This window comes from Rhopalosiphum padi, chromosome 1, assembly GCF_020882245.1.
Source record: "Rhopalosiphum padi isolate XX-2018 chromosome 1, ASM2088224v1, whole genome shotgun sequence".
Taxonomy (NCBI): Eukaryota; Metazoa; Arthropoda; class Insecta; order Hemiptera; family Aphididae; genus Rhopalosiphum; species Rhopalosiphum padi.
The window spans coordinates 12,675,067-12,747,155 of NC_083597.1; the positions used below are offsets into that span (position 1 = coordinate 12,675,067).

General features: G+C 25.4%; 3 protein-coding genes across 8 annotated transcripts in view; all 3 read left to right on the forward strand.

The window, feature by feature from the left end:
• The first annotated feature begins 1,360 nt into the window (after positions 1 to 1,360).
• On the forward strand, positions 1,361 to 46,645 carry LOC132930356 (uncharacterized). Of its 3 annotated transcripts, XR_009662217.1 has the most exons (11): positions 1,361 to 1,456; positions 4,706 to 4,770; positions 5,786 to 5,906; positions 8,259 to 8,342; positions 9,447 to 9,538; positions 9,604 to 9,789; positions 10,517 to 10,710; positions 10,801 to 10,937; positions 11,730 to 11,854; positions 14,503 to 14,749; positions 46,501 to 46,645. XR_009662217.1 is itself a non-coding variant. In XM_060996189.1 (10 exons), the coding sequence occupies exons 2-10, from the start codon at positions 4,741 to 4,743 to the stop codon at positions 14,677 to 14,679; spliced, it is 1,146 nt and encodes a 381-aa protein (XP_060852172.1). In that variant the 5' UTR covers positions 1,361 to 1,456; positions 4,706 to 4,740; the 3' UTR covers positions 14,680 to 15,041. The 3 variants fall into 3 exon arrangements, 2 of the variants coding, with proteins under 2 accessions (XP_060852172.1, XP_060852183.1); XM_060996189.1 differs by lacking the exon at positions 46,501 to 46,645 and having other exon boundaries at positions 14,503 to 15,041; XM_060996200.1 differs by lacking the exons at positions 1,361 to 1,456; positions 46,501 to 46,645 and adding an exon at positions 1,770 to 1,790 and having other exon boundaries at positions 14,503 to 15,041.
• Positions 46,646 to 58,194: 11,549 nt separating this feature from the next.
• LOC132920880 (actin-5C) lies at positions 58,195 to 61,746 on the forward strand. 2 transcript variants are annotated; one of them, XM_060983641.1, is made up of 5 exons: positions 58,195 to 58,347; positions 60,125 to 60,279; positions 60,344 to 60,583; positions 60,668 to 61,065; positions 61,140 to 61,746. In XM_060983641.1, the coding sequence occupies exons 2-5, from the start codon at positions 60,154 to 60,156 to the stop codon at positions 61,504 to 61,506; spliced, it is 1,131 nt and encodes a 376-aa protein (XP_060839624.1). In that variant the 5' UTR covers positions 58,195 to 58,347; positions 60,125 to 60,153; the 3' UTR covers positions 61,507 to 61,746. The 2 variants fall into 2 exon arrangements, with proteins under 2 accessions (XP_060839624.1, XP_060839703.1); XM_060983720.1 differs by lacking the exon at positions 58,195 to 58,347 and adding an exon at positions 59,121 to 59,294.
• Positions 61,747 to 64,156: 2,410 nt separating this feature from the next.
• The window catches only part of LOC132932444 (uncharacterized), an 11,969-nt gene continuing 4,036 nt past the window's right edge, over positions 64,157 to 72,089 (forward strand). The window contains exons 1-12 of one of the 3 annotated variants that reach the window (XM_060998824.1): positions 64,157 to 64,488; positions 65,873 to 66,514; positions 67,561 to 67,754; positions 67,827 to 67,929; positions 68,017 to 68,121; positions 68,186 to 68,349; positions 68,414 to 68,603; positions 69,202 to 69,277; positions 70,341 to 70,515; positions 70,666 to 70,789; positions 71,375 to 71,545; positions 71,963 to 72,068. In XM_060998824.1, the coding sequence (XP_060854807.1) occupies positions 65,875 to 66,514; positions 67,561 to 67,754; positions 67,827 to 67,929; positions 68,017 to 68,121; positions 68,186 to 68,349; positions 68,414 to 68,603; positions 69,202 to 69,277; positions 70,341 to 70,515; positions 70,666 to 70,789; positions 71,375 to 71,545; positions 71,963 to 72,068 (2,048 nt within the window). In that variant the 5' untranslated portion in view covers positions 64,157 to 64,488; positions 65,873 to 65,874. Of the gene's footprint in view, positions 64,489 to 64,543; positions 64,670 to 65,872; positions 66,515 to 67,560; positions 67,755 to 67,826; positions 67,930 to 68,016; positions 68,122 to 68,185; positions 68,350 to 68,413; positions 68,604 to 69,201; positions 69,278 to 70,340; positions 70,516 to 70,665; positions 70,790 to 71,371; positions 71,546 to 71,962; positions 72,069 to 72,089 lie in introns of those variants that run through there. The other 2 variants (XM_060998821.1, XM_060998823.1) reach the window with 2 other exon arrangements.

Sequence of the window (72,089 nt, forward strand, 5' to 3'; positions counted from 1 at the left end):
TTTATATCATATTATTTTTCGTAGTACTCAATGTTTCCCAACGTGAATGCTGTCACCTATTGTGGGAAGTGGGAATATTTTCTTTCGAGGAGAACGTTTTACTTAAACGGGCACTAAGGTGAGTGATTTTTTTGTTTCATAGTTTCATACATTTTTATTGTTCATGATTTATCACAATGCAGTGTATAATTGCTTAAAATCAAAAATAATTTCATGTAATGTAATGTATACATAAATACATAAATATGATATACTCGTATTTAAAATTAAAATTAAACATTATTTTTAGTATTGAATTGAATTTAAAAAGCTGTAGTTAAATAGTTAATTATAAAAATAAAACTATTATTTAAAAAAATTAATTTGGAAAGAGGGGAGGAGTCGATGTGAAATTTTTGAAAATCTAAGAAGGGCGTTAAGTAAAAAAAAAGGCCGGTAAACACTGCAGCTCTATAAGAACTGGGCAGGGTTAGTATCGCTAACTCACCAACTGTTTAAATCGAAAGTATTCATCGACTTACTATGAAAGTCCACTTCAGATATGTATCAAAATAATTTTTCAGATATTCATATTATGTATAATTCGATGTACCTACAAATATGACTACATGAAGATGAAATAATGTTCCTTCCAAAATGACTAATCCAAGAAAAAAATAATATAAGTATGAATTGGAGAGAAAGTATTTGACAAGGTCCTTACTCCTTATACCAAATATATTAATCAACTTCAAAACTAAAAAATAAAAATAAGTGGGTACCTACAACTATCATTAATTTAATTTAATTTTAAAAATGTATTTTGGATTATATCGTTAATTTGAATGTGTGATAAATGATAATGTGATATTTATATACAATATTTAATATATACATCAAAGTTTTCTCAAGTATATCATTAATTCGAATAATATGAATTTTTCTGAATATTCTAACCATAGATGCTCAAATTGTAGTTATGTGAATGAGATATGTGGTACAAAAATAAATTGAAATACAAAAACATTTAAATTTACAATAAAAATTTTTTAGCGATTTTTCATTTTTAATCATTAATATTAAGTGATGCCTACTAAAGTAAAACAAAAGGAAAAATAAAGTTAAGAGAATTACTGTGTTAGATAAATTTAGACACCCTCGATACACAAAATGCGTGTAGTTCCGAATTTATAGTACATATGTAGTACAAATGTACAATTATAATACAATTATATAATACATGAATATTTTATTTTTAATTGAATAATATATTAAAAAATGTTACACTGCGTTTGTTCAAAATATTGTATTTTCCAATTTAACGATTAAATTCCAGTTTACTTTATGAACTCTGGTAACACTGAATTAAACAATCTATAAAAACCTCATAGTTGCTCTGCGGTCGCCCTCCAAATTGTTAATATTTTTTTAACCGCTCAACAACCTAGCTGCAGTTTCGTCAAATTTAATTCTAGAGGTAAGCAGACATTATTTTTTAAAAAAATTTTCTTATCAATTAATTATTTTTATCGTATTTTATTTAAAATTGTAATAAGATAATTAGGTTATTTTTTATATTATCAGAAATTATTTGAATTTATCAGATTAAAGATTAAATTTAAATATTAAAAAAAGGTAATTTTAAATAATTAAATATGTGACTAACCAAAATTTTGTTGTAAAAATTTTAGATTAAATAATAATACAAAAAATATATTATTAACCGACAGTTATAAATGTATTAGTTTTCTAATAACACTCGCTCACTAGTATACGACTCTTCACTCAGCTCAAATTTCAATCTATAGTTGGTAGGTATACTTAATACTATTAGTTAATAGACTTTTATGGTTTTATAGGATAATAAAGCGTACTTATTCCTATACTTTTTTTCAATTTATTTTTTAGTGTTTTGTAGTACGTTAAATAAGTTTTCACTATTGGCGATAGGTGGTAATGATGACGACAAATAAATATATGGTAAAGAAAGGGAGAGATCGAGTCTGAAAGAAGTGCAGCATCCACCGGAAGTTTTCTTCTTAAGAAGTTCTATTACACAAGCTCTTGTTCTTATAACCAGTTAGTCTGGCTAATCGCTACCTGTTGCAAGTGGCTTTTAACATTTTTACACGTTATATAATATGCCTAGGTACTCGTTTGATTATTATAAAAGAAAAAATAATAATTTTACAAATTATTTCAGTAATTATTTTACGTTTACTTCAACAGGTACGTATTAAATAATATCCATTATTTAATACATTTTGTCATTATTATTGGTAAATGTATTGAATATGATTTAATTGTTGTATTATACGCCCCATACACGTTTTCAATAACTAGGCATTATATTAATCCATTATTATTCTATTTGCTTGTGTAAAAATCTATAACACGTTGTCGACTATTATACGTAGGCGCGTGCATACGCACACATACACACACTCTCAACAATAATCATGTGCAAACCGTAGGTATAATAATATATTATTTAGTTTCTCGTAGTACTCGGGCTGTCTAGCTGGTACCACCTATTAACAATAGGTAAATATTTTATTTAAGGTTGGACCACAGATATATAAAACATTGGACGGATAATATTTTTTTTTCATAATGTTTTTGAATTTCTGACGTTATAATTTATAACATATAACCGAGACAATAGACATTGCTCTGCCGCAGGGAACAAATTAATTTTAGTTGATGCGTTATTTTGAGTATTAAAATTTATATGTAATATATTAGGTATGTATAGAGTATAATATCTAATATATAGATACATATTTTTTTTATAAATTACTTTTATAAACGCTTTATGTTTGCTCGCTAATATATATATTATAACATATGGGATTAATTTGGTACTCAAATATTCTTGTTTAATATTTAATGTAAATAGTATTTTAGTTTTGTCTGAATGGGGAAAAGAATGTTAGGTACTTTTTCTACTAGCTTTATAGCAAATTTATTTATTACAAATAATAAAAAAAAAATTATAGGAACATTTCTAATAAGGGAAGTGGTATTAATTAGAAAAAGAAAGAATTTTATAATAATTAACAGACGTGTACAACATATAATTCGATTGAATACATATTGTAGACTGTAGTAAAATATACAATAAATTATTAAAATCTCTTTTATTCTATGAAAAATAGAAAAAAAATACGAAAACAACTCAACTGAGAATCATGTTTTTATCCATAATGTATTGCGTTTCAAATTTATAATTCGATATAAAAAAAAAACATCACGGACATACCTACTCTAGACAGTCAGTCCCCTCCGAATAATTTAATTTGCTTATAATATGAGAATAATTTCCGTATTTTTATTAACATCCGTTGTTTTCTACGATGTACTTAAATGTGAGTGAAATTACAGTATGTTGGTCAGATTTAATTTTGACGTTATGATTCAATAGTGTGTTATGTTATTAAGCCTTTAAGCCTTAAAATTGTATTTAACATGTTGACTATTGACTTTTCTTAATTAATTCTGATTTATATTGGTTCGAAAATATCTCATGTATGTGCACCAATATAAAGTATTATAAGAATTATAAGATTGACATATCATGTATGAATCTAGATCAAGTGTTAGAAAGTCATGTGTCATAACTTATAAGGTCCGATATCATAATATTAAGTGTCATAAAAATCATATATTATAAAAGTTATTTCATATAAAAATCATTTATTTTTTGAAAAGAAAAATTGAATTAACTATATATATATATATATATATTATGTATGGACTAAAATGTTTGTGTTAATAATAAAAATAATCAAAATATAATACAACTGCTGTTCATTTTCGCAATTGCTAAATTACATTTTTAAATTACTCTAAGTATATAACGTATCATATTTTCCGAAATCCGAAAGAAATGTCAAGGTTGGTATTTGACAAGCAGATTAAAATTAACGTCATTTAGGGACTTATTGCTAAGAACAACGTTTTTGATTTTTCGGTAAATTGATTGCGCAAAATGAAAAAAAACATGCTGAATGTGATTCAAAATTGAACACTTCATTAATTGATTATTGATTAAACGACAAGGTGTTCCTTATATTGGTATTTATATGGTATAGGTATGTACTTACTCAAATACGTTGCTAAAAAATAATTATTTTAATATAGAATTCTAATATAGGTATGTAGGTATGGAAAATAAATATTAGGTATACAACATATGGTTTTTATAAGAAATGCATTTTGTAACACATGGCTTTTATGAGATTTAAATTTATGATACTTGACTTTCTAACATTTGACATAATACTATAATATATAATTGTTAATTCAAATATTAATCACGTATATATTATATATATATATATATATATATAAATAATACATTTAATATGTATTCTTATTCTTTCAATTATTTGAGAATTGTTAATACATATTATATTTCTGAAAATTAATGTAATTCTCATAAGTATTTATATATTAATATTAAATTTGTATTCCATTAATTTTAATTCCATTAGAATTATATACATTTTAATAATAAAATTAAAATTAAAATGTATATTTTGAAAAAAATAACTTGTTTTTAAGTCATTTTTTTATTATTTTAATCGATTTAAATAATATTTTACTTCAACCAGGTCCTAAAATAATATTAAATATATATTATTGCAATTGGCATTACTTAAACAATTGTTATTGTATACTATTGATAACTATTATATAATATTATAAATAAATTGTGTTTTAGTGGTTATAAACAACATTATTTAAAAAAAAACTACCATGAGTCAACATCAAGAATCATCCACAACGGTAAGTATATATCATTATTTGTAAATGAATATAATATAATAATATATTATAGTAGAATCTCGGTAATCCAGCCGTTCGATAAACCTATATACGTCCAGTAATCCGGCTATATTAACCTATACTACGTACCAATATGTATTTGACATTTGTATGTAAAGTTACTATCGTAAACGATAAAACTTTAGGTAAAACTAAGTATAATAATAGATTAAATCCGAATAAACTTATAAGATATTTTATCTTTATTCAGTTAACGTTGAAATATAATCAGGTTATTCATTTTTTAATAATTAATACATATATTTTTTAATTTTTCAATCAGTAAAAATGCGTTTTTATATGAACCCTCATTAATCCGCCGTTTTCGTTAATCCGGCAGTAGCGTGGTTTGATATCTGTCGGATTACCGAGATTCTACTGTATATACATTATACTGACTTATACCTATATACTACATATATTAAATATATTTAAATTAACAAATAGATTCTCAATCATTAAAATACATCAGAACATTTTTTTTAAACAAAAATTTATTTACTTGGTTTTAAGTTTTCTCTAATATTCTTAGTCAGGTATTAGCCATATATTATGTAATATTCAGTATACACCTATTATGAATAAATCAGCAAATGTTTCATATTAAATTATTTAATTCAGTATCATAAGCAATTTTTTTTACATATTACATGGTTAATAGATAACCTACTAATATTAATCTTAATAAAACCAATTAAACATAGTAAATAATAAGTATTATTTTTATGAGGGACATTTGGAAATGTAAGATAGATTTTTCCTCGTGATTTTTATGCATTTATTTTGTATGAAATAAATATATCGGTAACTAGTTTTTAATACAATTAAAATAGTAAATATTTATTTCCATAAAATTTCCCTTGATACCATTATTATAATATTATTTTATCTTAAAGGCAGTGTTTTTTTTAAAGTACAATTACAACAGTCAACAATTAGTAATTAATTAAAAATTTTTTGTTTAAATGATTTATAGAATGTTAAAGTTATTGATTTAATAAGTGACACGGTTACGAAACCAGACATTCATATGCGGCAAGCTATGTTTGAAGCAGAAGTTGGAGATGATGGTTATCAAGAAGACCCAACCGTACGTTGTACGTATTAATTTAATGTCATTACTCATTACAATTTACAACTGAGTACATGTTGACAGATAAAAATGTATTATAGTTAAATAGCATGAAGATAAAAAATATCAAGTAATTTTTGGCACGTAGTGTTAGAAAATTTTTCCACCCTAATCGATATTATGTTATAATGCGTGTAATGTGCGTTTATCGATTCTGCCAAACTTTGATGTATATTAATTTCTCTGGCTCATACATTATTATATTATTAAATATTTTAAGTATATTCATAATAAAATACGTTATTGGATCTTCTAAAGTTCCAACCGTAATATACATGTATTTATTCCAGCGAAGATCACGTATCGCATCGGTTTCATTTAATATTTGATCATTAGGATAACCTATACTTGAGATAAATAATTATCTAGTAGACTTCTTTATCCAAATCAAATTGGTGACGCCACGAACAGTAGAGAATATTTTCCTCAAACGTTCATGTATTATTACTTTTATACAGTTCCTAGATTATGAAGTTTTATATCTCCAAAAACGTGAATTTATGATCTTTTTTTTTAACAATCACATTAATTATTAACAGCAATGTTAAAAATTTCAAAAATGTATACATTACTCTAAACATATTATTATAATATAGCATATAAAATAGTCAAAAAAATAAAAATAATTAATTATAATAATGAGTATGGTCACTTTTGTAAACTAACTAATGCATAATAAATATTTGGCTCTTTTTAAACTATTTATATACAATGTACTTACATTTTATTTGATATTTGGACTTTTTTAGTGATTTTTATGTATGATTACATTTTATTTTGCAAGTAAAAAAGCATTAAATATTTAATGCAAAGTTTCTCATAAATTTGCAAGGGGCAGAGTTTATAAATTATTATATTAATTATAACATTTATAACTGTACCGTCTGTACCTATACTGCTATAGTATTATAAATTATAAATATAAAGAATTTGTTTTACCCCTATATATTGGTATAGGGTTGCTCACACAAAAATTTAATTTTTAATAACGGAAATGGAAATTGTTCGTTTTAGAGTTTCCATTTGTCATAGATATACAATTAAAAAAAAATTGTATAGTTTAGCCTTAAACTGGCGGTCGCCAAATATTTTTAATTATCATCATGATAATAATTGTTGAGATTTACAATTAATAAATAAAATATGGGGTTTCTGATAAAAACGTACGATTTATTATATAAAATTCAGAAAATATTTCTAAATATAGATGTTATGATAACCAATAACACGCGTTTTTATCGGTGTTCCGTTAGAGCTGTAAGCGCCAGTTGCAAGTTGTACACCAGACCATTATGAATTGTATGTTTATAACTTTTTACGTAGTGTTTAACAGTCAAATATACACGTACCAATATGAGTAAAAACCATCTTTGGAACATTTTATAACACAATTCAACATAATAATAATACATAATAAAAGGGTCGCTCAAAATCTTGATAAGGGGTCGCGCACTCAAAAAGATTGGAAGTCGCTTATCTAGCCGATCCACTATTGTACGTTACGTGACATTTTTTTTTTAATTAAAAGAAAATAATATCTAATTTATTCTTATTCAAATGTGCAAAAAAATGCAATGTTTTTTTATATCTGTAGTTTATTATTTATCAATTACCAAATGCCACAGGTAGATTGCCCGTCTTAGTCGAATTAGTTCACAAAGTGAGGTACACTGATGCCGATTTGCCCGTGAACTGAGGTACACTAAAACTGAGAAACTGATTTTCGAATGAAGTTAGGATGCATAGCTAATTATTATAACATTATAAGTTTTAGCCGTCTTAGGTTTTTCTATTATTTTTATTTTGTATAGAGTTATGATCACTATTAACTCGTATTTAAGTTCAAAAAACCTTGGAAAATTTTTTTAAGAGGACTGAGATAATTCTATTACATTTAAATTTTAAAACACGATAATTTACTCTGATATTAAAACTAATGAAATAAATGTGAAATGTTAAACATAAAATTCATGTATTAAACTTAGCAAGTATGAATAAATGCGGCGTGTCCTCTTAACAATAAAAACGTAAACCGTGGATCAATTTAAAAGCATTTTGTTATTTCTTTTTTTAAAAGATCGATTTTTAAAGAAATAACGCATTCAATTTCTAAGCATCTGCAGATATTTTAAAACGAGATCTTGTTTAAATAACAGTCATTGTCCATGCTAACTAAGAACTAAGTTAAATGTCACTCTATATAACTCCCTCGAAATAGGATATAAATTCATGTCTCTGTAGTAATATATATACTCGAATACTAGTATTATATATAACTTGATAAGTATACAATTGACTTTGTTCTTTAAAAATATAGTATTGGAAAAGAAATCATCAACACTTTTTGAAAAAGAAGCGGCATTATTTGTACCAAGCGGTCTCATGGGAAATTTAGTAGCAAGTAATTATTTTTTTTATTATAAATAATATTTAAAAAAATATTTGTGATTTGTCTTTTTAGTTTTTATAACTCTAAAATGTCTAACACAATTTTATGTTTTAATCATGTAAATATTTTATGTTAATGATATAATAATTGTGTGAATAAAATATCCAAGTTCTTTTAATAAAATATTAATAATTAATAATTCTTAAAAAAAAAAATCTAGCTTATTGATACAGATAAATTTAGACAAATTGACATGTTAAATCTTGTAACGTTATGAACATACATTTTTCACATAATTTCCAGTCGAAATAAAACAACATTTAAAATATATTTATTATATATATTTCTTCATATTTTTAATTGTTATATTTTTTCTAAATTTTTACTTTTTTAAATGACATCACACATTCTCAATTTCATATTTTTCAAAATATTTCGATACGATAGTTTATGAGTTATAAGTATTTTAAGCTTAGGTGTGCGGAGCAGTAGACCATCATTTTGCAAGATTTCTCTGTACCATTTCACTCTCAGAGCTTCCCTAAGTTTTTAAATACTTATACCTCAAAGGCCACTAGTCCTAATTTCGATTTTTATGTATCGAAATACTCCGAAAAATATTCTGCTTCAAAATATGAAATTAAAAATGTTGTTGTCATGCAAAAAAGTAAGAAACTTAAAAGATTAAAACGATAAAAATTATTAAAAAATTTAAGAAAAATATTGTTTTTTTTCGACTGAAAATTATATGAAAAAAATATTTTTGAAAACGGTATAGATTTTTAAATAATGAGTGTTATTTGATAAAAGATCCACACCATATATTTTATTATTTTAGCGGTCGTGGCAACGTACCTTTGAGGTAATAAATCGAAGTTGATTGACACAATATTTCTTTTTTCATATTTATTTTTGCACCAAATTAAGTAAATTGTTAAACTGGTATTTAAGTACTATTTGTTTATTTAATATCTTATATATTTATAAAGTGGTATTTAGCAATTTATGAAACAGAATTATAAGAAAGAGTGTGAAACAAAATACATAAAACGTTTGACTATTAGCTCAAGTTTTTTACAAATAAAGATATTTTTAAAAATAACACTAACGTTTCAGTGATGGCTCACATAAAAGATCAACGAGGATGTGAAGTAATAGTTGGCGACAAAAGTCACATTTTGCTGTGGGAACAAAGTGGAGCTGCACAAGTTAAATTTTTGTTTAGTTTGATTGTTTGTTGATTAATACTAATTTAAATATTTTAATTCACCAGTTTGCAGGTTTACAAATGAGAGAAGTTAGAAATTTGCCAGATGGTTCACTCGATATGTCAGAATTACGTGAAAAATGTCGACCGACAAATCCATATGATTACGAATCTTATACATCATTGATTTGTATAGAAAACACTCATAACTATCTTGGCGGAGTAGTAGTTCCCATTGAGTGGCTTGATCAGGTAAAACAAATTATGATTAATTTTTAATTTTTTCTTATTTAAACTGCATAAGTATATGACTTCTTCATTTTTATAATTTAATTAGTATTTGAAATTAAAATTATATTCGTTTTATATTATTACTTTAGTCTATAGAGCTGGAAAAAAATATCTCAATTATTTAACCAATTTTGTTGTTTAAGAACAATAGTCGTTTACTCGTTTACATAAATATTCTAACCAAGACAGAAACAAATCCAAGTATAAATTATTTCCATTTTTAAAATAAAATGATGTATAAAAAATATGTTGTTTTAACGTTTAAGTCTTCCATAGATTAAAAATTATATAATATTATTATTTGTATTGTTATGTAGTGTTATATTAAATTTTTTGTACTTTGAAAATTATTTTACTAAAAATAAGCCGTCAACTTTATAAATAAATTTTTTTATACAACATTACATAGAGAGCAAAGTAGATTTACTAACCAAATTTAAATCTTAAATTTTTTTGGATTTTTGCTTTTAGTATTTAGAATATGTTACTTGATACTTCACATATACCTTATCAATTAGAACATTGTTAAGAGTAACACATTTATTAATTAAAACCTTTAATATCTGCATAAAAATGTACTAAAATAGCTATTACAAGGTAAGGTACATATTTATAAAAATAATAAAAAACATAATATAGTCAAGCAAAGCTATAATAAATAGTGGTTTAATCATGTACTTTTGTTTAGCTAGGAAAATTTGTTAAGGAAAAAAACATCCCTCTGCACATGGACGGAGCTCGAATATTTAACGCAGCCGTTCACCTAGGCGTTCCTGTCAGTCGCATAGCTGAACACTGCGATTCCGTGACGTTCTGTTTAAGTAAAGGACTTGGAGCACCAATTGGTGCAGTTTTGCTGGGCAATAAAATGTTTATCGAAAAGTAATGAATCCGTGTCCCGTTAATTTCTAAATCTATGCTGGAATGCTGGCAACAATATTATTATTTTAAATATCCATTGTCCGAATTTAGATGCCGAAGAATTAGAAAATCCTTGGGTGGATCTATGCGCCAAGCCGGGATCGTGGCCGCAGCTGGAGTGTATGCCTTAGATAACTGCGTAGAAAGACTGGCCGTAGATCACTGGCACGCCAAGAAAATCGGAAATGGTATATAATCGAGTATTTGTGTTTTATAATATATATGACGATGAAATCAAACTCTTTTTAATACTTGACACAAACATGAGCCACGGGGCAATAAAAAAATGCAGCTATATATAAACTTAGAATACTAAAATTCAGATCTAACACCAAGAATATCGTATTATAGAATACTAGTGAGTAGACAGACAGTCCGACAGTACGTATAGTAGTAATCCATCTATTATCATAATATTATCGTCAATAATCCTATGTGCGTATAAATATTAAACAAACTTATTAGCTTAAGATAGCAAATATTTTATACCTCTATAAAATTAAATACAGGAAGACATATTTTGTAGTTTGTCAACACTCATTATTTCAAATATTTTAATTTATTCTGGATAATGAAAGTTATGTAAAATTCTAATAGATATTATTATTTGTAAATACATGAGACCCTACCATATTTTTGTCATGCTTTATTTGTTGTCAAATCTATTATTTATCCACTCCATCGAAATATTGCGACCTATATTTTATTGGTTCAATAATATATTGCAAGCAAACTATTTATTTATTTTTCTAATATTGATGTAACATATATAAAATAGTTAAAATATTTCAAGTATTCAACTAAAGTCAACAGTTTATTTTATTAGTAGGTAAGGATTTAAAGGTTAGATGATGAAGTTAGATGGTGCTGTATTTTTAGATATTGGTATTTAAAGTCCTGTGTTTTTAATTAATAACTATTGTCCATTTAAAACCGGTATTTTGTGGTGATAGTAAAACGAAACTGTTATATTTTTGCAGCAATCCATCAAATGGCCAGTCCTGATGTTACCGTTAACCTTGAGAAAGTCGATACCAATATACTAATAGTAAAGTTAAACGATATGAAGATCAATTCACCTGACTTTTACGACATGCTGTTAAAGGTAAATTAGTAAATAGTTAAGTAATTTGGACAATTTGTTGCAAGGGGCAGTGAAAGAAAAGTGAATACTTACCCATATCCGATTTTAAAATCAGTCCAGTGGGTTGGTTGTTTGTAATAAAAATATAAACCTATTTTTAAGATGTTAAAGAAATATAATATTGTTCACTGAGAAATTATTATCACAGTAAAAATTAATATTAATTAATAGTTGAAACTTGGAAAACACAGACGTGTGAGTATAAGATACATAAGATATTATAATGCGTATATAAGTGGTGTGAGTGTATTGGTTATGTGAAGGGAATATTATTTTATACTTAAGTAGTAAGTTTGTGCTATACTTAATTATTTATTCTTCTTCTCCCAAACATAAAGATTCGATCGTATAATATATCTATGTATAATTATTAATTAATGATAAATAATATTAAGTAAGTAGTGTTGTTTAAATTATCATTTTCAATACTCAATGAAATTTTTAAAATATTAAAGTTATTAAAAATTATTTGAGTTTTTGAAGTGTTTATATTAGGCTTCGTCATAAGTTTTTGTTACTGAAACCTAAAACTCCAAAAATATTAAGGTTACGTTTTTAATGAATATTTGATTTATAAATATTGACAATATTGGATATTTAAACAAAAATTAACGATTTTAGTTATTTTGTTGTAATTAAAAATATATATTATTTATAAGAGTTTTATACAATGACATTTTTTAAATATTTAGATTCATTTTAAACTACTATATATTTATATCGTATAACTCCTATTGTATTAACTATGAATTCCTATAGAAAAACAAAATATATTATAAATAAAAGTTAAATATACATAATATAGTATTATAATAATGTTGACCGACAGACAGGTTTTCACTCAGAACAACTCCACTCGTGTTTTGTATATTGTATGCGATAATAAATGTAATAACGATAATTTATCGTTGAATTCCTATTTGACATATCCATTTCACTATTTCAGTAATCTACTCACAACGAGGTACACTCAACACTCGAAAACTACTGTACAGCAGAGCGTTACTTAATGGGACATAATTCAGTTTTTTTATTGTTGGTACAAACATTTTTGCATGCTATTTAAAATCATTATCAAGGCACATTAATGGGCACTTTATTTTGGGCGAGGGGGGTCAAAAGATGGCATACTTATATGTATTTTTCTTCTTTTTTGCCTGCTCTACCAAAGTGCTAACTATATGAGGTTGACCCTCGTTGTCCTATATCTCTTATAGTGCTCTATGCTCCATCTCTCCTTTATCCACACCAGCTATTTTCATGTCATTCTCTAATCTATCTAACCACATTTTGTTCCGTATTTTTTTCCCTCTATTTCCTTCCTTCGACATTAATTTCCATAACCTTACTGCTTCTAAATTGCCACTTCTCTAACTAGATATATCCACTCTGTAGAATATTTGTGTAAATTATTTAAGACAATATCGCTTACATCGTTATATTGGTATGAAAAAATCACCAGTGTCCATTGGCCATTGTTACTATTTTTTTCTAATTATGTGTACTTTTAATGTATTTATATTTGCATTTATTTTATGGTTGCCAGTGGTATTTACACCTAGCAAATACATTTATGAGTATAAGCCGGGTACGTACTTTATAAAAGTGTATACATATTTTGTGTTGTGCACTTGAAATATAGAATATAGCTAGCAATTAGGTAAATAAAACCTAAAATGTATTATATGGGCACCTTTGCTCATAGTTCCATCACATACAATCCACTTAATTAACATTTCTATATTTTTCCACTTGCTATTTTAATTTACCAACTTTTTAAAAAAAAACTCAATTTAATAACAAACCACGTGGAGTTGTAAAACTAAAAATATTTAACATCATTAAACAGTATTATAATAAATTTATAACTCAATATCTAATTTAATATACTTAGAAATATCAGTGCTTATATTTTATTTTTGGCATGCCAAAGAAGGCGTTTTAAAAAAAGTTATTGCGAGTGCATCACCCATATATCCTCCCGCTCAAAAAAAAAAAAAAACGCCTCTTTTAGTTATTTTTTCAATTTTTAATTCTAGCACTATAAGTATAAACCTAAGTTCTAAAGCGTCAAGTAAAAACTAAACAATTATTCTTAAATGTATCCGTGATTTCTAAAAAACCTCTGATATTATTTTATACTATATTTACTTTTTTTGGTTATAACAATCGTTATAGATTATAGATGTACGTTTAGTATTGTAATTTAATTTATATGGCTACTCTAGACAGATCTAAGAGGACTTCACAGAGATGGTACTAGTGATATTTATTTAGTTTCTAAGTATATTCGACAAAAATATTATTTTTGAGTTTTGAGTATGATAAATGATACATGCAAAAGTAGCCATGCGGCTATGCAAGATAGCATTTGAATAGAGGAAAAAGAAAAATTAGATTGCGAGTGTTTTTTTTTCGATTATGTGTGCTGATTAAAACTTTTGTCACCTCTCCCACCACTATTAAAAACTGAAACAACTTCACTGAATCAAATTATACATATTCGGTAATATTAAAACATTTTTTTTTCACACCACTTTAGTAGTTTAGTCTATAGTTATATTAATATTTATTATATATGCATGTTACGTGTTATTTATATTCTACAGGTAAACAACGAAGACGATGATATTCCGAATGAAATCAATTTAACATCCGTTAGAATATCATATTTATACAAAGGATGTGTAAGATTGGTTTTGCACAAGGATATTTCCGAAGAGGATGTGGACATGGCTATTGAAAAGATAAAATACGTTATTGGAAAAATCAAATCCTCCAGCTAAATTATTACACTACATCGAAAATATATAGCATTATATCTAGCTTTACGAAACAGAAATATATTACATATAGGTAGGTACCTATGAATAAGCATAAAATGTAAAAATTAAATCAAAAGAAATCTTTAGGTTATAAAATAGCTATAAATACTAAGCGTATATTTATATTGTATACATCTTCTATTATTTTAGTATATCTTATTTGACCTATGTACCTATGTTTCAATTATGATAAAAAAAAATACATAGCATATTTAAATCAGGTATAATACAAATAAAAAACTTATTAAGGCTTATTATTAGTTTAAGGCTTAAAAAAATTGTTCAACGTTGTTATAAAAATTAAAACGTTTTAAAAATTTAAATATTGTTATCACATATTCATTTAAGTCATAAAAAAAATTTATTTTTACTATTTTTAATGACAACATGCATAATTCCTTATTCCGAAGCAGAATATTATTTTTGTAAAGTGCTTTGTTTTATAAAAATTAAATTTTATAAGAGGAGCTATTATGGATTATAATTATAAGTATTTAAAGCTTTTATGAGCAGATTTGAATGATACTCCACAAAATATTGGTCTAATACTTACTCCAATCGTCTAAATTTTGAAAACTTATAACTAATAAATAATTTGTCTGAAATTGTATTTTGATAGATCGAAATACTCTAAATAATATTTCGTTTCGGAAAATAAAATTAAAAATACATGTTGTCATTCAAAAGAGTAAAAACTCTAAATTTTAACAATGAAAAGTAGAAATTAAGTATAACTTTTCTTAAACATTTTGTTTTATAATGACTTAACAACTTTATTGTTTACTGAAATAAAAAGTGTTTTACGTTAAATAGATGAATATACATATTGTAAACGGGTACAATATATATACATATACACAATACACATAATATGGTCCACGAAAAAGAGATTGAATTGGTTTGGTCAATAATAGTAGCGCCATCTATTGTCGTTATTTTTATCTTTTTAGCATGTGTAATAAACAGGCATGCGGTCGTCGCTCAATCGCGCCACTACATAGCGTTGTCACATTAATTTTTGTTTTTATTCATTACACTGATAAATTATAATAGCGTGGCACATAATATTTTATGTATTAAATAAAAATAATGTAAAATTAGTTTAGGACTTTACAAGAAAAAATATTATCTAGTTTATCTATTAGAATATATTGTATTACTATGAATAATTTGTTTAAAGTATCTATATTCATTATTTTAAAAACTTTAAATATTTTTATATTATGAAATGAAACTGTAAAACAACATTTAAAAAAAATAATTTTATTTTTTGTAATTTATGCATAATCATTATTATTTTTAAATGTATTACTATTAAGTATTAAACAAGACATACTGTTATATTTTTTATTCCAAAGCAGAATATTTTTCTAAACTTTAATACGTTTGAATCGAACTTCGAAATATTAGTTATATATAACTTTATAAAAATTTAAAGTTCAAATGAGCTACGTAGTTATTCAAAATTTTGCAAGGTACCTCCTAACCGTTATAACTTAAAACAGTTATAACCAATAACTATAAATGTTTTTTTTTAATTATTGTTTAACAAAGTATTAGAAGTATTTATTTATATAGCTATGGTTCATCAAAATACACCAAAACAATTATTAGAGTATTATATATACTTTTTAATGGGTATTATAAATAATTATGTACCTATAAGGCTATAAATTTACGAAATTTGTATAAAAGTCATCGCCACTTTATTTCATGAGATAGACAACTTTTGATGAATAGATTAATTTCAAGATGAGGTTATTTTGTCTATTATTTTGGCTATTAATTCTATTATATTATCATTATTTAGCTATCAATGAATTTATAACGATAAATTATATTATTATTTATGTTAACCGTTAAGTATTAAAATTGAATCATTTTACTATTAAATTATCAGTGACCTCTTATTCCTGGATACCTGGAATCTGGTTTCTTGTCTAAAAATCGATAATTATAGGAAATAAACATTTATCACTTTTAACTTATAAGTACTATAATATTATTTAATAATTATTGGAAGAGTAAAATTCAAAGCCTTTGGATATGCAAGAACCTATACATGATTAAAAACGATTTAATATTTTATTACGTATAATATGATCAACATCATCCAACATAATCTTTTTAAAAATCAAATATTAAAAATATTCAGTGAAGTATGAAATATTCTCATTTAGTTCATACTTCAAAACTCAGTACCTTAAAATATAATTATATTGGTCTTAGACCTTAATATTTACTTGTATAGTCGTCACTCGTGAATAGAATTCATAAAATACCTATGTACTATGTTTATAAGAAAATTACATTGCGTGTGTAGCATGAATAATAATTCTGTAAAATTTGCTAAAAATAATAAACTACCTATTAAAGAATTTCGAGCAATATTATTATGTAGGTAGTATAATATTGATTAAACCATTTAAATCCTTGATAGTAGCAGGATAATGTAAAAAAAAATTTTTGTATAAATAGGAATATTATATATTTTTAAATAACATATTTAAATTTAATTTGGTATAGTAAAATAAATATTTTTAGATTTATAAAATTAATATATAATCATTTATTTATTTATAAATTAATAATATTACTCTCGTGAGAGACTGAGTGAGTTAACATTTTAAATGAAAATCTGATTTTGTTCTATGGATTACCTAAGTATAGAATATAATTTAGGATGTAATATATTTTTAATAAAAAAACTCGTACATGATTCAATCAATTTTCAAAACATTTTCATCACTTTGTAGGTACCTAGGCAATATTTCATAATAAACCAAATGTCCATGTACAGGGTCCGGCAAAAAATCTCCTATATTTCAAGAGGCAGTTGCAAATAAACAAACAAAAAAATAGAAAAAATTCTTTTATTTTTTACTAATAAATATTATACCGGTTAAGTGGTGTCCTCCATTGTTAACATATTCACAAAGCCGTTTCCGATAATTTTCCATAACTCTTCGTGTCATTGCTGGTGTAATGGAGTCCAATGCCTGGTGTTTGGCCTCCTTAAGTGATTATAGGTATGCGGGTTGATGATCGTACACTGTGCCTTTAAATATCCCCAAAGAACGTAATCACAGGGTGATCATGTTAAAAAATTTAAATTTAGAAATTTTTTTTAAAATCACGTTTTATTTTCGTTATTTTTTGTTGGTTTTTATTTCGTTTTTTTTTTGTTCCTTGCCATTACATCTACTAAAAAATGGCACGTATATCACTATCCATCAATAATACCCTCTCCACTGTTATACCACCACCACAACTCACGCAACGCTATTTTTAAATAAGGTAGGTTTTTTGCCGGACCCTATACTAATATCTACCTACAGTTAAAATTAATTTTGTTCCTCTTTATAAAACTATAAAAGATAACTACATTTATTGAATTGTTTGTATATAAATTATAAATTATAGATTGATTATTATCACTTTTTAAGCATAAACTATAGAATATATGTTATGAGTTCCTACTACATATCTGCATATTCACTACATTTATTTTATCATTTATCTTTATTTTTACCCTTTCAATTTATCTTCGTGATAGTATGGTTCATTGTAATGTTTATATCCGACGACTGACATACATTATGCATAAATATTGCATAACCGTAATGCACAAAAGTGTTATTCAATTATGATTATATTTGAATTTGAAATATCTGCATTGAATATACAATATTATAGCCCATTCTATATTTTGACATCGATGCAACTAAAGCCAATTAATTAATATACCAGCTTCGCCTATTTCATGACATCCAGTTCAGCCGCGCCCGCTAAGTTAGTTTCAGCACCATAAAACTTGCATATCTAAAGTAATAGGTAATTATTTACAGTGAATAAATAACTAATGTTTATATTCTCCATTCCCTTGACCCTTTTTTTTGTGTTTGCAAAATTGCAATATACCATGTTTATGTTTAACTGAGTAAAAACCAATCTAAAAAAAAAAGAGTATATTTTAACTTAAAAGTAAATATTCACATATTTTTTAAGAATGGATACAGCTTGATAAAAATTACCATAAACTACACAAATTAAATATGTGTTATTTGCTTTGTAGTATAATTATTATTTTTTTTTTATTGAAGTTTTTGATTTTAATAGTACATAATAATATAAAAATCATAATTTCATAGTAAAATTAAATAAATATATACAATACATAAGGTAATATATTATCATACAACTAAATTTGGTAAATTTTTTATATAAGTCAGTTTTTCTTATGAAGGTTATCATATTTATAATGTTTTCGGTGTCTATAATAGTCCTAATGCTTCGTTCATTTTGGTTGGGATGTTATAGTTTTTGAGGTCGTTGGTATATTGATAGCATATTCTGTTATTATAGTTTAACAGTTGATATAAATCTACAGGTTATGATTGAGGAAGTCCCTCTTTGGCCGTTAGAAACTTGTGAGTTAACCATGTATGGCCTATCCAGCGATGATAAATTACAAATTTTTCTCTTCTGCTAGATTCGAATTTTCCAAATCATTAATTGAATAATGGATTTCTGTGAGTTTATTCCGTTATCTCAACCATGGGGATTGTAATTTTATTTGGATTATGCGGTTTAATAATTTGGGCTTTGATGTCAGAATATACTGATGAGATGTCAAGAAGCTGATGCGATTGTTTGGGTGTGCAGCTGCTTTTGCTGCATTATTTGCCATTTTATTACCTTCATTTGTGTGGCTCTGTACCCAAATGAAGGTGATATTTGTTCTCCTGAATGCATTAACTCAAAGGTTTCTTCTTGCATGAGTTTGGCAAGTGTTTGATGATTGATTTATTGTGTTATCTGAGCAACTAAGTGTGCTCAATGAATCAATGAGTATTATGTTGTTTGTAACAGTTTTCTAGTGTTTTTTTTAATGAATTCTATTATTTTGAATAAAACTATTGCTATTTCTACTGAATATAATATATGAAGCATTCCACTACGTGGTCGAGGGAACCTTGTTACGATATTAGTTATCAAATAAGTTTTTCTATTCCTTATGGATTATGGATAAGTTTTCCGTTCTTATCAATAATAAGACTCGTTTGGTTTATGTATCTAAATTAATTAACCTATATTTAAAATAATACTTTACTGTTTGGTAGATGGCTGTTAATAATTATAATGCTGAGTTCGCTCATGTTAATGGTTAGTTTCGAACTGGTATCGATGTGTTATTTTAATATACAAAGTAATAATTCGGACATGTAAAAAGTGTTGAGTGTGTATATTTTGTATTAGTCAATCATAATATAGTGTGTTTATTATATTATAGGTATTTATATATAGTGTGTAACGAATGTTACAATTCATTTGGTAGTCTATATTTAATTTTAGTATAATATGGGTGTACAGTTGCAATGCCTACCCCCCAGTATTAGAAGCGTCTGTGTAAAACATATTGCAATTCTGGTATGTGTCTAGGATGTCTTTTAAATATTCTTTGTATGCTGTTGCGTTTGTATTATTTTTAATCCATATGTTTTTACCTATATATGTACCAGACAAATGTGGTAACGGTCTAACAAACGAAATTTTCATCACGTGTGGGCACATATATACATAACTAAATAAAACAAATATATATATATAGGTCATATTTTTTAAATTGTTTGATATTGGTATGAACTACTTTTAAGAGTCTTAATATTGAAATTCCAAACTTTAGCTATACAAATTGAACATTTATTACATTTGCTAACTATAAAATAACTTGCACATTTTCGAAGTGTCGACAACATTTTAACATTAAATACTTATGAAAAAAATCATATTAATATATCTTTAATACTTTTAAATACCTTAAATAATAACTTATGAGGAACATTGTATTACATTTTCATACTTTTTGACCCAGCGGTCAGCGGAAAAATGTTAGTGACATCTTTAGAGAAAAAATAAACATCATAAATGTCTATAAATAGCTCAAAAAGATTCAAAATGTTTTGAAAATTATAATGTAAATATTTGGTGAAAAAGTCAAGTATTTATAATTCTTTGTTTTTTGAGTTACATCAAAGAAACAAATCTTGACAAAAACCTGTTTTGTTTACTACATTTATCGTTCTACTCAAAACTACAAAATAATATAGATAGTATTGACGAGAAAACCAATCACCATCAATCGAACAATTTATCTCACTAATTATTTCGATCCAGAATTGTATTTTATATAAAATTATTTAATAATTATTATCAATTTGTGTTCATTTTGAAAGCGGTAAGTTGAGTCCTGGGTATAAAAAAGTAATAGGTAAGTTGGGTCCCAGCTATAAACCATTGGCGTAACTAAGTCTATAATATTAAAAACTTTAATATTTTGTGTTTATTCAATTTTCTTTTGAATAATTCTTTTTTTGTGGACGAACTATTACAAGTACAGTCTGAGACGCGTATTAAATTACGAAATACAATACAAAAAAAGAAAATTACGCTCGGTAAAGAAAAACACTAACTACTTAAGGGAACAAATTACGAAATATTAGTATACTAATAATATTGTTAGATTAGAATTTTTTAAACTTTTATCATTTAAGTTTTTAACTAAACACGATACTTATACGTACTAACATTTTTTTTCAGGACTAAATTTTTAATTATTTATATCATATATTATTTATTTAGAACATGATATTATAAAAACCACATATATTTTAATTTATATATTTTTTTTCTAGGGACAACTTACTTACTACCTATTTTTTTCCGGGACCCAATTTACCAATCCCGAGATATAGGTATATTGTATAATTTTCTGAGCTGAAAGCACTAAAATGGAAAGTCGTAAACATGTATTTAACTATTTAAGTGAAACATTACCAACTGTCAATATAATGAATAAAACACTAATGAATTTCAGTATAACTATATCAAAAGAATTGACAATCTCTAAACATTAAAATCTTCACATTATTTTGCTTTCTATAAGCATACCATTGCTTCTTTACAATAACACCTATAAGTTGATAAATAAACCCGTTTTCCGGTTATTTCTTGAAACCAGTATCTATAATTCTTACACCTAATTTTCTCGTTTAACTCTCTATACATGTCATATACTCATTTATCTATTTATTTAAACTTACTGGCTGTCAGCTGCAGTATTTTAGTATTGTACGGATATATTTGACTATTTGAATGTGTTATACTGTAAATATAGAGATATGTGTACATAATGTACTTGTTCTGTTGTTTCTGTCGAATAATTAGAACAATGCAAATAGAATTATAAATTTCAATAATTTTGTTTGTTAGAATAACATAATAATATAACGGGTTTTAACTTTTAATATTAAATACTTAATGCATAACATAGTAGTACATACATAGTAGGTACTTAATAGTATAAACACCTATAAATATATATAATAGATGATATCAGGTGTATTAGGTAGGTAGTAGATATGAATTTGAATTGTATTAAATCGTCAGAATCGTCCATTGGTACATTTGGTATCTGAATATTGATGTACGTAGGTAGTATAATATGTAGCAACACTTAATTCTCTTTCTATCGAGCATGTCTGTTCATTATACTTAATCGAATTTAGTATAGGTAATTTTGTCTTTTTTATTCCAATACAAATTCATTTACTATCTATTAATAATCGATGAAAAATAATTTGATTAATGATATCAAATAACTACCATTAGAAAAAAAACATTTGAAATATCAATATTTAGAATATTTGTTCATAAAAAAAGAGAGTAGGTAGGTATTTACATTTAAATATAATATTTAATAGTTATAAATGTTATACGTAATGTAGGAATAATATTACACGTTTTTAATTCAGAATGCCTAACCCAACCAAGCTATAGATGATACATTTAGGTGAACAATTTGCATACAGCTGTTGTCATATTATTTCGTTAAAAAAATACAAATACGTTTTTAATCAATTTTTTTATATAAGTTATAACATAGTACAAATAATAAAAGCACTATAAAATATATGACACTGTTAAATGGTAATGTTACAATACTTGAACAGCAATAATATAAAATAGGTACTTGAAGCAATACAATTATTGTCTTCAGCATAAAATATTAGTAAGTTGTACTTAATGCTATTATATGCTTAACCTCAATACTTATGATTAGAATAAACTAGACAAATAAAAACAAATGATATAAATGTCTTTATAGGTACATTGAAAATAACATGCTTTTCACTTAACAAAAATTGAAGGACGAAGAGTCAAAATCTCCTAATTTGGTGGAACTTAATATTTTTTTTTTAATATAGCTTTTCTGGGTCATTCATTTAAACACGTTTACATAACTTACATTATATTTTTTATGCAAAATTACACTTGATATTCAAAAATACTATTTTCTACCTTCTGGTAACCTCGAACTTTTTGCGTGGCTTTTAAATGAAAAATTTGCAAATTTTTTTTTTGTAACCCATTATCTTGAAGGTCTGTTTTCAACACAATTACAATTCAATACGATATATTATAAAATGGTCAAAATTTCAAATTATCATCAATCATGTAACTGTTAATGAATAGAATAAAGACTTTACATTATACTTATTAAAAACATATATTTTAACCAATTATTTATGTACATGTACTATTAAAAATATATATTCTAACATTTCTAGCCAATTATTTGTGTACCTATAATATAGTATTATAGTAAACGTGGATAAATAAGCTCTTCATTATATTTTTCACCGTACAATAATAAAACGGTAAATTTATCAATTTCACACTCGATGTACTTCTAACACTTTAAAAATGCAATGAGTTTGTGTTTCTTAATTACACTAAACAAACATATTTTTAATTCCTAATTTGATATTCGTTGTATAATTAAATGGTGCATATTGTAATAATGCAGTGTTAAATTGTCTTACTCGTAGAAGATCAGATGTAAATTAATTTATATAATAAGTAACAACATACTGCCCCATGATGCACGCGTAGAGTATAAGTTAAAGACATGATGGGCTATGATATTCTGATATTATACGAAACAGTATAGTATATATAAGTACTACACCTAACCTAAGGTACTATAACTACAGTTAGTATATAACTAGTATAAGTATTTGGTTTTTATACCAGCTACATACACTCGTATAAATTATAAACTCCGTTGGATGATGTCATATTATATTTCTATACTGCGTATATACGATTAAATATCAGTCTTGAGTCGGTGACCGGCGATCGCCGGTATAGATGCTGCATATATAGTAACGACGTGACAATTATTAATATGTATTAACATTTTTAAAATATTTAAATTTTAAATACATTTTATGCTTTCTTATTGCGAACCTTTTTGCGTCAAATTAAAAATAACATAATCATCATAAAAGATTAAAATAAGACTGAAGAATTTTAATGTAAACAGTAGTAAAGTACACATTTTATATTTTATTATTTTGTTTAATCTCTTCTAAACACGAATATAGTACATTAATCATTAAAATTTCGTAATAATATTGTACCAACGAGATTCTACCTTGATACAAATAATTGAACTCCCCATTTAGTCTCTTTATGCGTTAATGTATATTGTATATTGCAAATATATATGTATAGGATATATATCATAGTGTAAGTTTTCTTAATGTAGTTGACCCGGTGAGGTAATTTGAAAAGTTATTATGAGCAAATAAAAAATGTCTGACGCTATGTATATATCTAAGTCTTAAAAAAAAATAAAACAAATGCTATTTATTTTTTATTTTATTTTTTTATCAAAATTAATAATACGCGTGTAATCACATTTGTTGAACACTTGTCTTTTCGTATAATCGTCATCTGACATCACTTGATTTCATTATTTAATAAACATTAAACACGTTCTACTTAAAAGTAAATTTAATTTAAAGTTCGTTGAGTCAATTATAAAAATAATCATTTAAAATACACTAATAATTACGAAATCCACATTAGTCATGTTGATTAATTAGAGATACCTAAATGGCTGCCAAATTTGCACCAAAATTGACCCAAAATATAAACAACATGTGTAATTTGCACAGTTTTTTTAAAATGCGTTTGTAATTTGTAACATCCTCAGATGACAGGTAATAATAGAAATAGGAATAGTAATTTACACCAAAATTAAAATCAATTTTTCGATAGTATCTCGATAGTACCAATTTACAAGTGTCTATATCCTATTATAAATTTAGCTTAGTTTTTATTTATAAAATAGCTGAGCTTATACACATATAGTTGTAAGTTTATATAAAATCGTATAGTTATGAATATAAAAAAAAGTTGATTGTTGATTGTTTTGATAACATTTTATGTTTCGCGGTTAATTGAAGGTGGAATAATCTGGAAATAATAATTTATAATTGAAAAAAGGTAAACTTAGATAGGTAAATCGTACATATTAATTGCTGTTATAGGTACTTCACTGTTTTAATACTTACACGTTTTTTGTATTTGTATGAAACTAATTTAATGAATGAAGTTCTTGAAATCAATTTATTATTATACTGGTCCAAAGCAGTTTGAATTTATAATTCAAATTAATATTACCAGATAAGGCGAAAAATCCCGAAAAATTATTGTTGTCATTCGTGTCCATCTAGTCTTGACGTCAACGAGGATATCGAGAAATAAAGGAATATTTAAAATCGAATAAATAAATAATCATTTTGGTGCAAATTACTAACTCCCACCTAAATACCTAATATTAGGTTAAACGGCTAAAGTGTGTGTATAAATGTATATTAATAATATAAATAAATATATATATATATTTTTTTATATATACAAGGAAACTTGGTATAAAGTCACGAGTTTTAACAGTTAAAATTTTAAACATAAATAAATTAACATGCGCAAATAAATAAATATAATAATAATTTTTGAAAAAATATTCGATAATTAAGTATTTAACAACCAACTATTATTTTTACTTCATTACATTTCAAATTAATCTGTAAAATAAAACATAAATCTGATATTTAAAATTAAATATTATAATTAATTTTGTTAATACGTATTATGATACTTACTATAATTTAATAGTAAGTTTATCAATATCACTAAAAATTTTAACATTAAATCCTGACGAGTGACGACGTTATAAAGATAAAAATATTAATTATTATTACGATGACTATTAGATTAATTATGAACCTTTAAATCTTGGATAAACGTAGTTTAAAACAAAACAAAATATCAGAGCCCCCTCTCCCCATCGCACTAATCGAAATTAACCTCTATAAGTGTAATTTAATTATGTTGTATTTGGTACGAATTACAAAATGTTCATATACATATAAATACCTAAGTAGTTATATAGTATATAGAATACTACGGTTGGATAAGTTAATCTCTAAAGCGTCTTGCGTGATACGACAACAATAATATGAGAATTATGACAAACATTATAAACGATAAACCTAAGCGTAAGACGGTATACCATGTATAAATGTGTCCGGAAACACATGTGGATACATCTCATATTATTATGTATGCTGATGATTTCCATTGCCGTCAATACGTACGCGATTAAACTGTAAATTTAATATTGACCGACGAGTTCGAGAAAAATACTGTCCCCTTCGTTAGATGCTGACACTTCAAGGTACGGGCCGTTTCCGGTATAATAAACCATTAAGAGGACGTGATGCCCGCATGTGATAACCCCGTCGTCTTACAAGCGTACAACTAGGAAAATTTGCGTCCAGCAGTATCCATGTTTGGTTTCCATGTTACAGTAAATAATTAACCTATTATCAAATCTTGTTGAAAGTAAAAAAAATCATCTGCGTGTTTTCACTCGGGCTTCATTCATATTTTAATTTTAGAAAAAAAAATTGAAAATTCTCATGATTAGCTGTAAAATATTAAAAAAATCTGACGAGAAAACACAGATAATATTTTTGCCTTTCTAAATTTGACAATAGTTTAATATTTATTGTAATATTAAACCAGACTGTTTTATTTTTGCATTAAGTTATAGTACAAAATCCCCACATTGTACGTTTCTAAGATGGAGACATCACATAATATTTTGTGGGCGTCGCGTCCTCTTGACGTGTTATTGTTATATTATTCAGGTTCATACACACGACATACTATATTAAACCAAAATATGATATTATGGTCTAAAATATAATATTACACAAGCGATACGATATGATATATTATCGTTATTATGGTACATATAATAATTTGATTATATAGTTTTTTTAATTTTTTAATTTTTGAAGCTTGAATACACGAGTATCTAAGCCAGAAATGGAACTTTTGGAAGTGCGTAAATTTGGTTTATCGTCAATAAATTGAATTAGATATACTATCTACCAAAATATCCGCATTGACTTTATTCAAAAATTAATAATTATATAACTTCTTAACAACATAATACATTTTTAACATTACCATAAAGTAGTTATTAATTTATTATAAATACATTACATTGCCTATATATTAATGCGAGATCCAAAAAAAAAAATTATTAATTAATACATTTTGATTCGACTATATTAATAAGTATTTAATTAAAACGTTTTTTAATTTTTTACTTTTCTATAAAATTGTTTCCAAAATACATCCAATTGAAATTTTAAACTAAATAATAGTCAATAAGATATATATATATATGTATATAAAAAAGTGGTTTCCAATCGCAATTTATTTATTTTATAAATATTAAATATATAATAAATTTTTACATTATAGTCATTTTACTTTAATTTTATAAAATTACACTTGATCATACAATATTCAATAGTGACTTAAATGTTTTGACTTATTCCAAACATAAATTAATTATTTTAACTGATTTATGCCATAATAACTAGATTAAGATTAAACTCACGTTTAAAATCAATTTAATACAAATAAATAATCAATATTATACATCAGCTTATTTAGAAATATAAATAATCAAATAACACATAAATATTTTATACTACGATACCATTATAAAAAATAGGTAAATACAATTTATATATACGTGTGTATATTGTATATATATATATATATATAATTCATGATATTTCTAACATTTCTAACTATAAATTATATAATAATACTCGTACTCTACTCCCTCTAGAAAACACAACAGTACCTACCTATATTGAATTTTATTTTACAGTTTGAATTTAAAGTAATGATATAAATACATTATATACAATATGTATATTTCAAAAAACTATAGACAATTACTCATAAATTCTCCCATGTAATTTTCTGGCATTATTGTTTTAATATACCTAAACATAAATTTTTTGAACAAAATGTTTAAATTAATCAGTAGAGCAAAATAATATACTTACACATGAGTTATACTATATTTTCTATATAATGACTAATATAATATTTGTATTATTAATAAATGTATTGTAGTATTTAGTGTTTACTTGCGATATATCATATAATATGCATGTTGTGAATATTATATTATACGAAACTACACCTTCGTCCGTGGGTAAAACTATTACGCTTTTAAGTTGTTACTATACAGCCATATAGGTGTGGTAGGGTGTGCCGATTATTTGTCCAATTCCTACAGAACATCGTCTCTACATTTTATCGTTTTTAATATTTTATAGTAGTTGTTACATGAAAATTATTCGCCAAATACCTTATCTTCAACAAATAAAAATAATATTATATTTATTTAAGAGCATATGAAGTTCTTAGATCTGTTTATATAATTATATTATATAAGTTGGTACTTAGTCTATAAATATAATAAAAATTATAAAAATAGGTACGAAAAAATTTCAAATATTGTTCCAAGTATTAAACTCATAATTATAATAAAGGCTTAGTAAAGTTAAATAAAGTTGTATAATATGTTTTCAAATAATTGTATAGATAATAGATAATTTGAATGATAAACATTACAACTTTTTTTAACGCAACTTATCCAGGATGCATGTTCAATTATATAAATAATTATTGAATAATATATTTTATTATAATATTTTGTTGTGTACTAAAAAACTTTATAAATTTATTTCACGTTTTATCATGAAATCTTCCAACAATTAAATTTTTGAACGTATCTACGAGTATACAATCAAACGATTATAAAAATAATGATTTTCTTTAAATCTTGCCGTTCGGCTTTCACTTAACATTTACCTCGAAACAAACTACAAATAATAATATATATATATATATTATATCAATGTATAAATGTTTACTTTCGATAACAATATTATTTTTAAAAAACTATAATATAAGCGCTATATCAATATTAACAGCAATGTAATATATAATACATGCAGGGTTTATTGGATTTAAGTATAAATTAAAACACGTTATCACTTGCCATGATATTTGTAAACGTTTATGTCCGCACATATCTATCGACTATAATACCTATTATTTGCAATATGCATAATGTGCATGATGCATATTATGATAAATTCTTTAATAATTACCACATTCGATTTTTGTTGTGAGAAAATTTATTCAATCTATCGTTTATCGAATAGATAAATTAATTACCAATAGCTGTAATTTAAATATATAATAAAATATCCTTAGAAATATAGACAGTTTATTCAAATTAAATCAAATGCTATAAAGTATAAATAATTAACTCATTTACAGTGATTTTCTCAATGCCAAGATACCTTGGTACCTATACTGGCTATATTCGACATAATATATTATACAACAAAGTAACTATTTTTTTTTTTTAATATTAAGAGTAGTATCTTATAAAATATAAATGAATAAAAGATTTTTAAATAACACGAAATCAAAAATTTAACATTTCAATTTTGTACTTATATCAATGAAACGCTACATGAGATAATAATACATTTGGATATACAGTAATTAATAGGTTATAATTGTTTAAAATTGCATTTGATTATTAGTTATTCTACAAAGCAATTATTGACGGAAATAAACACGACGAGGTAACATATAATATTATGTAACATTAAACATAGTTTTCCAAGTACTATAAAATATGATTTTCCTTATTATTTATTAACGCACCTATAGTAGATATATAAAAACGTGTAAATTAATTAGTGCTTTACCAACCGGCAACCTTTGCAAATTAATTGAAGAAAGATAGTTCCAGTTTCTACTTGTACATATAATCATCACTTAGATATTAAATGACTGATAAAATTGTATACGCGTCAGCAAATTTGATACCTATACATGAATTTAATTTGAGTTTAATTATTTAAGATCAGTGAACATTTTTTTATCTTTTAATACTTATTATTCACAAATAAAGGGTGTTCCCATGTCATGAAAAATATTGTAAAAATGAAATTCTCCACTTTTTAATTTTCAGTATTATTTATTACTAGTATTTAAAATCTACTTATTTATTTTTAAAATCTAAAATCTCGATAATATTATTAATTATTAATTTTTACTTATTTAAAAATACCTATGATAATATTTTTCATACTTACATATTTTAATTATGTTACAAATATTAATATGTAAAAATTGAGTACATTTTTTTTACATCAGTTATTTAATTGGTCTAGTAAATTTATGTGTATTATCAATCAATTCGTTCAATTATCATTATTTTTTATAGGATTCAAAACAACCTTTTTAAATTACAATTTATACTTGTACTTAATTTGCAAAATAAGGTGGCAGATAAAATAATTATTAATAGTGAAAAATGTTTTTTGACTTAATGTTAAGGTATTTACCAATGTCACTTTTTATACGTGAAAAAAGCGTTGATAGTATATATCGGACACCCGTGAATTTTTTTAACAATACATCAGTGACTATATTTATACACTATTTATAGAATAATATAGTTTTATAACATTGCATTAATACTATAAATATATGTAATATGTATATTATACATATCTGAGATTCTGGGATTAATACCGACCGCGTTTAGTAGATAATATAATATATAGGTAGGTACTCGTATTACTCGTACACGAGTAGGTATTATACTTTTATATATTATGCTTTTAATAATTTTACTTTATTATTATTAAAGTATTAGATCGTATTTCATAGAAACTTTTCATTTATCAAAATATTAAGATTTTATATTTGTTGTGAGATTTATAATCAAATACGGAAATAAGCTATTGTGTTGGTTCGGCTAGGGTCCCTTATGTCAGTTAATATAGGAGTCCCCAGTAATCGACACTCCTAAGTCCTAACCCTCCCAGTAGTGAACCACTAAGTTAAATCTACCATATTATTACTAATAGAAAAATAAATTACTATTAATAGTGATATAAATATATTATATATCAATAACGTTTTCTTAGAAACATTGGCTGCAACAAACCCTGTTTAGAATCATTTTTCGTGTAGAATGACTTGTCGTTGAATGAAAATGTAATACATCCATTACAGTTACTTACTAAATGATGAAATATATACTCGAAATCGACAACAGAGTGGGTTCCGGGTTTTTCATAATTATTTTGTTCAATTACCAACTGAAGACATCTTGAGCTTTTTTAGGTAAAAACCTTAAAAAATGTCTGGTTTTAAGATTTTTACTGATTTCTTTATAATTATTAGTTATATTAATAATTTATTATTATCGACTGCGTGTATAGAATTAAGATTTTAAAAGTTTTTATGTGAACTTTTAAATTTAATTATTTAATACAGACGATAGAAAGGGGGTCATGGTTCCCTATTGCCACTGTGGCAGAGTTTATATTACTATTATGTATAACTATTTTTTAACTTTACATACTTAGTAACTAAAATAAAAGTTTCAATGGATACTAATTTTATCTAATGAATAACATTAATAACAGTTAACGTTTAAAAAACAATTGGAAAAATAAATGTGTATTTACAAATATAATTAATATACAGACGTACTAATAACTAATATGTTTACTAACAAATCTAATTGTGAAATATGTATAGAAACATTAGAAATTCTTTATAAAATATTAAATAGGCACTTATAAATTATATAGGTGCTTGTGTTTTTGCATATTAGTATTTGTACTACAATAAGTGCTCATAACATATAATGGTTTTATTTGTATAAAGTAAATAATAAATTGTTTTATTTATTTTTTATTATAACTTCATTCAAAGAGTTTTTTGTTAATTTTTTCTAATACACGCCTTTATTATTTACTTACCTATCTAATGTTAAACTGGGCAGAAAAAAATATAGTAAAAACATTTTTAATAAATAAAGTTTGACAAATTGCATCGATTTTTATTATATTTTAATATAATAATACATATATGTATACATATTTATCAATGCAATTACAAATGAAGGGTTAAACTTGACGGGGGACTGCAAGCAATAAGTATACAGTCTTATATGAAAAATTATATTTATTAAATTCCATGCACATTTTAAGCTTTTACATTAATATAATAATTACATTCTTTTATAGTTGTGCCGTTTTATACTTACAAATTAATATTACAACAACGTTATACATCCCACTTTATAATGCACACACAAATAGGCACTACAATATCTGTATAATGATCCTATGCAGTCTGTGACCTGTGTGTGCCTTCAAGGACAATTGATTGGAAAACCATGACTCGTATCATATCGTCAATTATTTTGAGTACATTAAAAGTACTTTTCGAGTGAATTTTACTCGTAAGTTCGTCAACGGAACGATATACTTCAACGAGAATCGTTCAACTGGAATACGATTCCAGCTGGTCAATTTTTACAAAAATAGTTCATTGTTTTTATGTTTTCATATAATATATTTACAGATCTTGTTCAAAATTCTAAATTATTTTAAATATACAAATTAATTTCTGAGCACAGTACACACTATGCGTGTTTTAGGTGAACGGCGTTATAATTAACTGCAGACATCACACAACGCAAAAGGGAAATTGGCCTACCGTGACCGTGTATTCAAAATATGTAACAACACGTATTATAACGAGGGTTTTTGATCTATAACGGAAACAACGATTGTTCTACACGAAGATAGTCTACTTAGTACTTTGGGTTTAATTGAAAGATCGTTCTCCTCTGTGCAATAATTAGAATTTTAAATTACATACTTATTTATTCCCAGTTAGAATCTAAAAATACCATCATTCATCAAGCGGCTATCAATAGTGTATAAATATTATTAATGTTTTCCTTTTAATTTTGTTTTATTTCTTTTCTTAGTTCTTTACACTTAAATATTTGATATAAAAATCATTAAAAACCCGTCGCACCTGTATGCGTTGTCTTTGTATTTTGCGTCCAGAAGAATCCATTTTACTCATTTAATTTTACTATTAAAATGAATTGATCAACTATCAAATTTAAATGTAATACTATTATTTATAGGAGCCCCGTGTATTTTTAATAATTTTATATTTTTCGAAATACTATTACATTTTTTTTAAACTAGTTGTTATATTAATATTAGTCTTGTATACAATTTATAGTAAATTTTTATTATTTCATAATTTGTTTTTCATTATTATTATATAGTTGGGCATTAGAAATCATTACATTATGCTTTTTTTTTATAATATACTATATACATTATACAATATAATAGTATTGTGAAGATAATAATTGATTTGCGGGCCCCTTCTTATACCTATTCAATTGTGAACTACTTGAACGTTCATTCACTTCAAGTAGTTACCTATGGATATTAATTATAATATAATATTGTGTATTTCGATGAATCTCAACTAATTAAATTATATTTAAGGAGTTGTAAGTTGACACGAAAAATGTTTCATATAGATAATTTTTTTTTGTATGCAAGTATTGTAAGTATATAATAACTTATTTGCAAATTGACAAAAATTACCAATTTAAAAAAAACATGAAGCAATAAAATAATTTACTATTGATTATAAATAGTTATATTGTATCTACGTCAAAATAGGGATGGATAAGATACTTGAAAACAATTACCCGTGTATAAGGTACTAAATATTTTCAGAAAGATACTAGATTCTTCAATTTTTACCTTTAAATGTATGATACAATAAAATTGTTTTTTAAATAATTATTTTAGTAAAAACAATATTTCATTATTATTTACTTAATCTGGTAAAGTTTTTAGTTATACATATTATTAATTTATTATATAACGACCAAGATAATCTAGAAAGAATAATAATATTGGATATATTTTTTCAGAAATAGGTATATAGATAATGAAAATAATTACCAACACAAAAACGATCTGCTATATAATACTTCTATGGGTACACCATTATCTGCAGCACACAATTTTAAACTTGTTTTATGATTCATTATAAAATCCGTAAATCCATTGTGGAAATAAAATGAGTAAAATTTAAAAATATATATTTAAATCAATAATAATAATAATTATTATTATTATTTTTTGTTAAATTTTGTAATGAAATATATTTGTAATTTTAATTTTAATTTAAAAAAAAAAACAAAAATACAAAATACTCCAAAGAATAAAAAATAGGAAAGTAACTAAATGTTATACTTCATTACTGACTAACCCTGATTAAAGAGGTTAAAAAACTACACTTATTTGTTAACATAATAATGTGAGTCTAATTTGTAAATAATTTTTATAACATTAACGTTAAACATTTTTACCAAAAGGTTTACGTCTAGGTTTTGTTATCGTAATTTTAATAAACTAATGTATTTTACGTAGTTGACAATCTTACCTACTCGTACACAAAGAACTGAAAACGACAACAACATAATGACCAAATATTTTTACTCTTAATGATAACAAATTCTTAATTTTCCAATTTTTAAAGGTCAATAAACTTCAAAAACATATTTGTGTACCCTATACTATTACGTAATTTACAAAACTAGTTGCCACAAAGGTAATATTAATATTTTATGTATATTTTAGGTATCTACTCCTTTTATTTTATTTTATTAAAACTATTTTTATTTTTCCAAATATAAACGCATTTTTAATAATTAAGATCAAATTAATTTTAACTCGCGAGCAAATATTCAATAACAATATAGCATGGCTGTAAAACAATATGTAAAAGTAAAACCTGCAATATTCGCTTTTTTCATTACAATTCTCAGTTATGAAATGTCAATGAACAAAACTTAATTAAACTGTTAACAATTGTTTTTATTAAAATTAATTTTATAACAATAAAATTGTAATTGAAATTGATTTTTAAATCTTATTTTATTGCATTTGAATTTAAATTAGATGATTACGCACACATCTTCCAATTACCATAAACATATTTAAACATTTCTCTTACATTTATTTCTAATTAATATTGTTAGATGAATTTTACCATTAAATTATGATCAAGTTTTATGTAATCATGTTGGTACAATGTATTAAATGTATTATTTTTTCTCCAGTTAAAACATGTCGTTATAGATAATTCTATGTTTCATATTGGATTATAGTTCGTAGACACTAACTACTTGATTTATTGTTTCTACCAACAGAATATAATATAATTTAATTATTATTTATTTAATTATAAACCATTAAAATATCGTCATCCTAATTCATAATATTATTTATATTTCTAAATTATTTAAGTGTGTGCATGCACTTTTTATTTATATAAATTTAATATTATAAATCAATGGTAAATAGTAATCTAATATAATACTTAAAAGTTATAACTTTATAAGTTATACTGTTTGAACATGCACAAACATAAATATCTTTTAAATCCCAATTAACCTAGTAATGTTTTACAGAAAATGAATAGTTTATTAAAACTTTTATCATATGCATGACTTATATAATTTAAAACTAATAGCAAATCAAATTTATTAAATTATAGTTTATTGATATTCTAAAGGTCAATTTGACGTGAAACAACTTGTTAACGTGTACAATATTATCCAAAAATAATTAATAATATATTTTTTTTATCTCAAAAAGTTATTTTATCTTATTGAGATTAATTATATTAATTATAAAACAAAATCTTATATATATTAAATTTACTATTAAATTATGTTTTCAATGCTGGATTTCTAAGATGTCCGCATGTATAATAATAGTATGTTTATATTTATAATTTGATTTATTAGTAAATACCTTCTTTAGTATACATATAATAATTTATATAATATACATATTTAAAATTAAATCATACTCAATGAATTATATACTAATTAGTAATTATACTAACTATATTTTATACGGTACTATTTTTTTTATATAAAAACAAAGGCATTTTACATAAGTACACATTTTTATTCACAATTTTAATATTTATAGTTTCTTAGTTTCTATAAATTGTATAAATAACAATAATGCCATTACTATTACCAATGGCGTAGCTATATGGGGGGCAGTGAGCCATGCTCCCTCGTTGGCTGTATCAACTTAATATAAAAATTAACTGTTATTGTTAATTGTTTTTTTAGTATTTTGGGTCCCCCCCCATTTTAAAATCCTTGCTACGATTACAGTGTTATATATGTGCTTCAATTTAATAAAATTTTCAATCAGTATTTTAGATTTTTAAATATAGATTTTTCCTTATGCTTTAATAATCATCACCACTGAATAGTGAATTGTTGGGTGTTTTCAAATATTATATCTTTATCTGATATATTATTACATTAAATTATCATATTTTATGCTTAACTTGTAATAAACAAAACCTATTACAGTTATAAATTATATAAACACATTTTTATAATCATAAAAAATATTTTACGAAATCTCGGCAATAAGCAGTTTTAATAATTAACTGAGTTTCACTTACAATTTATTTTTGTTTTATCATTATGAAATGTTACATTTTAATTTACGTTTATACCTAGCTGTTGATTAATATCAAATTTTATTTTAATTTTTTTTTTTTTTAAATTACCGGCTAGATCTTTTTTTTGTAAAAATGAATTATTTAATAGTACATATATCATACGATATAATATAAACACTGTCCTATTAGGTTAAATATGACATTAAACCAAACCAAACAAAATGTATTTACAATGATTTACAATAATAATGCCTATACTAATTCAAATATTTAAATTCGATATAGGTAATTATAAGAAAAAACTGACAGTTAATAATATAAATAAATATATTATAAATTATAACACATATTTGATTACTAAATAAGGAAATAATAAATAAACTATGTAATGGCAATGAGCTAATCGTATTTGTTGGTATGTGCGGTGATGTCATTACTAAACGATACAAAATTCCTATTCATATTGATTATAAAGGTTATAGTCAGAAGCTAGTAATTTACAAATTTAAATTATCATTTTTTTATCCATATTATACATAAAGCACTTTTTTTACAAGCATATTTATTGAAGTGTCACAATTCGTAGGCCTCCTCAAATGTCTAAGACATTGTGAATGCACTTCAACACATTCAATTTATTCTTTAATGGTATCTATAGCCAAAAATATTATTAACTATTGACAAAAGAATACATCAATACAATTATATGGGATCTTTCAATACCTTATTGATATTAATTTCGCACTTATTTTGTATATATTATTATTATTTCTAATAAAACGCTATAATTTCAATTCAAACCATAGTGTGAATAATTATGAGTTGTGTCAATTACAAAAGACATACTAATTAAATCTACAGAATTGTCTCACTGACTTTAAAAATAATGATTTTCAAGTACGCATCTATAGGAATGCCACGTAAGTTACGTAACAATCAATTATCATTTTGCATTTTATTACATATTACTATAAGCAATTAGTTTCTGAAATAGGGTTATACTTTTCAATTATTCCATCAAAATTATTTATGACAATTAAATATACACTCGATAAAGATTTAAAGTTTCGAAAGTTTTTAAATTATTATTTAATATAATATAGTTAAATGATTACAACTTGCAAATAATGATTTTTTTTTTCAATTTTCTCAAAAATAAATTATTGGTTACTGTAAAATTATATATTTATTAAATTATATTTAGGAAAACTATATATCTTTATTAAAGTTTAGCAGAACTCGTTCTATAGATTTTTACTTCAACAAACATAATAAATATTTAAAAAAAATATATTTCATTCTGAAACCTTTAATATATATTTTAAAACGTATGCTCAGCATCTATAAACTATAACGTCTCATAATTAATACAATATTAAAGTTTAACATGTGTTGATCACTTGAGCCATTTCTTATAGTTATATTATATTATCTGCAGTTTTTATATACTATATTAACATATAGTTGCCTATTTATATATTATATGTATATAAATCTAAGGTTTCAAAAAAAGCCAGATGTATTTTTTAGAAGAAGTTTTACTCCATATATGGTATTGTATTACACTATATAGTCTTTCTAACAGTTCAAATTATGTTGTTGTTGTATAAATATCTTTAAATAAACCAAACTAACTTGTTTAACAGTAGGCCATGAACAATATTCGTGGTCATGACCATAGTTTTTATCTTCACTGTATTTGTACACTAAGCATCTATATTTGTAACAATTGAAAATATTTTAAATTGACAGCCATGTAACCTCAGAAGTTACCTACTGATAAAACTATGATTTATGAACCTTTTGTTGTTGAACATAAAAATTGTTTTATAATAATTATTACCTACCTACCTACCAAGTGAAATATGCAAACAATCACTATATCAGTATTTCTAAATTATTTATTTAATTTTTTAATCGTTGTTTTTGAGCATAAAAGATCACTAATATAATATGAATGTTGTTTTTTAGACTGTAGTGATTTAACAATTACATTTTCCTCAAAAATCCTTAAGTCGATATAAGTACGAAAATGTATATATAATTTAACTATAACACCTATTAGTAATATTTATTTAGCATTCAATTTTATTTTAATAGATTACAAGTATCAAACGTATGCAATTTCTTTAATAATCTTACATTTCTAACATTATTACTCAATGAAGAATACAATTAATTAAATTTGAAATATATCCATTTTCTGTTGATTTTAGAAACTATAAAATAAAGATCCAGTTTATTCTAACAATGATATGAGATTTCCCTTTTGAAGAGAATTGGTTCTCATACGCTGTAACAAAATAATAGTGAAAACTATGCAAGTACTTAATTAAAATAACCATTAGGTAAGTGTTTTTTAATTTTGTTTTTATAAATCTTCAAGAATTTGTAATTTTTCTCAACATTTTAAAATTAATCACACGAATATAATTTAAATTGTTCATAATATTTTACTAACTCCGTAATCTACATTATATTATTATCAATTATCATATTAAAAAAATCAATTACATTTTATTTTGTACTTATAATTAAATATAACTATAATAGATAATTCTCAAAAAAAATGTTAAAGTATAAAAATTCAATAATTGTTTTTCGGTAAATTTAGCTCAAGTAAACACGATAGTTTTTTGGTATTGTGAAAAAATTGCATAAGTAACTAAATATTTAAGATGTGTATAAGCAATGTTCTAAAAAAATATATAATTTAGATATAAATAAATAATTTTGAAAATAAGATAATTTAACTTTTAATTCTAAGTGAAGTTTTATATTTTCTAAGTGCCAATAGTACCATATATGGTAATATTACCATACCTATTAGCTCTTCATGAGATTGTGGGAGTATTTTAAAGACTAGAACATTATAATTATAATATATACATTCACACTAAATGTAAAATGATTAAAATTTAAAATGAAAGTTATTTTTTCCCTACGTATCTTATCACATTCGCTTAACATAAACAAATAGTCCGATGAATTATACATTTTTGTGGCAATATAAGTACCTAATATTAATATAATATTTATTTTCCATCAATTCAACCTAATTAAAATAATTTTCAACTTAAGAAGTAATCGTAGAAAAAAGGTCCAAAGACCGTCCAGACCCCGTGGAACTTATAGCCTATATGTTATGTGAGGTGATACACTTTGGTGAGTTTGACTCCAGAAACTCCAGAATTCTATTGAGTGATATACATCCTAGTATATAAGTGGTATGAATGATTTATTAATGTGAATTTTTAAATGAACATTATCTGATCATATTTTAATATATTATGTAGCAAACTGTCAAACCCGTATTCCAATTTCCAAAATCTTGATTTTATAGAGTTCTAAACCCGTATAAAGTGTAAGCTATAATCACATTTAATAGGAAATTAGGACCAATATCGTACACAAAATGAAAAATTTCAACGAGTCTACATGTTTATACAACTAACGTGTTTACATGACGTGGCGCACATGTAATGTCCATATTGTCCGATATCTAACTGCATTAGTGCGGGTTATCGTGTTCTATATATGATGCCAGACAAAATAGTGGTCTAGTCCTTAGGGGTTGTTTTGGTGATGGGTGAGTCATTGTAAAGCTGTTTGGTCGTATGTTTTCTTCGTGTGACTCACATCGTAATATACGAATGAAAGTGTAAATATATATTTATTATACGACTAGACTAGAACACAACACGTACAAAGGTATATACTTGAGTTTCTTCAATATAATTTATTTCTTTGAAAGAGTGTATTACTCTTTTTGTAGTTTTTTTCCATTTTTATATACCTAATAATCTTCCCTAACAAAATCATAAAATGATTTTATAACAAATATTACACTCACGCAATACAGTTTTGATAAAATATGCAAAATCGTATTTATTTTGACTATAGATGTAAAATATTAAACGTGTACTTTATATTTTTATTATCTTGTACTCGTAGTAGTCATAATCATAACGTATTGGCGAATACTTACATTTTACTTCGAGCTTATATATAAAGTAAGACTCCGTCATAATTTTTAAGTTTATACTTATAATATTTGATTAGGTATATAGTGTATACTATACAATCTTCAAAGTAAAGATTCGGCATCATATTTTAGAAACATTGAAAAAGTACTAGGTATAATGAATGTACCTAATTCATAATATTATCAAATATACTTTTTATACTTAGTATACATTTTTTTTTTTTAAATAAAATTATCACGTATACAAATTTACAAATGAAAATACGACTTCTTTATTAATTGTATGTATACTTATAAAAACTAACAAGCAATACTTAAAACTCGATTTCAATGCCGTCATTACTTGTAATGTCATATTAAAAAGTAAACTTTAAATTTTTTTAAAAGCTCATTATATAACTGTTTATAATACTGTTATATAATATTACACAGAGTAGTCAGTAGATATACATAATTCCTAACAATGAACAATAAATACTCATGAATATTTATTATAACGATTTGCCTTGCTCAATTATTGAATTATGTAACTATATAACGTATATTCTATGTGATATCAGATTTTTTAAATTAAGTATATAAAATATAAAAATATTCTTTAGTTCTTTACGATCTCGTATTATTAATATTTACTTTGTGTTCTTTGAGTTATTGTCACTAAACAGAAGAAGAAGAAGAAAAATCTTAACATTATATCTTTTACATTCATATTTGTAATATTATAAAATTTAAGCAGTAATCATATTTACCTACTACAATATACGAGTTTAAATGAGTAATAATTTATAAAAAAAAAAAAATACAGATTATCTATCATAGTACGTATTACCTACCTTTTTGTATACATACAATCCGTTTGATAAATAACAGCAAAATGTCAGTAAACGAATACTAATCATATATTTTTGTAGGCATATATACATATAGTACAAACTAACAACATACACGAATAACACATTATTCAAGCCGTCCCTACCCAGTAGAATGTTTTACCATATTTCACTAAACTTAAATTGCAGTTTACTGCAAATATTTTTTATTAATCAAACGCATATCAACATCAATGATAATTAATATCGTATGGGATTTATAGGTTGTGTATGGAAAAATGAGGCTATACATATATATATATACAATAGACTATAGACATCATGACGGATCGCTTTCTTAACTCGTTAAACGGCCTAACAGGAAAGGTTTTGAACCATCGACTTAAGCGATATGACTAGTTTTGGGCATTTGAACGCAGCGGTTCTTTTTATGGGTTTGTCGCGGCTAGGTAGTGGCAAACTATATATAAGAGGTGGAGAATAACCGGCCACGCCAAACATGGACCGATATGCACTATACGTATATTATTATATGCGATACACATTTCACATAGCGTCGGGAAGGTGAAAACATGGGCGGGTAATCTCGCGTGTATATAGTACTACGCTCTACTGTATATACCAATATAACACCATAAACAAAAATATATACCTGATGATTTAATGAAAATAATATACCCAGATGCCCTATACATAATATATAAATATAGGCCACAGTAAAATATTTAATTTATTTAATACGTTTTTAATTAATACATATTATATACATACATACATACATAGTTTTATAGTAAACATTTGAAAATTGGCGATGATGTTAAAATAACATACACCTATACTATTATTTGTATAAATTACGTTACATTCGAAAAAGGAGTAGTTTTTATATGTATTTTATTTAGCACATTATAAAACCAAATTTTATTACTATTTTCAACTTGATATACTGTATGTTAGAAAAAAGTCTTACGCGGTTTCTAAATCAAATTAATTTAAATCTATACATTAATTATATAATAATATATTATAATATTGTATTAAACGTTTATAAAAGCAGCTACATTTGTTATGATTCAATAAATTTTCATTAATGATGATTTTTATACATCCCAAACAATAGGGGATTTAGAAAAACTAATAAAAAATCCCCCAAAGTCGAATAAAATGGAATTAACAACCCTCAATTCGTTTCTATATTAAACCTATAGCCTACAAGGAACAATTTTATAAAGAATAGAATTTGGGGGATTCAATTAATCATTATAGGTGATAGATCATATGATACGAATCATAGTATAAACATAACTTAAGAGTTATTGTGACATCGGGATAAAAATCAAACAACATTATATAAGTAATAATAAAAAAATCGTTATTTTATTTTGTTTTAATAAATATTAATCAAGTTGATAAATTCGTGATTGGCATTAATTACTTATAGATATAATAAATTAATCACTTATATTATATTATATTATGTTATTATATTTTTATTTTATATATAAAATTCATGTCTAATATTTATGCATGAATTTGATTGAATTACTTTTAAAATGTATTTAAGAAATCAAAATAATTTAAAAATAAAACTCTAACAAATACATACACAAAGACGAAAGACTTAACAAATATAATTTAATTTTAATAAAAAATATACATATATTAGATGTTTTAAAAATAGTGCCTAAAAGTATAAATCTATGAAGCAAAAAAAGAGATAATAAGAAAACAAAATTGCCTAGTAACATTCTTTCAAAAAATAAAAATAGTGCCCAACGTCACAGCTACTTTTTATATCAAAATACCAAGTATAAATTAGTAATTAGTAATTGATTAAGTATCAAAGTTTTTAAATATTTTTATTTTAATATAGAATATGCCCTTGAAATAAATTAGTTCTTTGTTTGCGCTTTTATCTCGTACTTGACATCGTTTCCGTGAAATAAATAATTTGAAAAGCTATAAACGATAACACAAATGGCTAGTGTAAAGAACTGATAAAGTTATATTTCCATCATTAGCCAATCCTCTTTTGATGCACAATACACCTATCTACCTACATTTTATATCGTATTATGGTACTGTTATTCCTTTTGCTTTCAATATAAAAACATAACAATAAAAAAGCACTCCGGCGTTAGACACTATAGTAAAAACTCAAGTAATTTCAATAAACTGGTTTTAAAAAAAAAAAAAGAGTTATACAGAGTGTTACGTACTATTGTGTTGTACCAGGTACCTACCATAGACTGGTAAAAACAATTTTCTTCATTATCAAATTGCGTGTAATTATCGTATAATTGTGAAACATAAAAATACGTATTAGTATGAGAGTTGTTACGTGAAAATGAAGTTAAATTGTTTATTAATGTTCATTAAATTAATATAGCCCAACGCTTGCATATTATATACATACTGTGTATACAGCTAGTATACCATACAGTGCTATACGCATCTCTGAGCAGTCGGATAATAAATATAATAATCTACGAATGGGACTATCAAGTATCAATCTGTGTTTCGAGTGGCTTATATAGGTATATATATATATATATATATTACGTTCTGTATGGACTTTCTCTTAAAAATTGTTAGATATGGGAGCGAAAATAAAAATAAAATTTTACGCTATGCTAGCTAACTAGGCATGCGTACTTGTAGATAAACAGCTATTCTAGGATTTCTACACAGTCGCTAGTTCGCTATACATATAGATGGATCACGGAGGAAATTTTATCATACACATATAATATATATTACAGTGTGCACTGTACAGAGAAGGCAATCGTGTTGATACAAACTACACGGCGTTGAAACACCAATCAACAATTAACCGACTAAAATTATACGCATAGGGATACTTAAATGCGCGTTAATATCAACGGTGTATATCTGTAATTATATTTTAAGCCTTATGAGAGGTTCGTAACGGTTTACACATAGCACAGTGCTAAAAAAAAATAAACACAAATTTAATGTGCGATATATACTTATACGCGTGTTTAGTACTTATTTACTATTATAAAAGTTATCAGTGTTACATTTAATATTGATAGTTTTGATTTATAATTTATGAAGCATATTATACGCGATATATTAATACATTATATGTATTGCGTGGCGCCAAATACCTTAACTATACATTATGCACCTAAAGCTATTAAACATATAGTTATAAATTATAGATCAAAATATTAATTACGCCGACTTATTTTGCCACGTGATTACTGTAAAGAGCCGATTCTCCGTTATGATTTATTTGATTATTATTTGTTCTCCAAAACAAAAACATTAATTAAAACATCAGGAAAATCGGATAATAGGTGTATAGACATGTCCTTTCGTCAGCAAGGTTTCGTGACGGAGCTATTATAAACGAACACTATATGAAATGGCAATACGGATGATAAGGAAGGTTATGTGATTTTTTTTTTATTTACTTGAACATTGGCCATTTCGAGCTGTGAAGGTTTAATATATTATAAATATTCAGTTAAATGATTGCGATAATATGTAGTAAACATATCCGTTGCAAATAATAGTATCCGTTGTTCAAAATTCCATTTATTTTGAATTTAAAAACAACAAACACTACATTAATGTATTATATATGTATTGTGTACCTTACAAATATTAATTATTGCATTAAACTCGATTTAATCAATAAACCAATGAAACCGAAATGATTTCTATCTTTTGGTAGGTATTTACGAAATGTTTGCATTGCGAATATTTTATTGATGCATATTATTTTTTATCGTGTTAAAATAACACAATATGCAATTAAATCGATATGTTAAGTAGTATGTCTGTATATACGTTCACCGCGATGTAGATAAAATTACATATATCAAATTATCAACATCGTGCTGTATACATAACATTTGATTTATATTATAAAATAATTATGTAGGTATATATGAATCACTGTGACAACTATTCTGGTATATTACAATGTAAACAAAAAACATAAAACAATAAGCATAAACTGTTATATTTTATTGGCGTTTTTAGAAAATAATAATAATAATAAAAATACCTACGATTTTCATCGAAAAAATATTACAATCAATAATAATAATAAAAAAAAAAACAAGGATAACTATCGTTTCCATTCAACTTCATATGACACACATATTAATAGTATGACGTCGCATAGTAATTACGTCAGTACATCGTGTTACTCATAAACAAGTAGTATTCGAGTAACGCAGAGTCGTACCTAATCAAGTGATTTGTAGTTATGGCTGGCGCGCGTCGCAATGGGTTATTTGTAAATGTGTGAGGTGACTCATTAAATCATGAACGATATTCCCGTATATCCTTCAAAGTTATTAAAAATGCTACCAAGTTACTTGTTTAATATGGACACAGTAAATAACACACAAATATTAATTATACAAGTATCGGGATTGGTAGCATAGTAGCAGTATGAGTATATATATGATTCGAAGGATTAAATCCTGGACCCTCCTCCTATAGTAACTTACTCACAATCTAAAATGTTATGATAATATGATCTTATTTAGCAGTATGTAACAAGAGTTTCGTGTATTATTATCATGTCATAAGTGTAATTACCCACCTATTATAAACAGTGTAATTATATTTACCAATATTATATGTATTATGTATACATTATATAGTATAGGTGTATTGACGTATTGTGATTGATGTTACCTTGGTGGAACCAGATAAACTACTCAGCTATTATTATATATTTATATTGAGAGTTCCTTAGAGGTTAAGTCTCTTATTCGAGTGATAACAATAATACAATAATATAATCTTGAATGTTATTATTTCAACACTAAAATCAAAAAGTGGAAAGAAAATCACCTACATATATTTCGTGTTTTTTAAATTTCTTATTTTTTTTAACATTACTAAGAAAAACTTACGATGGTGAGTCTTGTTTTAAATTTTCAAACCTTAAATTTTAAAATATAAAACAAAAACTATATGAACTTCTAATTACAAAATAATTAGTAAATATTAAATTATTGTTAGTCTTTTAAGCCAACACTATACCTTATCGCATATAGAGCGGTACAAATAGGTTCAACCTATAGCGATAACTTAAAATTAATCTAAACATTTTAAAAATGTCATTAAATGTTTAAAATATAATAATATTCGTACTAGTTTAGACATTTTTGCAATTTCCAACAAATAATATTTTTAATTACAACAAAATAACAAAATCGTTATTCTACGTGTCTAATTTTATTCAAAATTGAATTTAAATGACTATTAAAAAAAATTGTGTGTATATATATTTAAACATAATTTTTTTTTTTTTTTTTGTTACAGAATGAAGCGGAAAGTATGGATTACTTAAGAGAAACTATTTACACTAAAATTCTCAATCCTTTGCCATAAAAAATGAAAATTTTATAAATGTTTAACTACACAGTACTTAGGTACTTCTAAAAAGACACATCATTGTTAAATCAATACATTCATCACTCCGCTGAGGATTTTAAATTCTTATTCTTATTTAAAAATGTTCATGAATTTAAAAGAGAACTTCATTTAGAACTTCTTTCTGCTGTAGTGCTGTTTATACATCTACCTCTTGTAGTTAAATACTGTTAATAATATAATATTGTGTGACATATTTATTACATGAATTATAGTTTTATTGTACTAAATAAATAACTAACAAGTGCTAATTATTTTAACAATATATAAGGATAATTCAATATACAATATAATAATATATATTGTCACAGCAATATAGGTCTTTATACTACGCATAATATATTTTGTATGTTACAATCTATATATATATAATATAGTGCAAACTGCCGCACAATCTATATGCACACATTATCGTGCTGACTGCTGATTATTATAGGAGTGTATATCCGTTTTCCTATTAGAAGGGAAACTATGTGGATTAGATTTAAAAAATAATGACAGGAAATAATGTTACTCGATTGGTTCAAATACGAAAGGTTAACCGTCAACTTCGTTATTAGGAAACAGAACACAACTAATTGTATACATTCGTTTTGGAATGAATGATCCATAGAATTTCAATATTATAATAAGCCTATATGGAATATATATATATATTATATCATCACTAATCCGATGTCCAGTCGGCGGCAGTCACAGTGCCTATATTCAGTTGTAAATAATTGTTTTAGGCTTGTGTCATGTATGTACACTGTTACTTTAAACTCACATGAATGATTTCGCACATTCATATAAAATGTAAAAATAAATTATTTTTTATACAGTAATATGCTGCGTTGTAAAATAGTTAAATAGTGGTGACGGTACAAACAAATAATTAATAATAATAATATAATCACCTTTGGAAAAGTTGTACTTACCAATAATTTGAATAATTCTATAGAAACTGTTTGGAAAAATAAATATATTACATCATTTGTATGCCATACAGAATAAAAAATTATTTTGATCACTGTTATAGCCAAATCGTCCAGTCAATAAACGTTTGAGTAATTATATAGTCTCATTAGTCATTACTCATTAATGTACCAACTACTAATTATAGTACCCAGACCGCTTTCAAATTGCAAGTTGATATATAATAAATATCACATCGCACGTCCATACTATCATAGTACCATCAGTAGTCAGATATAATGATACTGAATAATAAGTAATTTAAAAATAAAACCAATTAAATTGTGTAGTTGCTTTAATATTATTAAATAAATGACATAAGTATTAATTGTTTATTATTTCATAATTATTGATATTTATCAAAATTAAAAAGAAAATCGAACAAAAACCAGCTATAATGTTATAAAATAAATGCAGTATTTATAAAACAATATTTATATGAATCCAAAACGATAAAACATAATACAAATATCACGATGAAAATTGTTCACGAATACATGAAACATTTGTTATATTTAAGTATATTTACTATTTAAATATATTTTATTATTATTAAACGAGCGATCTCGTGTGTTTTTATGTCAGTAGGTACTTTAAATCAAAAATTATACATTTTATCAAGAACAAAAACAATTCATTAATAACAACATCTTAATGTGTAAAATACTAAAAACAAATACAATTCGTGATTATTCAACCATAAACATTAATAAACAATGAATAATGATCATAACTACTTTTTACTTATAAATTATTATAACATGAAATATGTATATAATAAATATATGACTAAGCTTAGATACTTAATTTCAAAATTCTTTTGAAATTAATATTACAAATTGTCTAAAAAGATATTTTTTTATATTCAGCCCAAGTATGGTAACATATTTCTTTAACGTTATCACGGCTATAACATAATATATTTTTGGATACTTCATGTATCATTTTACTAGGAATGCCAATTAAAAAACGTTTATTTTACCAAATTTGCAAGGTCTCTCAAAAGTTAATATTATTATAAAAATTAGAATTATTCAGTTTACCATATATTATATTAAGCTTAAGGACAATATATTTATATACATATATATGTTCACAAATATACAACTATATTTAATTAGATTACCTAACAAGATAATTTAGCTTTCATGGTGTATACTTTATAGTCATATTTTTTTTTTATTGGAAATATATTTTATATTTTGAACATTTAATTCTATTTACCTAAGTGCTAATATAAGTTTTTCAATAGTGCTATCTTAAATTAAAAATGAACAATTTATACCAAATTTAGGCATATTATACAAGTAACACACACACCAAAAATTAGTTGAAGTGAAATCACGTATTATTAATTATTATGAAATAATTTCCACAATAATAATTATCAATACTCAAATTTTTTTTTTATTGCCTACTTCAATATTATATTAGATCATTTTAAATACAGGACACTAAGTATTTATTATTAAATCTATGAAAGAAGATTTAACTAACGACCATTTATTATTTTTATTTTTAATGTTTAATTGTTTATTCTAATTATCTAATTGACTTTCTATAGCTATAATAATAATAAGTAGAATGTAGAATATTATGGTACTTAAAATTCATCATTAACTGTGAATCTTGTGCTATTATAAATAATACCATCTTACATTATTATTTATTATAGTTAAAATAAGTACCCAGTTTAGAAACGTATGTAATATTATCATGTAATTAACAATCATTTCATATGCTGAGTCTAAATATTAGTCATATTATAATAATCTAAAATATTAAATTAATTTTAAAATATAATGATCAATTATATATTATATATTTTCATTAGTTCGTCGTCTTTTCATGGTTCACAAACATTTAAGTATAACGGATTACCAAAATTTAGGCAGGAAATTATCATTTCAATTAAACTATTAGTTACCCAAATAATATTAAATTTAAAAAACATCATCGTCACACAATATTAATTATTCTTGTATTACCTATACATATTTGATTACATTATTATAACTTTTTTTTCGTTAAAGATAGAATATTATTTATTTTAGTATATTGTACGTTAATTACTTTTAATATTTTCAATTAAATTTGAAAAAAATAAAAATTATACTATTTTATAGTACCTAAATAAATTTATGACCGAACTTGTCTACGTCTAAACTTATAAAATTTTAAAACCCATAAAAAGTCGGTAAAACATTATTACAAATTATTAATGGTAAAGAATTTATAACATTTTTAATTTTAATATTTAATAAGACTTGGAAATCAATACAAGTTTTCTCATCAGTGATTAGTACAGCAACATAAAAATATCGAAAATATGTATGCATAACTTTTGTCATACAAACATTTAAAGTTCGTATTTTTTGTCAAAATTGATCTTTTTAACTAAAAATAACAAGTTAAGTTAAATTGTAATTCAGGAAGTATTAATTGTAACTCTTAAGGACCTAAACATTTCACTGTAACGTATGTATTGTTATTTTGTATACACAATTACATCTTCTAAATACTTAGATTTATTCTAAGATATATATGGGTACCGTGAACCTATTCACATCATTCTACGTACGTATCATCAGTATTAAGTTAATATTAAAATAGAGTTTAAATTGTATAACAATAATGTTTAAATGTATCTAATATGATATAATAATATTAGGTATAACATTTATTATAAAATATAATATTATAAGTATGAAGCTTTTCTTAAGGGGTAAAAATTTGTACAACCTATCGTATTACTTATAGAAACATAAATTACTGATAAAAATATAAATATATATCTAATAAAATATCTTAAGAAATATAGGCTCCACTGTGATTCGTTCTCCATATGCAATGATTTATGAGCATATTCATTTATTTGTATATATTATATATATATATATATATATATAATATAGTAAAACATCAATTAGGTAGTCATTACTCATTAGTCATTATAACAGCCTATTCAATGACAAGGCACACTCAAAACTTACTGTATAACAGAACGACTTCCCCGGTTTTAAGTTTATTTAGTTTATTTTTAAAACTGACTTTTTTTAGCTTGTTGCGTGTAATAATATAGTGTTTAGGATAGGTCATAGGCGCGCGCAGACCTACACGGTTTTTTGTAACACAGTCCGTGGTAAATTATGATTATATTTTTAAATACAATTTATGAATATCAGTCATAATTGAATATTTAAATATATAAGATTGCCTAATATTTGTAATTTATGTACTATATTTGGAAGAGAAACAGATTTAGTCCGCAGATTAGGTATGCAATTATAATTAGTTGCCTACTCAGCCCTCCCCCTACACTCATGCTTAAGGATGGGATAGGAAAAAAAATACAAACCTATTGAGTATAATATAATATATATTCCATTATTTCAAATTTTCAACGAGTGATGGAATAATTCATTTGGATATTTTAGGAGAAACATCTCATACATTTCAACTATCATAAATTCATAAGTTATTTGTTAAGTATAATTTATTATAGACGTTTTATAAATATTTTATGTATATTTGACTGGGTTGATGTAAATATAAATAGTAAAGTAATTTGTTTTTATTATTTCTCGATGAATTCGATCACGCGATGAATTAACCTAGATCTAAACATTAATTTTAATATTTATATACCAATATTATAAGCTATTGCATAATTTATTATAGTTGAATTATCTAGTAATAAACAATAAATCTATGTTCTCGTTCAGTCGTTTGGTAAAAACTGTAGATATCATACATCTTAGGACTACTACAGTTGCTGTATTATAATATTTTAATATTCATATAATTGATTATTGATCAGTATTATTTAAATTTCAAAATAAGAATGAATTGGCTCATCGTTATTTAAATGTATCATTCTTGTATTATATTTTAAAAATCATAATTTAAATTTTAAAAATGATAAAGTCAAGTGCTTAACACGACCGAACGGTTTAAATTAAACGCGCTAATGTCGCAACATCAAAATGTAAAACTGTAGGTATTACATTCGCGAATAAAGACGAGCATTGTGAACAGCACACAAAGGTGGCTACCAATTGGTACTTATCAATATTGTATATATAATATGTGCACAATACATCAGTGTATACTTATATGGCGTTTCAGTATATTTTCAGTACACCGAGTTCGTTTATCCCGTATATCCATGTTGGAAAGAGGAGGACAAAAGTATATATATATATATATATATATATACCTATACCTCTCTGTAAATGCACACAGTGCGCACACACACTCGCGCGCGCGAATTTACACTAACACATACCTAAACTGAGCGGTCTGCATTGTTATTTGTTGTGTACGAAAACCGACTTGAGCACCCCCGAGTCCAAACATATTATATATAGGTAACAAAAATCCAATCAAACAAAATCGTCTCATTGCACACATAATATATTATATTATAATATAATATAGTTATATATACGGAGTTCATTGTGCTGCACCGTCGGTCTGCAGTTGTAGTATAGGTATATATAGGCGATCGGGTTTATATATAGAAACGCAATCATACCATGAAGGTTTTCTTCGTTCCAAAAGTAACTCCATGTAGAACAAACGCTTGTCCTCGGCCATGTTAATTCCCCGCCAATTGTACGATATACAAACTTCTGCACACACACACGCACACACACACTCATATATATAACTGTGTGTGTATGTGTGTGTGTATGCAGAATACAGAATTATTACCTGTGGTATAGGCCAGTATATTATAATATAATATGTCCATGTGACACGAGTATACGAGACTACTGTTTGTATATAATGCTGAACGCGTGCGTGCATGCGTGTGTGTGTGTGTGTGTGTGTGTGTGTGCGCGCACGCTTTACGACTATAGAGAGAGAGATACATCGGACGTTTCCATATTGGGATCTAAAATCTGCGGACTCCAAAAGTCCTATTGCTGTCGTCCGTCAAGGTTTACCGTAAAGTAAAAATAAGAGGTATTATACGTCGGAAGTCGCTATTTGTTTTATAAACGTCACGTGTGACACATATTATAGCACTGCACGCGGTAGTCCCCCCTCAATGGGTCACTGGACGGTGTTTTAAACATAAAAAAAAAAAACTATATTATATTTCGTATATAGGTATAATTAAAGGTATACACGATGCGGGTATGGCGTCCTCTTAATAAGGCACTAATATACACTGTTATAGGTTAAAATTATGATTGTCCATAATTTATACGACTACACCTATAGCTCCTATTGCAATACTTTGTTTCCAAACATTTTTTGCGATTATTCGACGAGGCGTCGAGGCCATATTCGTAGTAAATTTTTTTTAAATTTATATAGGATTATATATTATATAAAATTCCTAATGTAATATATATATATTACAAGCTAACAACGTTAACTGAATTCATGCATATTAACTTGCTGAAGCATAATTTCGTTAGTACAGTATGTCGATCCTGGGGAAGTGATCGGCTGGCGTCTTGCCGTCTTATGATATAGTAAACCTTAAATTATGAAAAACCCTTTAAAGGAGGGGGGAGGAGAAATTTGACTTTTCTTTAAAATAAAACCGAACTTACCGCAGATTTGCTGATGTATCATTAAAACTTTTAAACTTTTATTATCATATTTTTTTTTAATTTCAAAGTTTTTTTGCCGTGCTATTAACTAACTTAAACAATTAAACCAGAAATTTACAATTTATTTTTATTAAATTAAAAAATGTATTATTATTATTTTTGAAAGCTATTCCACGTATAACTCAAAATAATTCCGTATTTACTATACAGCTGTTATTTTAATTTTGTTATTCTACAAAATAATATTTAGAATTCCTTAAAGTTTTGTTTTCGTATCTTCCATAATTTCATTGTAATACTATGTACTTGAGTGAAATGGGAAAACATTTCTTCATCTCGTAGTTAGCTGTAATGTATTAATAACATGATTAGTTAATTTTATGTTATATGTTTGTAAATTTATGTATAAAGTATATATGTTTAATTTTCATGATTTTTTTTTTAAATTCAAAACAACTTCCATTAAGGATAAACTTAGTTAGCATAATAAGAGTTAAGATCAAATAATTATTGCGAGTGAAGTGAGAAAATTTTTTTTGACTTAATCATAAAATTTGTACCATTATCATCTATCTGTGAAAAAGGCAATCATATATATATATATATATATATATATATACTACCTAACAGAAATTATTTTAGCAATTCATCACTGACTTTATACTATTTATAAAATAGTATAGTTTGATACATTAGCTACATAGCTACCTACTAGTTTAAAACTATGATGTCTCAACAATTATAATGTATGACAAAAATATTGTACAGATCGCAAGATATCATTACTGCAATTTGTGAAATTAAGTTTATATATATTATATATAGGTATGATAAAAATAATAACAAGTGAAAGAGTTAGTTAACTTATTAATGCTGATTGTATGTATCTACTTTGTTATTAATGTACCTACTGAACCATATTTTGTGAATTATTTACATATATCAAAATATTATAATTTTGATATTTGCTGTTAAATTTGTAATCAAATACGGAAATAATATACTATTGTTGATTTAAGTCAAGGCTCTTTATTATGTCAGTAAATATTAGGGATTTTGATGATAAACGCTATCAACTTTATATGACACATCAATTTTATTATTATTAAATAAATAATTTTCATCATTGGGTCAGTTATGAAAAAATTAAAAATTTTTAAGTATATTTGTATTATACTACAGTAGAAAATTATGATTAATAACCGACGTACAGTACGGTTGGCCCAGATGAGTCCGAAATATAAATATAGTAAAGAATTAACCGTATTTTAAATTCAGAATGGTGCAATTAATATATTATAATTTTCTGATAATGTTTTTTTTTTTATCTGTTATCACTTTTTAAAGCAATCAATATGCTTCAATTTTCAACTTTAAGTGTGGTTTCTTGTAACAAATTTGATTTAGATAGGACTTGAGGAGTTTTGAGTAATGGACATAATAAATAATTAAATTTATAAATATTCATACAAACATTTAATAAAATTACATGGTATAATTTTAAAAATATTTTTGTTGTTTTTGAGTATCAATAGGTAGCTATTTAAAATTAATTACTTTTTTTTATTTTTTATTTGATTTATTTATGCGTAAGATATCTTATATAATTAATAAAAAGTTCTTCATAAGTATTTCGTATCTTAATTAAAAAATATTGAAAATATATAATTTTTATCGATTAGCGTTTAAGTTCTGATTTTTATAAAATTTATAAATAATCGATTAATTTTATTATTAAATGGTCGTCGAATTACCACTACAATGGATTTATTTTATTGTATTATTATGTATCGTAGAATTAGTTTTTATTTTAACTAAAATATAGGTACCAAAATATTGTAAAATGAATAAATTGTCATCTAGCTTAGGGCTTTAGTCTAAAACTATAGGTAAGTACCTACTTAATTACCTGATAATAATAATTTGCTGATTATCACAAATAAATGAACTAATAAAAACTAACCAAATGTTTAACAGAAAAACTAAAATAGAACAAATAAAATACCTACTAATAAATATTTCCTTCTATATAATAGGTATTTTAATTTTTTACAAATTTACGATACATATTCCTTTCGTATTTTTCTTGCCTAAATCTGTCGATGTATCACGTATATGTCAGCATTCTGTATACAAATACCCATGTAATTTTATATATTTCACATACAATAATTATTAATGCTTAAATTCTTTTGAGTGTTTGATTCCAATTTAGAAATGTTAGATAGTGTAACTTTTAAATAAAATATTTTTGAATTTTAAATATTTAATATAAGTACCTACAGTACTACAGAGTACAGGATACGTAATATTAAATACTCATGGAGACTGATTTTAATCATTCAATACTATATGGTTTGAAATCATTCAAAAAACCAACTCAAACATATGGATATAGAGATTATATGTTAGTAACCATGGAAACAAACTATATATAGGTGGTAGTAATGTTTTCTTACAAAGTTATAAAACATAATTTAGTCAACATCTACATACTACATAATACAATTTGCTTCTTCCTGTATAATAAATAATAATTGTATAAAAAATGTTATTTTACGAAGTAAAAATATTTTGTTGTATCGTAAGAATTAAATGATAATTTACACCATAATGAGTCACGTATAAGTGCATCTAAACATGTTCATTTTTTAATAAGCTAAAATATTATTTTCTTCTATAGACTGTCCGTCATCTGATTACTTTTAATATGGACTTATACCTTGTATAATATAAATATAGATATATCATAATACATATTATATTGTATAAATAATATTTTCATTATACTGAAACACTAGTACACTACTCATGATAACACACCGATTTGCATTAAATGTATAAAATTCATTAAATAATTTATTAAGTTTGAATCAAGTAGATTTTCATATATTATAATGGATAGTACATTGTACATAATATACATAATAGTAATTTATTTGTACGATAATTGGATTTTACTAAGCTATTGTGAATATAAGCTAATTAAACCATGGGCGTTAAAATTAAGATATATTGTATAATACGCGAAATTAAATTTTTTTAGCATTCATAATTATATATTCATAATCATATTTATGTAGGAGGCGCACCTAAGTTGAGCAAACCAGCTTTATTCCAATATTAATATTTAACTAGTACCTAAAATGTAAATATTGAATAACGTTTGAAAATATAACATGAGAAAATTCATTGTTAAATTAAATCATATTATCAAAATAATGTTGACGTATCATCGTATCAATGGCGAACATGTTAAAACCATTGGGTATAATAATTTGATCATTTATCTGAGTAATAATGTATAAATCAATTTCGAAAGTAGTATTTTTAATATTATACACATAATTTTAAAATATATTTTAGATGTGAAATTTTTATACTTATAGTATGTCTATGGTCTATACCTATAATACAGATATACAGCTATAAAGTCAATTAAAAGCAAGTCGATAATTTTGCGGATTTTTAAATGACAGCGATAGAATTTCAATATATAGTACAAGTTATAGACACATAAAAACGAACGGTGAACAGGAAATACATTTTTCTGGCTTCTATCCATATTTTGAAGTGTGTACAGTGTTATGTACTTGTATAGTTGTATGTAGAACTATCAGTCTCATTAATATTATTCAAACTTCAATGTATATATTTACTTATATCTCTCGTTGTTTTTAACCAAAATCAACTAGAAATAAATATTAAAAAATCATATTAATAGATTGTAGGTAGATAGATGTTTTGTACAAAAATGTCATTCATAAACCTGTCATTAAGTATAAAAACCTTAATAAGCTAATGTATCATTATGTAAAAATGCGAAATTCATATAATATTATTATTATTTACTTACCAACATAAATAAGTGCAAAGTAATATTTAATTTTACATTTTAAATAATAATATGGAATGTATTCACAAAATACACAATAGGATAATAATAAAAAAAATTAAACAAATTGGTTTTGTAAAGTAAAACTAGTGCAGGCATGAACATTCGAAATTTTTTAGCCATCATTAAAATAACGCGCAAAACTGGTTCTACAAGTCGGCGGTGTATCATAACCAAAATAGAATACCCAACAAATATCCACCAATAATTATTACGACTACTCGTACAATTTGTCGTCGAAATAATGTGTCTTAAGATACGTGGTCGTGGTGATCAATCAATCATATCCACAGATATTCAAATTATCCTTAAAAGTGTTATAAAGTAGGATAAGGATGTTAGTGTAATAAAAAGAAGAGAGTATAGGTACATAGAATAAATGTACCAATTTTCAAACACTCGAGAAGCTACAGCACCTAATTAACGTCCAAGTTGTCGAAGAGAAAAATACTAAAAATCTTAAAACTGTATTCGGTCTAAACGATGCTGCAGTTCCGTAAAGTGCATCGTGCATGTATTACGCATACAGGAAGTAGGAAAGTTTATAGATTTGACGAAATCGCCCAAATGACGTGAGCCTACTCCGAACGGGATTAGTCATCGTCGGACGATAAAAATTGGATATTATATTAGCGCGAAATAGCACGCAAATATATGATTAAAAAAAAAAAAATCACAATTCTGTGGATCTTCGCGGATGACGTGGCGGGCGGGCGGGCGTCGCCAATCACCATCATCGCCCGTGCTCGCGTGTCCGTTGCACAGTGTACAGAGTGTTTGTAATGAACGAGCGCACCACTATCGCGTCTAGACGACACGTCATTGCACCGCCACCGCGCCGACCGTTGCACGCGATCGGTGAGGGAGTGGGTCGAAGGGGTAAAACGTCTCTTCGGCGGCGGCGGCTGCTGCTGATACCGCTCGCGGTTTGGAATGCGTTCGGCCGCGGTCGCCGGCTTGTGCCGGGTCTCGACCAATCGCGTGGTGCTGTTCGTTTTATGCCCATATAAGGTAATGCCACGGGACGGGCGGAAAACGGCGGTGCATCGGGCGAGTCCACCGGACGGCGGCGCCGCAACCGGGGCAGGGGACCACGGTCGGCGTGTGCTGTGCGCCGCGCGTCCCCGGCCCATCGGCGCGCACCGTCACCGACCCCGCCGGTTCGACGGCGATGGATTCGTCCGGCAGGATGCACACCGGCCCCGGACCGTTCGGCCACTTTACGAAAACTTCCGTAACCGTTCTGCCACCGATACGCGAATTCGTTTTCAACAGCTCCACCAGCCAAAACGCTCGTTGTTTTCACGTTCTAAGGTAAATATAATATTTTTTTAATTTATTATTTATTGTATTTTTTTATTCGAAACCCGTTTTCTCCGTCTCGTGTCTCCCCGAATTAATGTTTTTTATTTTTTTTACCGCGTTTTGGGGAAAACCAATCGCCAAAACAGTCGGGGAAATCTTACAAATCCTCCGACGCCCACCCACTCTTTAGGCCCTCTGTAATTCCGAAGAAATTGTTCGATCGACGAATTCGGTATAACATTAACAATGAGATACATTTTTCGCTTTAATTTAATAATCTCTGCGTTCGTTTCGTCCACACTACCAGTGTTTTCAGATAGATTTTCATAGACAATTTCTACTTCATAGTATTTAAACGTGGACAATAATTTTATAATATACACTTTATAATGCATGTACGATAATTTATTATAATATAACGATATATTAATTTATACCAAATTATAAGGGGTGGGGTGTTTATGCGTGTGTAACAGTTTTTACTTGACTACTCGTCGTTTCTCACGGTTTTCAAACTATATATTGTATTATTCCGGTTACCGTACGTATATATATATACGTGTACACACCCGGTGCTCTGTAACAGCCCTTTTGCGATCGGTAGTGGTGGCGCGGTGTATATGGGTGGGAGGGACGAAGTGGGGTTGAATCGTTGATGACGACGACGATGACTATGACGTGGTAGTTGCCGGTATCGAAGGGCGGGGTCCATGGGAAGGAGTATCGCGACGATCGTACCGCATAGTGAGAGGAAAGCTACTTATACCGGTGTCGGTACTCTCACAAGACCAGTTTGTTCGACGATCGACTCGTTCGCTATCGACGTGCGGCTATAATACTTTTTCACTTTTAAAAGTTTTAAATCGATTTTTAAGCTTTTTTCGTTTTCACGTTTTTCGGCGTTCGAAATAGTTACTCCGTGTTCCAAACACTTGGAATTTCTACTTTTATTTCTGGTACGTGTTTTATTTATGTATATACCTACCATTGTTACCATTAATTATTATCATCTCGATACAATATCGTTGGTTTTACCTAATTAAATATTATCGCGGTTGTGATTTGGGTTTTTTTTTTTTACGTTTTATTTTCATACGGCTTGCATTTTCAATTTTTTTTTTTTTAAACCCGACATCGTGGTGTGCTGTTTATTACAAACGAAATTTGTGGTATATTACGTGACTTCAAAAGGAAATTGTTTTTATTATTTCCAATTTTAACGGCTTACTATCGTTTCTAATTGAACAACCCAATCAATAAAACTGCTTCTATAATATATTCTATCAACTATCTATCCTATTTAATTTAAAAGTTTATTTTATTACTTTTTTTTATTATCTTCTTAAATTTGTATTTTATGAGTGGAGATTAAAGCCATTGGGATTGATTAATAGTCACCAATTAAATTTAATATCAGTGAGTTGATTATCAACTATTAAAAATTTCTTTTTTCTAATTATAGTATATGACTAACATTTAGGCATAATTTAATGATATGCACTATGATTAAATTAAATATTCTTTTAATAGTACGTTCAGTTTTGTACTTTAATTTAATTGGTAATTCAGTATATCTAATTCTTATACATAGTTGAAAATAATCATATTGGTGCATTTTTTTTTATACGTTCAGTAATAATTTACATACATATTCTTGATCAAATTATTAGGTTCATTAGTAGTTATTAAACTTCATTGAATACAATATTTTATAGTTGATTAGTAAATGTTTATATATTAGTTTATACTTGTATGAAAGATCTAAATTTATATATTTTTTTTACAGTTGAAAAAAATTTAAAAAACTAACTCAATATGTGTGACGAAGAAGTAGCCGCATTGGTAGTAGACAATGGATCCGGTATGTGCAAAGCCGGTTTTGCCGGAGATGACGCACCTCGTGCTGTGTTCCCATCTATTGTTGGACGTCCCCGTCATCAGGTAAATATTATAGTTTTTAAGATTATGGGTTTCAAATGTTTAACTTATTATTTGTTATTATTAGGGAGTCATGGTAGGTATGGGACAAAAAGACAGCTATGTAGGAGATGAAGCCCAATCCAAAAGAGGTATTCTTACCTTGAAATACCCAATTGAACACGGTATCGTCACCAACTGGGACGATATGGAAAAAATTTGGCATCACACTTTCTACAACGAATTGCGTGTTGCCCCAGAAGAGCATCCAGTATTACTAACGGAAGCACCTTTGAACCCCAAGGCCAACCGTGAAAAAATGACACAAGTAAATATTTATTCTAATTTAAAAATAATTTGATGATAAACACAAAATATTCAATAGTTTTCTAACCACTTATTTACTTTATAGATTATGTTTGAGACATTCAACACCCCTGCTATGTATGTTGCTATCCAAGCCGTACTTTCATTGTACGCTTCTGGTCGTACCACTGGTATCGTCTTGGATTCTGGTGATGGTGTATCTCACACTGTCCCAATCTATGAAGGTTATGCTTTACCTCATGCTATCCTTCGTCTCGATCTTGCTGGCCGTGATCTCACCGACTACCTAATGAAAATCTTAACCGAACGTGGTTACAGTTTCACCACCACTGCTGAACGAGAAATTGTTCGTGATATCAAGGAGAAATTGTGCTATGTTGCTTTGGACTTCGAACAAGAAATGGCTACTGCTGCTTCTTCCAGCTCATTGGAGAAATCCTATGAATTGCCCGATGGTCAAGTCATCACCATTGGAAACGAAAGGTAGTTATTATACCAAACATATTTTGTATTCAATGTTTGTGAATTATGTCTAATTAATTGTATTTTATTATTAGATTCCGTTGCCCAGAAGCTCTATTCCAACCTTCATTCTTGGGAATGGAAGCATGTGGTATCCACGAGACTACATACAACTCAATCATGAAGTGCGATGTAGATATCCGTAAGGACTTGTACGCCAACACTGTATTGTCTGGAGGTACCACCATGTACCCTGGTATTGCCGACAGAATGCAAAAAGAAATTACTGCTTTGGCTCCATCTACAATGAAAATCAAGATCATTGCCCCACCAGAACGAAAATACTCAGTATGGATTGGAGGATCTATCTTGGCTTCTCTGTCTACCTTCCAACAGATGTGGATCTCCAAACAGGAGTATGATGAATCAGGCCCATCCATCGTGCACAGAAAGTGCTTCTAAATACTTTTATATTTATTTTCCTAAAAAAACTGTATTTTTTATTTTAATTTTTTCCTGTATTTTATATTTTAATAAGAATCAAAATTATGAAAAAAAATCCGATGCATTAGGCCTACATTCCAGTAAGTTATTTACAGCTCAAAGCATTCCTTTATCATAGCACGTCTGCTTTTGATTTATAATTTTTTATACTGACTGAATGAAAAGAGAATATAATTAAATGTATTTATTTGATAATTATTTACGTATATGGAATTTTTTTTAGACATTCCTAAATATCCAAAGTTGTCTTATAGGCAAAAATATTAGGATTATAATTTTATTAAATTCTCTCTAAAAATATTTGAAAAATAAATGTTTGTAATTTATTATACATGTCATTTTGTCTATTGGTTTTCTAAATTATCTTATGCTAGCTCCACACTTTCGCGAAATCGCCTCGCTATGACTTGAACAAGGTTAACAAGACTGGTCCATAATTTTGGTCTCGTGAACAAGGTACATAAGACTGAGGGGAGCGTTGACTACACTTGTGTTTGTGTTGCTTCAGCAAGAGTGTGGAGCTAGAATTATTTGAATTACCAGCATCCTTGTTTACTTCATATCCAATAATGATTTATGTTTGTATCAATATTATTATGCTATAACTCATGTTGGGCCAAGGATTATGGTATTATAATGTCCTTACAAAAAACATAATTTTTTGACTAAAAATCAACCCTTGACAGGTTCGTTAACAATTTGTTCTCCTTATATACAATAAATTAAAATCCATATTAGATATACCACTTGTGATTATATTGAAATTAATATATCATAATTAATTTTAAATATTTTGATTTTTAAGAAAGTTTCCAATTCGTATTTAACAATAAGTTATTTATAATAAATAACTTTCTTACAAATAAAGATTGTAAAAGTTTCTGGCAGATAACATAATAATGTTATTCTTTATGAAATTGTTATAAATTATACCTTTACTTTAATTATGTAATCGTGTAATGATCATGGACATTGAGAGAAATGTGGATGGTAAAATTAAAGCTTATTTCCCTTTGAATAAAACTTCCTACTTCCATCCTAAATATTTATATTACTAGTTAAATTCTTATAATTACTGACATGGATTATTTTTCATATTACACAATATGAGTATTTAGTTTTAGATTCTGAGCAGAGTAATGAATGTAAATTGTATTAATCTTCCAATGATGTGTTTTTTTTCTGTGGATGAAACTGGATAAAAATATAAAATTCTTTGATATTCAAAAATGGAGATATATAGGTTGGTTTTGAATATAAAATCTTACTTAATATATAGTTTGATTGAGAAAAACAAATAAAAAATTAAGGAATACTTGAATTTTTATGTAAATTGTATTAATCTAAAGAATCTTTAGTTTTTGGAGTTATTTATAGGTATGACACATTTTTAGGTTTTTTTATAAATGTCCATAAAAAATTATTGATATATTGATTATTTATTATAAATAATAATAATAAATATAATAGTGTCAATTGAAATCTTTCAATTTACCAACGATCTTGATATTATATAATTTAAATATAAATAGTTAATGATATTCTTGTGTTTAATAAGGTTATAGCAGAACAATTAGGAATTCTGCAGTATATTTTTTTATACACCCCTCACCGAATTTTTAAGGCAGTTTAAACTTCAAATTAACTACATATTTATTATTTTTAACTATTACACAAAGACATAATAATATTATGATATGAAAAATTAATTTAATCATGCCATAATTCAAAATTTTACATGGTTATATCCATCAATTGGATTGGTACGTGGTAGGGGAAGGGCTACAGATCAGTCATCCCGTAAATACACACCAGAGTCGTAACTCCTAAACGTAGTAATAGACATGCCGATGATAATAAATAATTAATAATACACGTAAATACATAATTTAAAGTTATGAGCTTATACCTCCCTCAATTCGACATTTGGAACACGAATTAAGATATATACATTTTATATTTATATTTTTATAACAGACGGATATTCGATAAAACAAAATTAGAGTAAATTTCGTCAATATCTGAGACACATTTTGAAAATTTTCTAAACCACCAAGGTGCAAGACCGCTGTAATGAATTGTAATGTGTATCTAGATATTGTACGTTTTTATTATTCAACGTAGTCTTTAATATCATAAGATATAAATTCAATAATACTAACTCAAACAACTCGAACAAATACGAAGTAATAAGTGATAGGCATTTGTCTACATTCTATAAAAGTATAGACTACAGTCTACAAGTCTAGAGAGACCTACCACCTACATATTAATATTTAATATCATATTACTCGTAGGTATATAAATAAATATAAATATTATTATATACATTATGTACTACCATTGATTAATTATTTATCTATCATCTAATCTAAGTACTGTGTATAGAGATAGACTTAGGTTTCGGTATGATGACTATAATTTTTATTTTCATTTATTTTGTGGTTCATTCTTCATTCATTCATCGATATATTTTCTCGTCACTAGTTTACCTTCGCAATCAGTCTTCACAGTTCACTCTCCTATTTTTATTTTGAGGGGTAGCGCCTGTGATACGACACCTGTTTCTTATCATTCCAATGTGTTATTTATTATCTTATCAGTTTTCAACCTTTGAGGCTTTGAACTTTTTATTTTTAATTCGAAACTAATCAAATCACTGTTGTTTTTATGAGTATATTACATAGTACATACCACTAAAACACGTACCTTTACTTACTATTACATTTCTTGGAATTGTTAGAAATTATGTTACTTTTATGTTTATTACAGTTTGTAGTTGAACATTGTGTGATTTTAATTAATTGTTCGTTAACATGATTGTACACCTCGAAAAACATGTAAATTTGTTTTTGTACAATTAATGATATAAAGACCTATATTGACCAGCTTATTCATCAAAAACAAAAGCTCTTTGTTGTTAATAATTAAGATCAGTTTGTGAGTACCTTTTGTTCGTATCTGTTTGGTTCATATTTGTTTATTGTCAATTTAATTTTAAAATTGGTTTGTTATGTGAGATGTATTATTAGATTATGTAATGTATATTATCTAGTATTGAATTCAATATGTTATATCTATCATTTCCAGACATATCTAACAATGATCTAATAACTCACAAGTACTCTAAATTATAATTTATTGTTATTTATTCTTACCTGAGTAAAGTAATATGTAGATACTTTTACATATATGATGTTTGTTGTAATATTACATACAGCCTATAAAGATAATTATGATTCATATTTTATAGTTTTTTTGGTTACTATAGTAACATTTTTTAAATTTCAGCAAATAAGTTTGATAGGTATCAGTCACAGATCTTTAAACATTTAATTCCAAACATTGGATAAACTATTAAATACTATAAAATATAATATACTTTATCTGATTAATTCAAATCCAATATAAATTTTTGTCTATAATTTTTTTATGGTACTATATGCAAATCTATTAATATAAGCCTCACATATACAGTTATAGATGAATGACCTTTTGTTTAAAAAATATTAAACAGTGTATTTCAATATATTAGTATAAATAATAATTTTTTGGTAGTACTTATAGTATATTTAGTATATTATTCAGTTGGTTGTCCTGAAAAATAGATAAATTCTAGACAAGGTTTATGATCTGTTTACAAATATGAATATTAAAAAAGAATTTTAATCATGCCACTGCATTAAAATTATTGAACTAAATTCATAATGCTTTCAAGTATTATCAAATTAATAAAAATCATATATTTATAAACTAATTTTTGTCTGTTGTTGGACGATTTTTATTTTATCGATATTGTTTACAAGTTGATTGTCTTAAAGTATGAGAATCAAAACTTAATTCTTGATATTTGTTCAAAATACAAAGTCTTTAAAGTCTTACTTAATTTTTGCTTATTCTTTGTAAAACGATAAATATTTTTACTATTATTTTTCATAGTAATTTAATTAAATGTCATTAAGTATTTTTTTTTATATCTAAAAATACCAATTTTTATAAAAATATTGAACAAATAGTTAATATTTTTATAACATAAAAAATGTAAGTGAAGCATTACCTCAAATTCCCAACAATATTTCGTTGTACTAATTTCATGATCATATTTAAAGCATAATAAAATAATTACTTTCAATAAAATATATAAATGAAATATAATGGTTTTTGAAGATTGTATTTAATTACTAACTTTTAACTAGAATATACAAAAAACGTTGTTTAACATTTATTTTTTATATTATATATATTGTCAGTATTATATAATCAGTAATATTTTAAAAATTGTCCTTAACAATAATTATGTATTTTTTATCATTTATATTTTCAGTAATGGAATCCGTTAATAAGCTGATTCAACTATTAAAACGCAGAGGAGAAAATTTTGTCACTGGTCATGAAAAATTAATTCTCAATACAGAAATTCTTCACACTATTAGCACAAGAGTATTATCAACACTTCACAATGATCATATTTTAAATCATCACTATTTATCTGAAATTTTAAAGAAAGTTGCGAAGTTAAAATTACTAAAATCATCTAATTTTGATCTCAATCAGTCTATTGAACTTTCCCCTTTTCATAGTCTAGTTTATTTAGAACTGTATGATGTAGATATAGAATGGTTAATAGGTTTGAATTATGAAAAGATTGAAGTTTTAATTATTTATGGTCCATTAAAATCTTTAGCTGTGTTGTTAAATAAAAAATGGGCTAATCTCAAGTATTTGGCACTAAGAGGAACCCATCTTGAAGCATTAGATAATTCAATATTACTAGCACCTTCTCTTACATATTTAGAAGCGCCAAGAAACTTACTAACTGAAGTCAAATATATTGAGAAACTAGAATGTTTAGACATTTTAAATTTAAGCATAAATAGACTGACTCAAGTACCAATATTAAGCGATTATGGAGCTAGAAATTTAACTGTATTAATATTGAGTTATAATTGCATAAACAATTTATCAGGTGACTATATTTATATTTATAAATTATTGGTTTAAAACAAATTTGCATAATAAAGCGAAATTATTCATTATTCATACACATACTTTATATACTGTTTTATTATTTTATGTTTGTACACTTTTACGTTTTACCTAAACATTTAAAATTATTGTTTTTTAATTCAAATTTATAAATTGCATTGTCATTATATCAAAGTATTAAAATTATTAAATATATGTCCACCAAATATTCATAAATATGTAATTATTAGTTATTAATTACTTACCTACTGTGTACCTAGCGACATAATATAGTATAGACAATATATTTCATTTAATTTTAAAATGTATTATTATAAGTTATAACTTAGATTATTTAACTGCTTAAAAACAATAACATTATATTAAATTTAAATCCACTTTAGAAATACATCAAAAATTCAATTATTCTCACTCTTAAAAATTAAATACAGTTTATTCATTTGTATTTGTTTGGAATAGTTCCAAGTATTATTGTTAAACCACATAATTTGAGCATGACATTATACTTTAATTTTTGAGTTTTAATTATAATCAGAGCCGGAATTAAGACGAAGAAACCTCTAAAATATACTTTAAATATAAATTATTTATATGGATCATTCTATGATCATTACAAAAATAACCACTTGAATAGTTATGTATCAATGTTTTGTATACTTAGTAATAAGTGGGTATTAAAATAATTTAAAATGTAACTTCATACAAAGTATTCATACAAAGTATCTATCTAATATTATAATTTTTATGAGATATTTTTTTTAATAAAAATGTGTATATTTTATTATTATCCCCGGGTATCAAAAATTAATTTCTAGAATTCGAGCCTAAATTTATAATATCGTTCATAGTTATTTTAATTGTATCTAAAGATTATCTAAAAACATCTAAAATAAAAGTAAGCTCTAGTGTGGCCCTTGTGTACAGTGATAAATTTAGATAATAATAATAATAAAAAAAAAATTAGATAGATTATTTAAAGAAATAGAAATTTGTATTTATTATTATTTTATTATATTCATTCCTTAGGTTTATCTAAATTGACAAATTTAAAGGTATTAGATTTGTCAAATAACATGATTGTGCACCATGAATCAATATCAGCAGTGGGTGACATGGCTTTTTTAAAATATTTAAATTTAAGCCACAATCCTGTAGGTTATATAAAGAACCATAGAGAAATAACTTGTGGATATCTTCATGAAAATGCAGCTGTTGAACTAGTAAAAAATTAAAAAATAAACGTATAAATTAAAGTGTTTGTTTATTATATTTTTGACTACTCACTGTTACAGTTTGAACTTGACAATCGACTACTTTCAAAATCAGAAAAACAATTTGTTGGACAGTCTTCCAGATCATTAGATGTGTCATTTTTACATTATCAACAGCCTCCTAGTAAATTATTAGTTTATAAAAAAAAGCCTATGTTAAAGAAAATAATACTAATAGTGTTATAAAAATGTTCATTTATAATTTTTTTAGCAAGTGTTAAAGCCAAAAAAATAAGATCTCCCGTTATTGAAGACCATAAATGGGGGAAAAGTTGCATTATCCAAACTCCTGTACTACCAGAAACTTCAAAAAAAGGTTTCTTTAATTATATAATTTAGTTTATACAAGTGGTTAAATTTATTTATTTTTTTATTTTTAGAAATTCCGAAGTCAGAACATTTAACCACAAAAAAAAAAATTGAAAATGTACGGGAAATGTTTGGAGAAGATAATTGGTTACATAGTCATGCTGGAAGTTATGTTCAAGATATTTTGGGTATCAAACAGCAGTCAGAAAATGAATCTTTTTGTGAAGAAGTTCCTGTACCGATTTTATTTTTAAATTTCTTATATCATATAAATAATAAAATTTTTAATTTTTTTATAGGTAGTACAAAGTATTGAAGACTGTAATTCAAAATCTAATGATCTTACAGATGAAAAAGAGTGTATTATATTAAGTAATGAATCTCAATCAGAAATGGATATAGAGCCAGAAATTGTTCAAACATTAAAAGTTGATTCAAATCTAGAATATTACATGTTAAACAAAAACGAAGAACCTTTAAGATTATCAGGTTCGCTAATTTCGAAATCAATTAAATTTACTAAAATTGTAATTATTCCTTATTTTATATATTAGTTGTTTAATGTGTATAATTGTTTTCATATAAGAGTAACTTAGGACACCGCTTACAATTTCTGTCTGGTTGGGTCAGATCATAGCCCTGATAAATTCAGTTTATGTTATACACGGGGCATGATTAGCCGTGGCTGGAAAATTAGATTTTGTTTATAGTAGTGTTAAAAAACTTATAAAATTTTTATTTTTTCCACTCCAACATTAATTTATATGTATATTTTTGGTGGCTGAAATAGGCTGCATGAAATTGTTAAGAAAATAAGAAAAATAATAATTAATCTATATATCTGAATTCCGATTATTATAGTTTGGTTACAAATTTGCAATAGAAACTATAATGATAAAAACAAAATGCAACTAGCCTAAAAACATATATATATTTAAAATTTTTATTTTTTTAACTGATATTTCGTATACATAATTATACAAATTTCTACTGATACTAAACTTTCTTATTTAATACAACAAATGTCTGATAAATTTGTAAGTTTTTACTATAACTATACTAAGCTTATATATATTTTGTTTTTTAGAAAAATATTGGCAAGCTCAAAATGTTGATGTGATAACTAATGAATATTCCAATATTTTATTATGTTTAACTGAAAGGTCAGTATTTTAATTAAATAATAGTTTTTTTTTTTAATTATATATTAGTCTACAAATGTTATTAAATTCTGTAATTTTACATGAAATAAATTATTATTAGAACAATGATAAAATAATATAAATATTAAGTATATATTACAGTAGAGCCTCGATTATCCGAACTAATTGTTTCTATTTATTTATAATTTACTCTGTAGTGAAAAATTAGTAAATTTGATAATAGTAAAAATATACAAATGAAATGATTAATAAAAAAAATTTTTTTTTTAAAGATTTACTTGTATGTTTCCCTAAAAATATGTTAGGCATTGTAGCATGATAAGGACAAAATTTTAAATGTATCTTAAGGCACTTAATCTGAAAATATTAAAAAAAAATTATTTCTTTCAAAATAACAGTATTTTTGATAAAAATTATAAATACATTTTTTTTTCTTATTTTAATAATATGTTTTTAAAATAAATTATTCATATGAATAATTAAATGTCTCTTCCTCCAAGTAGTAAGTAAGTGCCAATGTCTATATATTGTTCCATCATATTCAGTGTAAAAAAACATACCTATTAACAATAAAAATAAATGTAATAATTTGTTAGCACTTTTATTGAGGCTATAATAATTTTTAAAAAAATCCATTTTTTAACTTTTTTTGGTATAACTTCCTATGTAAAAAAGAGTCATTGTTTTTAAACACTTTCAAATTGTATGCCTTAAAATAATCATTTTGAAGAAAATATTGAAAAATTTGTAATACCATTTATGCCAAAAATAGTTAGCAATAAATCTCCAGGAAGAGTTACCTGAAAGTTCTTTGATAAAAAAATTGAAAAAAAAAGTGTTTTATATTTAGTACTTATAATTAAAAATATCATTGTAATCATAATAATACATAACAATACATTTTTTTAATCTCAATGGGTGCATGGTATACTTTAGTGTACGCTAGCCTTAAACGTTGACTATTAAATAATTAATAGTAGCTCAAAAATGCATGTACATTTTCATATCTATTAAACTAAAAAAACAATAATGTTTCTAATAATAATTTATTAATTTACTATAGAGAATTAAAAGAAAGAAATTCTGTTGATGGTCATTTGCTTGCTACCTGGAGCCGAGATTCTATTGAAAGTTGTGTCAAAATTGGATTTGACCCTATTAAATTGCAATTAAACTTTATGACTATTCGAAAAAACCTAAATCAAAGAATATATACAATGAGTGAAGATGATGCTAAAGTAAGCTAAATTATTAAACAATTTGGAATAGCTGACTTTCAAGTTATGTGAATTTATTATAATTCTTTATTTTTACTAGTTTTTAGCTTTCTAAGAAATATAAAATGTAATACATTGTATATTTTGTGATTTATTTGTTTATATTTTCAGGATTTTTTAAATATTATTAGTATCGAATTAGAATCAAGAACATTAAGTGAAATGAACCAATTGGTATTTAAATGTATAAAATGTGATACAATATTTTGTCAAGAAAACAATAAAAATGTTCTTAGTAAGTATAAACTGTTAATAGAAAAAAAAATGTTTTTAATTAATTTTAAATTATTATTATTATAGCCTTAATGAATCAAATATTTATAACATTTTTTGTATAATACCAAATTCTGAATTTAATTTCAGTTAGATTTTGTAGTAATTGCTAAAAATGTGTAGGTGGGCATATACCGGACAATGGATTTAGTATAATATAAAAAGTTTCTAATAATATGTAAAAACAATAATGTAGATTAAGAGCTGTGAGTACATGGGTAATCAAATGGTAGTTTACTATAGGTCTGAAAATTGTTCAGTAAGCATTTAGTTACATCAATAGATATCACAAATTACAATATATCAAATAATTTTAAAATAATATTTGTTACGGATTTTAAATTTGATTCTTGTACTGTAAAAATTAATCATCATCTGTACATTCCATTATTCCAGTATTTAACTAGTTTTGAATTTATAAAAACAGTTGAATGAAACCTTGAGTTTAATATTATTATATTATGTAAACTATATGTTGTAAAATGTATTATGTATAAATATTTATATTTATCTTAGTTAAAAAAAAAAATTTATTTTTTTCCAGAAGAAAAAAGAAAAAACTGTTGTCCTAGTTGTAACAGCTATATAATTATACAAATAGAAGAAGAACTTCTTCCATCTACTTCTAATAAGTCAAAGCAACCATCAGAAATAGATGAGCAAAATTTTATTGACGAAGAAAACTCTAATAATTCAACACCTATTAATTCAAGATCTAGTAAGATTAAAATATGTTTATATAATATGCAGGTCTTGTAAAGAAAACATTTTAGAATACATAATATTTCATGTCATTTGTAATTGAAAAATGTATTTGAATACTTTTTTTTTAAGAATAATTGCATATAAATACAAATACTTTTTAAAACTATTCAAAATACTTAAGAAATTGATACTTTAACTTATTTATAAATATTTAAAATAAATAGTTAATACATACATTCACATACTTAAATAGATTTAAGAATTTAAAAATCTTACTATAAATTCTTAGAACTATTTAAAAATATTTAATAGTTGTAAAAAAGAATTTTAAAATTAATTAAATACTAATACTGTGTCTTAATACATAATAAGACTATATATAAATTTATATTTATATTTAATAATAATATGAAATTTTAAAAATTTTTAGGCTCCGAAGAACCGGAACAACGAATATTTTCTAGTAATGATAGCGATATAGAAATTATAAGTAATCCTAGTGAGAATTCTGTTGAAATTCTGGAAGTAATATCAAGGTATACTTGTTCTATATTTAT

Excerpts from the sequence above, each read along its gene's own strand:
- LOC132930356 (XM_060996189.1), top strand. The coding sequence starts at position 4,741 with ATGAGTCAACATCAAGAATCATCCACAACG. Across the intron at positions 8,343-9,446 it reads CATGGGAAATTTAGTAGCAA|TGATGGCTCACATAAAAGAT; the intron begins GTAATTATTTTT and ends CTAACGTTTCAG. Across the intron at positions 9,539-9,603 it reads AACAAAGTGGAGCTGCACAA|TTTGCAGGTTTACAAATGAG; the intron begins GTTAAATTTTTG and ends TTAATTCACCAG.
- LOC132920880 (XM_060983641.1), top strand. The coding sequence starts at position 60,154 with ATGTGTGACGAAGAAGTAGCCGCATTGGTAGTAGACAATGGATCCGGT. Across the intron at positions 60,280-60,343 it reads TTGGACGTCCCCGTCATCAG|GGAGTCATGGTAGGTATGGG; the intron begins GTAAATATTATA and ends TGTTATTATTAG. Across the intron at positions 61,066-61,139 it reads ATCACCATTGGAAACGAAAG|ATTCCGTTGCCCAGAAGCTC; the intron begins GTAGTTATTATA and ends TTTTATTATTAG.